We start from the raw sequence: 72,089 nt of genomic DNA, 5'->3' as shown, positions 1-72,089 counted from the left end.
AGTGTAAAGGTGGTTTGATATCTACAAATCAACATGATACATCATGTCAACAAGAATAAAAACTATTGTTTTATGTATTTTTAAGATTTATTTATTCATGAGAGACACAGAGAGAGACAGAGGCAGAAACACAGGCAGAGGGAGAAGCAGGCTCCATGCAGGGAGCCTGACGTGGGACTCGATCCCAGGACTCCAGGATCACGCCCTGGGCTGAAGGCGGAGCTAAACCGCTGAGCCACTCAGGGATCCCAAAAATTATCATTTTAATAGATACAGAAAAGTCATTTGACAAAGTACAATATCCACTCATGATAAAAACCCTTAACAAAGTTTAGAGGAAACGTCCTTCGACATAATAAAGGTCATATATGAAAAACTCACAGTAAACATCACACTCAGTAGGAACAATTGAAAGCTTTCCCTCTAAGATCAGGAACAAGATAAGGTTGTCCTCTCTCGTTTTTCTTCAACATAGCATAGAGACAACAAAAATTAAAGGGATCCAAAAAAAAAAAAAATTAAAGGGATCCAAACTGGTAAGGAAGTAAAACTTTCACTATTTGCAAATGATAGGATATTATACATAGAAAACCCTAAAGACTCCACCAGAAAACTATTAGAATGGATAAACAAATTCAGTAAGGTCACATAATACACACAAAGACAAATGTATAGAAATCTGTTGCATTTTTATACACTAATAATGAAACAAAGAAAGAAATAAAAGAAATCCCATTTGCAGTTGCACTAATAATAAAATACCTAGGAGTAAGCTTAACTAAGGAGTAGAATATCTGTTCTCTAAAAACTATAAAACATTGATGAGAGAAATTGAAGAGGACACAAGGAAATGGATATCTATTTATTCCATGCTCATGGAATGGTTGAATATTGTTAAAAGGTCTATACTACCCAAAGGAATCTACAAGTTTTATGCAATCCCTATCAAAATACTAACGATTTTTTTTCACAAAATCAGAACAGAAATCCTAAAATTTCTATGGAACCACAAAAGACCCCAAATAAATCTTATTTATAAATAATAATATAAATAATATTTATAATCTTAAAAAATACAAAATAATCTTAAAGAAATACAAAATAATCTTAAATAATCTTAAAGAAAATAAAAATAATCTTAAAGAAAAACAAAGCTGGAGGTACCACAATTCCACACTTCACATTGTACTACAATTCTATAGTAATCAAAACAAAATGGTACTGGCACAAAATAGACACATAAGTCAATTGAACAGGGCAGAAAGCTCAGAAACAAACCCACAATTATATGGTCAACTAAACTCCGATGAAAAAAGGCAAGGCCATGCAACGGGGAAAAGATGGTCTCTTCAACAGTAGTGTTGGGAAAACTTGAAAATAACCTGCAAAAGAATGAAACTGGACCATTTTCTTACACCATACACACAGATGTGTGTGCGCGCACACACACACACACACACACACACACAACCTCAAAATAGTTTAAGGACCTGAATGTGAAATGAAATGATAAAAATCCTAGAAGTGAAAGGAGGCAGTAATTTCTCTGACATCAGCCATAACATTTTTCTGGATAGGTCTCTTGAGGCAAGATAAATAAAAGCAAAAGATAAATTATTGAGACATTAAAATAAAAAGCTTCTGCACAACAAAACAAAAGGACATCCTGCTGAATTACGGGACTGTAAATGACATGTCCCATAAAGGGTTACTATCTAAGATACATAAAGAACCTCTGCAACTCAACACCCAACACACAGTTAAAAGTGGACAAAAGACAGGAATAGCCCTTTCTCCAAAGAAGACATTCAGATGGACAACAGACACATGGAAAGATGCTGAGTATCCCTCATCAGGGAAATGCAAATCAAAACCACAAGATGTCTCCTCACACTGTCAGAATGGTTAAAGTCAAGAACACAAAAACAAGTGTTGGTGAGAATATCAAGAAAGGAACCCTCATGTGTCATTGGTGGGAATGAAAATTGATTCAGCCCACTATGGAAAACAGTGAGGTTCTTCAAAAAACATTAAAAGTAGAACCACCCTACAAACCTATAATCACACTACTGGGTATTTACCCAAAGAGTATAACAACACTAATTCAAAAGGATATATGCATCCTTATGATTATTGCAGCATTATTTACAATAGCCAAACTCAGCAGCCCAAGTGTCCATTGATAGTTAAATGGATAAAGATGTGGTTTACATATACATACATAAACTCACACAAATGGAACGTGATTCAGCCATAAAAAAGAACAAAATCTTGCCATGTGCAAGATGCATGGAACTAGAGAGTAATACTAAGCAAAATAAGTCAGAGAAAGAAATATGATCTCACTCATATGTGGTTTTTCTGTTTATTTCTTAAATTACAAAGAGTGACAAACCAAGAGATAGACTCTTTAGAGAATAAACATGGTTACCCACAGGGAGTTTGGTGGCAGGATGGGTTAAATAGAAAGAGTACAATTATCATGATGAGCATTGAGTCATATATAGAATGGTTAATATGCTATATTGAACACCTGAAATAGAGCATTGGTTTTTTTTGTTTTTTATAATAAGTTTATTTTTATTGGTGTTCAATTTGCCAACATACAGAATAACACCCAGTGCTCATCCCGTCAAGTGCCCCCCTCAGTGCCCGTCACCCATTCACCCCCACCGCCCGCCCTCCTCCCCTTCCACCACCCCTTGTTCGTTTCCCAGAGTTAGGAGTCTTCATGTTCTGTCTCCCTTTCTGATATTTCCTACCCATTTCTTCTCCCTTCCCTTCTATTCCCTTTCACTATTATTTATATTCCCCAAATGAATGAGAACATATTAACTATATTGCATAAAAAACTTAAATTCTCGTTTCTAAGTGTTCTATATTTTAGCTCTAGGTATTTTGACTAAACATGAACAAAATTATAAAAAATTCTTAAGATAGGAAATACAGACATTAAAACCTTTATCCATTTGATAGTGACTATTCTAAATCAGGAAACAAATGTGAAAGGACAAGGCAGGATTTAATTTAACATCACTTGAAGTCAGCAAACAGAATGCTTTAAGTACTAATGAAGAGATCCTTATGCCTAAGGAAGTAACTCCAATCATGAGAATTGAGATCATTTGAAATGTATAGCAATTGCTTATAACAACATTAAACAAATGTTTACATTTTATTCTATTACCCAAACATACTATGTCAGTGAAAGTTGTCTTCACTTAAAATAGAGTCAGATAGTCCACTTAGAGACTCAGAAGACTATTCTTACATTTTGTGAATTAGAATTTTCTAATTCAAGGTGAGAAATCACTTTATGAAGAGTAAGTTATTGAAGTTAAATTCCACATATTCTACAGTGAGTAGGATGTTAAGCAACCTTTTCAAACTACTTGAATTAATGGTTGACTGCACCTGTTATTGAAATAAAACCAAAAGAAGATCTGAAACTAAAGTTTGAGTTTTTAGTTTCAATACACACGTATACTATCCACCCTTACACATATGTAACAACTATGCTTGAAATTTTATAAAATTTACCAAACAAATGTCTATTAAATTGGCTTGTACCTTTGGTTTTAATCTATTGAAAGAATTGGATAAAGTATTGCAATTTGTTTCAGTACGAAGTGTTCATTTTTTGAAAAATGAGATCCATGAAATTTAATTTTCTTAGCAAGGGACACAATTTAAGAACATTATAGCTTTTATTTCCTTGGTCTAACAGGTAGAGGAAAGGACTATTGCAAAAACTGAGTTTGCAACTAATATTCAAAATAACTGCAAATGCTCTTATTTAGGTCTGCTTTCTAGACACATTTTCTACTGGCTAAGTATGCCAAATTATAATTGCACTGATCAGTTATCTAACTTCTTTAATATGAATGGAATAAAAGTTTATTAGGTATTCACTCAAATATCATCTCTATTTATATAGCCTACCATTTTTTAAATTGAAACAACCACCACACACACACGCATGCGCGCACACATACACACACACACACACACACACACTCAAACCTTAATTTGGGAGTTACTTTCTTCTTTCATAGCACTCAACACATTCTAAGATTATATATAATTTATTTATGATGTTTATAGTGTTTAATCTGCTTTATTCCTTGAGAATATGACAGACACGAAGTTATTTATGCTTTACCCACAAGGGTATCCCAAGAACTTTGTAGAGTCCCTGGCATTAAATATTTATATATGAGTAACTTATTACAGTAGATCCTAATGGAATAAACTAGTCTATGTAGTTTATAAATAGGCTTCAGCAACTTTCTCCAACTTTAAGGATACTACAATTTTGGGGGATGGGGCAAATGAGGCTGCTAAATACATTATATGAATTTTGCAGCTTAAGAGCTTTCTGGAAATAGTAATTTTGTATTTTCTAAGTAGACAAAAACTGATTGATATAGCAAGCAGGTCAGAACTGTTACTAAAAATCCAATCAAAATGGTAGTAACTAAGACAGTGTCCAGGACAGGTTTTGAGGGAGACTAGAAAAAGAATTCAGGGACGTGAAGAAGAAAATAGAGATAGCAGATATCAGGAATGGTATGGCAAAAGTCTAGAGTGACCACTTTGTTTTTAAACAAATGTTTCTAATACGTGAAATAAGTTCAGAAAGAAATAAGTTATGGCTTGATAGAATCAGTCTTTGAAACTCAAACAGAGCTGGGGACCTGAGTGGCTCAGTGGTTGAGCATCTGCCTTTGGCTCAGGTCATGATCCGGGGTCCTGGGACCGAGTCTCACAATTGGGACCTGCTTCTCCCTCTGCCTAGGTCTCTGCCTCCCTGTGTCTTTCATGAATAAATAAAAATCTTTTTTAAAAAATAAAATCAAACAGAGCTTAGATTTAAATGTAAAATCTATCTAAAAAGGAAAGGTTTAATGAATTATAAAGCAGGGCACCATTGTGTCTCAATTGTTTGAGACTACAGCTACTTTCTCCTTTAAGCTTCAGCCACACTAGTGGGCTATCCCTGTAACATGTCACATTCTCGAACCTCTAGGACCTTGCTGTTACTGCTCTTCCAGCTAAAATATTTTTCCAATCACAATTCTGCCTACTTTCCATCACTTCTCAATTCAAATGTCATCTACTGAAAGCCCCTTATGAGCGCTCTAATTAGCTAATGTAATACAACTCAAATCCCACCAGGTACTCCCTATATCACCTATTTGCTTAATTTGTCTCATAAGTTATTTATCTAATTAGATTAACATTTAAAATGTATTCATATTATGTACTTATTTTCTTTCTCAACAGCTCCTCCCGCCAAAAAAAGGAAATGTTCCAGGATATTTAGGTTATTTCCTGCCCGCCTTATTCATCACAATATTTCTTGCTACCCATAACAATACCTGAAACATAGTTGGTATTCAATACATCATTCTTGAATCAATGAATTATTCTGAGCAGTCCATTAGTTCTGGTCTCAGGAATAGCAACTTGCCAAAATACCTTAGGCAAGTTTTGTGGATGTTGTCCATGTTAATATCTCTGCCTGTGAATAGCAAACTTGTACTTTGCTTTAAAAAAACAAAAACAAAAACAACTAAATTCAAGGACTTAAATGATATACAAGCTCTCCTTATTTCTGTATGTTGAGGTTTTAGTTTGTGAAAATAAAATTCTAAAATTACTGATTGTTAAAAATAGTAAGTATAATCAACTTTTATATCAACAATGTGATAAATAAGTTTTGGCATTGTATTCTGTAGAATAATGAATTCTTTATGAATTAAAGAAGATGGTTAGATCATTAGTATGCATACCAACAATTATTTCCTACCTCTATTATATGTAACATAGTAAGCAAATATATAGTATGTATATAGAATGTACAGTATGTATATATATATACATACACACATATACATGTACATATACACACATTTCCCTGTTAAAAAAAAAAATTTAAGTATTCACCTAGAGCAGATTTTCTTCAACCAGGGTAGTTTTGACATCTCCCTCCCATCCCCCATGCTTGCCTGGGAACATTTGGAAATATCTGGAGTGGCTTTGGTTGATACAACTGAGGAGTGCTTCTGACATCTTGTGGATAGAGGAATGCTGCTAAACCTGATGCAATGCACAGGTCAACCTCCCGTAACAGAGAATTATCTAACCTCCATAGTCAATAGAGCTGTTATGGACTGGATGTTTGAGTCCCCACAAAGTCTGTATCTGAAGATGCCCCTCTACCTCCATTGCATTGGTAATAGGAAGTGGAGCCTTCAGGAGATAATTAGAATTGAATGAGGTCATGCAAGCAGAGCCTTATGAATGGGATTAGTGTCCTTGTGAAAGTCAAGAGAAAAATTGCTGCACTCTGCTCTCCACTATATGAAGAAACAACAAAAAAGTTGACAGTCAACTCAGAGGGGTCTCACCAGAAATCAATCATGCTCTAACCTAATATTGGATTTCTGGTTTCTAGAAGTAGGAGAAATTTGTTGTTTATAAGCCACCCAGTCTCTGGTGCTTTGATATACTGGCCAAAACAGACTAATACAAGAGCTAAGATTGAGAAATCCTTACTGAGAGATAGGCTTATAAGAATTTTGATATTTTGGTTCCTCTGCAACATGTTCAATTTTAGCTACTTAACAACTTATCCAATAGAGAGGGAAAACAGATTAAAATAACTGGTATATTTTAATTAGCAATGTTCAGCAAGACTACAGAATGATTTTGATCATGCCATTCATACTGGCAACCAAATCATTTTTTTAACTTTAGTGTAATACAAGAAACTCAAAAGACTTCTCTTGGACCACTTCACAATGCTCTACTTGAACCACCTTTTCATTTTATTTGTATTCCAGTTTGAATATGTACAGTACTTAAACATCCATTTCAGAATTTCCAGGCTTGTTTTGTTCATCTGGTATTGATAGTAATGTGTAATATATATATCCTAGGTGTCCTACAAAGCTCTTTTGAGGAGTCTGCATGATGGTGTTTGCCCTGGTATTCTTAGCACCATCCTAGGTACGAAATGTTTTGTAAAGATACTTAGTTCAGCTGTTTTGATGTGTACTCTTGTTGATTTGTCATCAAATAGAAAAAAAAAGAAAAATCAATGGATTTTGACAGGATATTGGCAGACAAAAGAATATTTCTCTGCACTGCTCTCCTCAGTGTGTTCCTGACCTATCCCCTGGGTGGTGAAATATAAAATCACCTCCAGTAGCAGTCAAATGTAGATGAAGATATTTCATGAGGACAAACACAAACTAAAGAAACCACAGGAATCATTATCTTGTGCCTCCTCTGTGCAGTAAATAATGGCAGAATGTAAATTTTTTAAAAAAGAGCAACTACAAACCTTAATTTTAAGTGTGTCACTAATGTATATCTGGAAATGCATTAAATGAAGTGTTTATAAAAAATGTTTCTAACTTAAAATCTCACTTTAGGAAAACAGTAAGGATAAAGGAGACAAAAAAAGGATAAAGGAGACAAATATGATAATAAAAAAATATCTTGACAGTTAATATTTGCTACCTCTGCTTCTATATTTTAATTTATATGCTTAAAAATGCCTTGATTTCTAGAAATTTACACTTTCAAATAACTGTCTTTTGTATCATCTTTTCTTACCTGAGTGAAGAGTTTGAGGAACTGGGTGTAACTAAGAGTACAAGTAAGAGACTCACCTCCTTAGCTTACAAAGAAGGCCTTAGCTCTGGCAAGGTGAGGTAGAACCAACTGGGGAGTAGATGCAGGATATTTTTAAGATAATTGAGCTACACACCATTGAGTGTTCAGTCTGGGCAGGTCTACTATGCTATGTTTAGGGGCCTGTTTGAGAAAATCTGGGTTATTGAAGCTTAGAATAGGAATCTCTGTGGTGGATTCCTCTGAACCCTCTGTCTCCAGAGGGAGCTCACACTTTCCTATAAAGTACTGGCAGTTCCCCCAGTGTGGGAATATGTTGCAAAGCCCTCTTCCCTGCAAAAGAATGAGTGCCCCATAGGAAACTGTCCTCCGCTTTTCTTCTGGCTGCCAGAGGAGGTAGAAGATTAAATTCTTAAATAACTTAGATGGATATACGCCCATTTTAATAACTCATAAAATCAAATTGGGTAGATCCAGCAACAGTTCATAGAAGGTACAATTAATTGTATGAACATATACCCTAGATTTTATGTCACCCTCATATTTGCCTCCCTCCCTCACCTTGTATCTAGGGGTATGTGGAGGGAATATAAGTCAAAAATTAAAGTTTGGTTTATGGATAGATTGGCTTAGTATATAAAGCAGCACCCCCACAAAAAATTATATATATATAATATAAACATATATATAATATAAATATATAATATAAATTATATATATGTATATACATATATAGAGAGTGGGGGGAGACAGACAGACACTATCTTGTAGTCACTCAAGTGGTAGCTTTGAGGGACCATGGGGAAGTTAAAAGCTTTCCAATGGACAGAGCTTCTGTGGTTACAATTGTTCGTTTACTTTATAGGAAAAGAGATATGGCTGGGGGTGAGAATTTATGTGGAATTGCAGGCAGTGAATGACCTACCTGAAAGTTAAAGGACTGGGATAACACATAAAAATAGGTCTAGGGGAAAAGGCACATGGATGGGTATAGGCAAACGTGGGCATCAACTGAAAATTTTCATGTCAGATATAAATGCCCACTAGAGAGCACTCACCAGACACATAGACAAAAATTACTCAGCCTGTTGATAAACAGCTTTTGTCATGGGCTGTATCAGACCTGGCTTGACAGGTACAGGAATGGAGTAATCACTGGATTACAGATGGGAACTACATATGAACTCAACAGCATGGACTCTCACAATCTATCTTCAGCCTTTTCAGGCAGTTTAGTCTCCCAGAAAGCAAGACCAATTTTGGAGCACCATGGCACTTTCACTTGGGAAGACAAATCATCCATTTGGAGGCAAGTTGACTCTATTAGGTTCCTCCATCCTGGAAGTGGCAACAAGTCATTCCCACAAGAACTGACATTTATTTTGGGTATGGGTTCTTTTCGGTTTTGAAAACACAGAGTCCAGCCAACACCACTATCTACAGACTTACAAAATATCTGATACAGAGGGATGAGGTTTCACACAATATAGCATCTAGCAAAGGAACACATTCACACTGAAAGAGATACAGGACAATCCAACCAGCACGTACATTCAGTAGAAAATAATTACTACTGTTATTTCCTAAGGAATGAGACTCAATAAAATTCACATTACCATTACACACATCTTAAGCTTTCCCAATGGACCCATGAAAATTCAGAATTACAGTAAAAGTGGCCTCCATGTAATTGTAGAACTTTACGTTCTAGATATAAGGTTAAAAATAGAATCTAATGGTACAATCTCATATTTTCTAAACACAGATTAGGACTTAAACTTCATTCAACATTATGTAAAAACATTTCAGACCAGATGAAAATTAAGTATATTTAAAGCTGTGTTATAGAAATGCAAGTTGCCACCTGAGTCATTGATTGTATCTTGGGTTGAGGGGGGTGGGAAGCCAGAACAATATAGGCTATCCTCAGATTAACAAGTTTATGTTCATTCTCAATTCTCACAGCTACTACTCGTGTACGTAATAGTGTGCCATAGGAAATAGGAAGACAGACAAATGTGACTCTATAGTAGATTAGAAATTGCATAATTTCAGATATAAGCATGGTTTGAGGAACTTTAGAGAAATTGTTTGCCCCAGATCCCTCACACAACATACTGAAATGCTACCTTAAATTCCACCCTTTGTTTTGTTTTGTTTTTTTAGTGCAGTGCTCACTATATACATTCTATATTTAAGTAAGAAATTCTTAGAGATGGATTAGATGTAAAGTTTCTACTTCCAGAAAGAGTAGTCTATGTGGCTAGAAACAGTCTAACATAAATTGGAGAAATAATCCTCTCAAAAAGAGTCTCCTTTCTATCAACACAAAAGGGGGCAGAGAACAATTGCCTAACTGACTAGGGGTGGTTACAATGTCTTGATGGAATTCCATGCAATTTGTATAGAAAGTATGAAAAAAAAAATGAAAACTCTTCTCATTTTCTTGTGAAATAAAAAACTATACCAGTGACTGTTTCCAATACCTCTCCTGGGGGCCTTCTGAATTAATCTTGGAGATTTATATTTACAGTTCCAAGAATCCAGGACCTTGCATTGAGGTGATGGGAGGGGAAACCAGATCTTGTGTTCTCAAGAGAGCCTAAGACAACAGAATGGAGAGAGGCCTGTCCTCTTCTTTTTAACCCAAGAAGCCTTAATTATCACACACTTTACAAATGTGCGAGCATGCATGCGCACACACACACACATACACACTTTTCCTAAGGCAATAAGGAATATAGGTAAGAAAAGTATTGCAGTATTTAAATTTTCTCTCCCATAAGGGTCTTTTTTCTTTTGAGCCAATGGCTTTCAAATTCCCCTTGATTATACCTTGAATTTACAAATAAAATTGTATTACTATAGACGGACAGCAAGGGTTCTTTCAGCAGTTATGCAGTTCTGTTTCTATAAAAGCTAACTCCCCTGAAAGGAAGAAATAATGGAGAATTCTGATTAATGAAGGAGACTGAATAAATTGGTAATTTTTTAAAGTAAAAACATTTAATGCCACAATAAGAGTGCCTTTTCTCTGAGGAACAAATACAGAGCTCAGGTTCTTCCCCGGCAATCAGGTCTTTTAGGGTTTTAACCTGGGAAACAACACTCCTACTGCCAGTAGTTTTATTTCCCTGCAAATGTCGAAAGGGGGAAAGATCCAGCTCTGCTATTCACTGTGCAATCTTTTGGTTACTCACTTGCATTTCTGTCACACAACACTTTCTTGCTTTCTATACCAAACATATTTACACATTCTTTGTCCACTTTCATCGGTCAGCGGGATTTCTCTTTCCAGTATTAACAACAAGGAAAGTCTCCTCTTTCTCCTCTATTATCAATGGAACTATGCATTTTAATTTTTTGCCTCATTTTTTTTTCATTTCAGTAGGATTTTTTGGTGGAAGGAGAAATAAAAGGCTAATGGTCATCTTAAATTGGAATCCTAAACTCTAATTCCAACATGTATACAACCTTATGCTGTACTGCTACAGACTGGAGAAAAATTCTTAGATAAATTTGAAGACCCAGTGAATACTTTCTTCAGATTTGCATCTGAAACCCTTTCCCATTTTTGAGAAATAGAGCAAGGTGTAGTTCTTATGGGGAACCAATATGCTACTTTCTACTACCAAAACCAAATGGTTCACATGCCAGATATTTTTCCCCTTTGACAACTGATGGATAGAGCATGGGTATTTGTATGACACATGCCGCATAGCTAGTTTGCACAAGCATAACCCAAATGCCCCTGTTAATCACGGTCTTGGAAAATGTAGTGATCCTGTCTTCTATCTATATTCCCATCAAGCAGAATGTGCAGCAGAAGGTGTTGGTTAGTATTCAAGGTCAGAAGTGTTGGGGTAGCCAACCCAGAGTGTCTCTCTTGTAATGAAGAGTGTCCAGGTGGCAAACCTTGATCCCCTTGGAAATACTGACCATGCAAAGAGGAGAAGGACCACTGATAATTGCTAGGTTAAGTTGGTAGGATGTAAAAATATGCTACACATAGATCCCAGCAGTGAATGCTTTGTCCAGTCAGCTGCTCCTGGACTCTCTGTACATAAGTACCTCCCATAAACCTATGTCTCAGTTGCCGTCTCTGTTTTTTCTTTGGTCTCATTGGACTATCATCAACCCTAGGCTTAGAGTTTGCTGGGATGCAGCTGCACAGCATTTGGCCTAAGATTTAACAATTTGATATACCATCTGGGGCTTTGAATTTAAATAAAAATGGCACACGGAACCACATTAGCTAGGTAGTAAATTTCTAATATGTTCATGCCCTATGTTGTTAACTTTAGGTGATTTTGGATATATTCAATCAAAATCTTGGATGTAAATATTAGTAATAAGGTACAAGTTTCTGGTAAGAAAGCCTCAGAAGTTAGAGACTATTTGGATTGGGTATTTTGCTTAATTCAGACTGAATACAGTACACGTTTAGTTTTAATATTAGAATCTGGAAGTCCAAGCCATGAACTAATGAAAGAGTTAACTAAATTAATATAGAGAATTTACTAGAACAAGGTGCTTATTAAAGCCCATGGAGTTTTGGTTAGCTACTACCTAAAATAGGAAGAACAGGAGAAATTTAATAACTGTAAGATGGATTGGCCACCACAAATAACATAGAAAACACGGAGAAAGAAAACACCAGGTTTAAATCCTCATGTTCTTCATTAAACCAGGAAGCATCTGTGACCTGGCTAAAGAATATCTTTTCTTATGTAGCTTCAGGGTAAAGAAAGCAAAAAAAGAAAGTCTGATCCTACAATTAGTTCACTTACTATTCCATTTCATTAAGTTGAAGACACTAGTAACTATTAAGATAATATAGCATTATTTTACATACCACTATGAAAAAAAAAAAGAAACACAAATTACTACCTCAACTCCTTTGGGAAACTGGAAGCAAGCCCCCAAGTCACAGTCAGAGAAGAAACATTCTCTGGTCAGAATTCTCTTTGGGAACAGCAGTAACCCCAGCAAGAACCAGGAACCCTATGAAAGCTCCTCAATACCCATCAGATACAAACTCCTATAAAATGCTCCTCCAACCAGCTCTTTATGGGCCAAGTGCATGTGTTCCCGAGCTTCATTCTCACACCCAACAGGCTCACAGCTCCTTCTAGCCAAGTGTAGCAGGAACAGCTGAGCCAAAGGGAAGCCCTGCTGTTCAAAGGGGTTAAACACATAGAGCAGAAAAATGGATATTCTGTCAAACAAGAAAGCAAAAGAACCTAACCCACTTGTGGAAGGCTGCACTGAATGGAACCAAGAGATGATGAGGCTGGCACTTCTGCTGGAGCAGGAAATCATCAACATGTCATAGTTCTTCAGGCTCATGGGCGACTTCAAAGGATCCCTTTATGCCAAAGCCTTCTTCCCAAAATGGTGAACAGCTGGTGCCAGTTCCGAAGCGCCTGGGCATCCCCAAGTATGGTGGGCCCATTATCAATGGCTGGTTTTGCTTGGAGAATGTGCAGCCCCCGTTGCACACACGTGGCTCCACTGCACTTTCATCAACAACTTCTACACCTACCGTGTTTGACAAGAGGGGTGCACCGTGGCTCCACACTGTGTCAGAAGCTCTTTTCCCTCAAGTGGTAGAACATGGTGCCCATTCTCCTTGATATCTTCTGCCTCAGGAATTCCTGGCTCAGGGCCCCTTTGGTGTGGCACAGCAAAAGCTCTTGAGGACATTTTGGCTTCCTGGGGATGGTCACTTTTTGCCTGAAGTGACTTCCTTCTCCTGTGCCTTGACCTTTGGGGCTCTCCTCTGGGGATCCCATGATGGGACTGGCATTGCAAACTCAGTTCTGCTATAAGAAGCTGCAGAAAAATGTTTTATAATTAAAAAGAAAAACTAAGCTAAGACATAGGATTATATTTATCAAGGTTTTATTTATTTGAGAGAGAGAGGGAGAGAGAGAAAGCGTAAGCAGGGGGAGGGGTGGAGGGAGAGAGGGGAGCAGACTCCCCGGTGAGCAGCAACAACCCCACAACACAGGGCTTGATCCCAAGACCCCGAGATCATGATCCAAGCCAAAAGCAAAGGCTTAACCACCTAAGCCACGTAGACGCCCCAAGACATAAGGTTTAATATAATTTGTTGTTTTGTGCGTATTAGAGAACGATAGGTTTATTTAGACAAAATTTTGTCATGTGTTAATCACTCTTATAATCCACAATGGAAACAGTAGTGAGATAAACTAGTTAAAGTACTTTTAAAGTATCATTAAGTTCAATGTCTGAATTTTGAATTGGTTTCATTTGGAGTCATTGATCTATTGATTTTTCCATGCAATATATTCTGTGTTCCCAAGACGGTTGACGGTGAAGCAGGATTTCTTTTTAAGAAGCGTTCTTTTATAGCTCTGGAATATTCTTCCGAGCTTCTAACACTCTTCAAGTTTTGTTGCTTGTTTGTTCTAAATTTATTAAACTCATTCATTTGCTCAGTTGAATCACATGGAAGTTAAATAGCTCTGTCTAAAAAGCAAGTTTTCTGACAAAATGAGTGTCAACAGTTAAACAATGGTCTGGCCTGTCGCATGAATCTATCTTCCTAACTTCTTGTTTTTTTAACATTTAATCCCTCTCACAAAGGAGTTGGCAATGTCCACCGCCTCCAGGTCCATTATGTTTACTTTGATTGGTTATCCTGTTGCACAAATTTGGTGCCAAAACTCAACAGCTTCTTTTACTTGTGTGATGTCTTATTTCTGTGGTAACTTAAACTGATGTTTCTTACCTGCTTATGTGTCATGAGTAGGATGTTTAATTTTATGTGTCAACTTGAGTGGGCTATCGGTTTCCTAGATATTTGGTTAGGCATTACTCTGGGTGTGTCTATGAGGGCATCTGGGGATGAGATTAACTCCTGGATTAGTTGCCTAAGTAATGGAGAATTCACTTCTTAAAGCTGAGACATCTGAGTTCTCCTTCCTTTAGACTCACAGTCTGACTGGATCTACGTCATGGGCTAGCCTGGGATTTCAGCTTATTAATTACAGATCTTGGGATTTTTTTTAGCCAATTGGCATGAAACAGTTCCTTATAATGAATTATATATTTTATATATATAATATAATATAATATAATATAATATAATATAATATAATAAATATATATTATATATTTATTATATTATATATGAATTATATATTATATATGTAACACATAACAGATTATATATATTAACTTAATTATATATGTCCTGGGCATATATAATTGACCTATTTCTCTGGAGAACCCAGACTAATAAAATAAGGATCCTGTTAAAATGCAGCTTCTGATTTATTAAACTTGGGGATGGGATGATGAGAGCTAGGATTCTACATTTGCTATGGATTCTAGATGACGTCAATACTTGAATAACAAGTAGCAGGGATGTCGACATTTGGCTTTTGCTCTGTAACAGAATATGGAATTGTAGTAATGTTCCCATTAGTATAAAAGACATATTCTCTGTGAACACAGTAAAACTTAGTTTTAAAAGCAAATTGAGATAATCTGTAGCCCATGATTTTGTTGTTTGTTTCAAGAAAGGTAGGTCTGAGGAATATATGGAATTGTTGAACTGCTATATTATACACTTGAAACTAATATAACAGTGTATGTTAGTTACACTGGATTAAAATAAGGAAAAGGGGGGAAAAAGATAAGTTTGTAAACCCATAAATAACTTTGTACCTTGCTTCAGGAAATTCCTGAAACCCAATATGAATGACACAAAAGCCTCACAAATTTTGTTCAATCACCATCCGTTTTCTACAGTAAAGGACCCCTCTTAAATCACTTGAGCCCAGACTCCTGAAAATGTTTCTGTCTCCTCCTAAGACAATTCAAAGAGTCTGCTAAGTTGATATTTTCTCTTATTGCAGTGAGGTCAAATAAACTCAGATTTGCTTTTTATCATGTTGTCTGGTAATAATTCACAGACGGTTATATTTTTCCTTTTAATCTTAGCTTAATCTTCTTGAAGACATTTTGAGTGGCAGTTAAACACAACATGTGCTATTCCAACAATGTAAATAACTCAATTTAATGATAATATCAAAAGAAATTATTATGTTTGCCAAAGTGTAGGTAATAGCTACTAAATCAGGACTGCCACCTGACCAACAGTGAATGTAACACCAGTTTTCTAAAGGTGCATCTGAAAATAAGTGATGTTAAAAAAAATGATGTTAAAGGGTGCATTTAGAATCACTGAAATGTTGTTTTTCAAAATCTATTATTAGATGTCATATGCGCATAAGCACTTTTCATAGTAAGGAATGGAAACCTGAGAATGAACGATGAGAATCCCAAAGACTCAGAGTAGATCTAGCTACATAATTTGTAGGACACAGGGCAAATGAAAATATAAGGCCTTGGGACACCTGGGTGGCTCAGCAGTTGAGCATCTGCCTTTGGCTCAGGGCATGATCTCAGAGTCCCAGGACCGAGTCCCACATGGGGCTCCCTGCATGGAGCCTACTTCCCCCTCTGCCTGTGTCTCTGCTTCTCTCTCTGTGACTCTCATGAATAGAATAAAATCTTAAAAAAAAAAAAGAAAAAGAAAAAGAAAATATGGGGCCCTTTGTCAAAAATTAACAATTTCAAGATGAATTAAACCAATTATAGGATCCTTCTAAATGTGGCGATCTGTTCAATTGCATAGGTCAATGCCCAGGAAAGTGGCCCTGGCTCACCACGTCTATACATGGAAATTTCAGAGTCCCCATACTGCATTATAGCCTTGGGATTAAGAGAACAAATCTCAGCTCTGCCATTAACATTTTTATGGCATTGAACAAGTTAAGTAACTATTCCTTAACTAGGAAATTAAGTAACCTAATTTCCCCATCTGTAAATGTGGATAATAATACTTATGAAATAAGATTGTTGAGAGATTTAAGTCAGTTTAAAATATACAATGTGCTGAAAAGAGAGAAATTGATAACCTGGAAAGTTTACTCCCACACAAACACCATACACCCACCCACCTTTTGATCCTTAGGAGAAGGGTAGTTCAACAGGGACGCTGATGAACAGCATTAACACTGATATGCAAACTCCCTTTTTGAGCTCCTCATATCCTGAAGATTATTTCCTGTGATAGATGTTTCCGTCATTATATGGTTCGCTGCATTTTTTTTAACTTCTTTGCCAAGCTTAGAGTCTTTTCTGAAGCTCCTCCCATGGTTTAACCAGATGCTCCCAGGTTGAAATATACCTCTATAAAAATGGTGAAAGGATGAAGAGATATTCATTCTGCTGGATATATATGAATATACTGTCTGTTGCCATTGATGATTGTGGGGATTTCTTTGCTCAACAAGAGAGTACCAGGCATGACATAGGTACTATGTGTGTTTCCTGTTAACTATTACTTGATAAGACTTTCTGCCCTGCCTTAATAACATGGGGGTTTCCCTGAAAAATAATTTTATTCCTCCTTGTATTAATTTCACGTGGTTGCATTAACATATAACCACAAGTTTGGTGTCTTGAAACCACATTAATGTATTCCCTCTCAGTTTTAGAGGCCAGAAGTCTGAAATAAAGGTGTCCAGAGGGCTACACTCCCTCAAACGCTTTGAGGAAGAATCTATTCTATGCTTCTTTGTAGCTTCTGGTAGCAGCCAGCAATCCTTGGCATCCCTTGGCTTTCAGCTACAGGTATCCAAGCTCTGCCTCCATCTTCACATCACTTTCTACTCTGTGGACATCCTCGACATCCTCTCCTCCATGAATCTATCCATAAACTTCCTCCTCTTCTAAGGATACATATAATTACAATTAGGGTTCACCTGGATAAGTAAAAGAAAGCTGCTCCTCTAAAGACCGTTAATCATATTTTGGGGGACATAGAAGGAAATACTCACTTTTTTTGGTCACTATATAAGGCAATGGTGACAGGTTCTGGGAATTAGAACCTGGGTCTTCTGGAGGGCCATCAGTTAGCCTTACTTCATTCCTCATCTACCATACATCTTTAGTCTCTACCTAAAGGAGCATTTTCAACCTATTTGTGCAATGGAATCACCTAGGGAGTTTTAAAAAATCCTGATGCCAGAGTTCCTCCAAGGAATAATATAATTAGTTTGGGAAATGGTCTGAGCATCAGGAACCTTCAATTCCTCTCACCTGATTTTGAAACTTAGCCAAGGTTGAAAAACATTGAATTATGTAACAGCTTAAAATCCTCTAGGGATTGTCAATTAAAGATAATTTGGGAAAGAGACGTTATACCAAAAGATTTGCAGTATTTTATTTTAGCAATTTACATTACAAAAGATCTGGGGCGGGACACCTGGGTGGTTCAGTGGTTGGGCATCTGCCTTTGGCTCAGGTCCTGATCCCGGAGTCCTGGGATCCAGTCCCACATCGGCCTTCCTGGATGGAGCCTGCTTCTCCTTTTGCCTGTGTATCTACCTCTCTCTGTGTGTCTCTCATAAATTAAAAAAAAGAAAACTTTAAAAAAAAGAAAAAGAAATCTGGGGACTATAGAAGGGAGGATTCTGATTACATAATAGATATCCCTAGAAGAACTTCCTATAATAATTTTTGATGTATGGACTTTGTTTCCTCCCCTTCGCCTTCACTCAGTGTGACCAAGGTATATTCTCCAAGGTAAATACACTTAAAGAAAGAGAAATACCAAGATATTTTAAGGAATTTTAACACAGAGTGTGAAGCAACACTGTAGATATTGTGATATTATTATATCAAGCAGCTGTATATCATTTTAGGCATCACCAGAAATGTAAGCTAGGTATTGTTGCTCAAAAGATTTTCTAATTGTTATGATTATTATGAATGTTATTATCAATGTGTGTGAATGACATGGAAACTGATTTTAGAAAATGTAGTATTGATTCACATTTTCTTTTTGAGATATAATATATTTTTATATTCATTATTTCCTTTCTTGGAATTTCCTTCCATGTCTTGTCCTATTGTTTTTTATTGAGTTTACATTTTTCATTTTACATTAAGAAGTTCTGGATATATTCTAGGTATTAACATATTTTCAGTTATATATGTGCTGATTATTTCCTCTAATTCAGAGATGTTTTTAATAGAATATTTTTTAAAGCAGCTCCAGATTCACAACAAAATTGAATAGAAAATACATAGAGCTGGGCAGCTCAGGTGGCTCAGTGGTTTAGCGAGCTAAGGGCCTGATCCTGGAGACCTAGGATCGAGTCCCATGTCGGGCTCCCTGCATGGAGCCTGCTTGTCCCTCTGCCTGTGTCTTTGCCTCTCTCTCTCTCTCTCTCTCTGTGTGTGTGTGTCTCTCATGAATAAATAAATAAAATCTTAAACAAACAAAAAAAAAAGAAAATATGTAGAGCTCCCAATACCCCTTGCCCCTCATACAGCTTCTGTCACTAGCAATCCCACACCAGGGTGGTACATTTGTACCACTTAAAGCCCATAGTTTACATTAGGGTTCACTTTTGGTGCTGAACTTTCTATGGGTTTTGACAAATGTGTATTGTACACCTATCCACCTGATAGTATCATATGGAATAGTTTCACCACTCTAAAAATCCTCTGCGACTTGCCTATTCACTCTTCCTTCCCCCACAACATCTATCCTAGTGTAGGCTGTTTTATTTACTTATTTATATGTTTATTTATCAGTGGAAAGGAGGAGAGGCAAATAATAGAAAAATACATATAAAAGAGTAAATTGCCATTTGATGTATTCCTTGGGATAAGATAGAGTGGAGGAGTGGATTGGGCATGTTATACAAACAGGGCATATTGCATTTCCAAATGGGGTAGACAGGAGAGACCTGAAGAAGAAGGGGGAGTTAGTCATGTGAGTATGTGAGGAAGCACTTTTCACAGAGAGACTAGTAAGAGGCTCTCCCTGCCTTTCTGCAGGATGGCAAGGAAACTAGTAGGACTGAAGCAAGGTGAGGAATTAGCAAGAGGTCAGATTACTCAGACCCTTGTACTCAGCTATTCACTGAGCTTTGCCAAGAATTTTGGGTTTCCTCTGAGCTGTTAAACAGCAAGACATTGAAGAGGTTTGAGCAGAAGAGTGACACTATTTGATTTATGATTAAAGGATCACTCCAGATTACCATTGGGGACATACAGAAATGTATTAAGTGCAAAAACAAGAAGATCATTTATGAGATTTACTCTAATCCAGGCCAGAGATCACAGCATTAGTGGATTTGGGGTACACTGGAGATAGTGAAATGTGGCCCGATTCTGCATGTATTCTGAAACAAAAGATAACAGGATTTCCTGAAGATGAGATGTGGAGAGAGAAAGAGACAGTTAAGTCAAGGATAATCCTATCTGTCTGAATTTAACTTGGAAAGACTGACGCAAAAAATCTGGGGTTAATGCTCATTTCATCATGAGGAGCACCGAAAGCCCAGTAGCAGCTGTGCTAACAGGATCAGCAATAGGGAGGGCAACATCCAGATCCAGTGGTGATCATGGAAGCGTGGTTCTTAGTTTTCAGCAGTGATGATGATGGCGTCGTAACATGACACTTATTTTAGTATGAACTGTATGTAAATGAGGCTGCTGGGTCACTTTTTGCTCCATTTCCCAGCCATTATTTGAGCTATAACGTGTTTTAAATAAAATTCATTGCTGCAGAGTTCACTGAAGTTGGTTTCTGTTATTTTCAAATAAGAAATTTTGATTACACAGTCTTCTGAGTCTCTAAGCATAAAGACGAAGACTATGTCTCATTTTGCTGTAAGCAGGGCCCAGTTATAGTCCTGCCTCAAATATACATTTTGATAAGAGGATAACTTATTATTATGGTGGTAAAATAATGAATAAATTAAATTAATTGAAAAAAAAATTAAATTAATTGATTAAAAATATCTAAGGTTGTGGGGCGCCTGGGTAGCTTAGTCAGTTAAGTGTCAGACTGGCTCAGTTCATCATCTCTAGGTCCTGGGATCCAGAGTCTGCTTGTCCTTCTCCCTCTCCTCCTCTGCCTCTCCCTACTCATGCTCTTTCTGTCTCTCAAATGAATAAAATTAGATAAAATAATAAAATACCTAAGGTTGCATTATTTCCTTAAATGCCTAGGACTTTTCTACAGCGGAACTTCTTGCCTTTTAAAAACTATATACTAGTTCAAAATGGAGTTTATTTAGAAGACAAAAAGGCAATACACATTCAAAGAAAAAAAAGTCACCTGCTTTACTTCTAATGTGTATTCTACATGTATTCTTGATTTTCATACATCATCTATTAGAGGAGCAATTTTTAAATTGTAGTTCACTTTCTGAAAGTTTTTACCTTTTATTTGCCCTTTTTCCCAAATTTGTAAGCCACAAAATCGAAGAAAACTAATTTCATAATTTTTTCTTTTTTTTTAAATAAATAGACACACATATGTACTATGTGTATTTAATGCCCTTTGGTAACTATAGGAGAGTGTATAGTTTGTTAAGGTAAGCATGTAAAATTGCAAGCATGAATACCGGTGTGTTAACAAAATGGAAACTCACACTTAATATAAAAACTTGAGATACATTTTGAAGAATGCAAAAACATTTTTTAAGATTTTATTCATTTATTCATGAGAGACACAGAAAGAGAGAGAGGCAGAGACACAGGCAGAGGGAGAAGCAGACTCCTTGCAAGGAGCCCGATGTGGGACTCTATCCCAGGTCTCCAGGATCAGGCCCTGGGCTGAAGGCAAATGCCAAACCACTAAGCCACCCAGGGATACCCTGCAAAAACACTTTTTATACCAAAATATCTCACTTAATAGACTGAGTATATGATTTTGGGATGTGTATCTCTTATTAAACTCATAAAAGTGATACTGCACTAATTAATAATTATAATGGCCAATAAGAATAAATTTTATGTGGTCCATTTGAGTTATTACTTTAATATTTACATATTTTTAGAAAACTCCACAATTGTTACTTTTATATTGAAATGATTTGTATAATTTACAGATGTTATATAGTTTATTTATTTTTTTTTTTAAAGAATTATTCTTTTTTTTTTTTAATTTTTTATTTATTTACTTATGATAGTCACAGAGAGAGAGAGAGAGAGAGAGGCAGAGACATAGGCAGAGGGAGAAGCAGGCTCCATGCACCCGGGAGCCCGATGTGGGACTCGATCCCGGGTCCCCAGGATCGCGCCCTGGGCCAAAGGCAGGCGCCAAACCGCTGCGCCACCCAGGGATCCCCATGTTATATAGTTTAAATGAAGAGAGAGAAAAAATAATGATATAGCTCGGTTACATAGTAAATACCAGGTGACGACAAATCCATAAAAATATATTCTGCTACCCAGAACAAAACAAGTAAATATGCAGGTAGTAAAATATATAGAAAGACATATCATGACAGGTGGGGTAAAAGAAGCTTTAATTCATTCTCTCTTCCTCTCAGACGATACATAGATGATGGAAGAACAGTTGAGAGGAATGATTTGCTACCTATAAATCTGTAAGGAGACTTTGAAGATAGGACTTCACTGTCATCATGGTCTGTACTTTTTTCTTACATCTCCCTTTGTAGAAGATAACTGGATCCAGTGACAACTTCCTTCTGAAGATATTTCATGTATTTCTTTCATGATATTAAGCTTTTGAAAATGAAAATAACTTTCTCCTCAAAAAGAAAATAGTAACAATTTTCCCCATATAATATAATGAAATAATATAGATCTAGATTTTGCAAATCCTCAGGCTTACAACATTTCTAAAACATAAGTTAAATATTAAGAGATATATTTTGAGTCGGAAAAAATAACAATATTTGAGAAAAAAGAAAGAACAGAAGACTATTACAAATGTAGTATAATAGGTTGATTCCCTTGTTAAGAATAGTGGTAATGTTTTTGAAAGTTCATCTTTTTATTATTTTTTAGTTTTTAATACAAAATACACTAGACAAAGAGAGTATAAGAAGAAAATTACTGAAACAGGGAATTGGCTTGTATCAGGCACAACTATAAGGGAAAATAAAAATAACTTCATTGAATTTGAGCTTCTTAATATGAGACCGTTGATCTTTACATTAAAAAAAATGAGCTTTATATTTTGGGAGACAGTTAAATTTTTACACTTTTTTAAATAAACTTTTTGGAACAATTTTAGACTTACAGAAAAATTAAGAAAACAGTAAAATATCCCCATGTATCTCCTCACTGTTTCCTTTGTTATTATTATCTTAAAATAACAAGGTACAGTTTTTACAATAATGAACTTATATTGATGCATTATTATTAACTAAAGCCATAGCTTATCTGGATTCCTTAGTTTTTACTCGGTGTCTTTTTCTGTTCCAGACTCCCATCTAGGACACTTTACTATCTCTAATTTTTGTGTGTCCTTTAGGCTCCTCTTAATGGTGACAATTCCTCAGACCTTCTCTGTTTTTGATAAACTTAAGAGTTTTGAGAAATACTGGTCAAGTATTTGTAAGTGGCATTTTTGTTGAAATTTGTTTCCTGTTTTTCTCATGATCATACTGGGGTTATGGATTTGGGGAGGAAGATTGCAGAGGTAAAGTTTTATTTTTTTCACATTTGATCAAGGACCCTAATATCAAAATGACTAATCACTTTTGATGTTGACCTGAAACATCTGGCTGAGAAAGTTTTATAGGTTTCTTCACTGCAAACTTACTCTCCTTAAAAATTTATTTAGTTATTTATTTATTTATTATTTATTTATTTATTTATTTATTTATAGTTTTGATTTAAATTCCAATTGGTTAACATACAGTATAACATTTTTAAGTAGAATTTAGTGATTTATCACTTGCATACAACACCCAGTGCTCATCACAAGTGCCCATCCTAATACCCATAACTTATCTAACCCATCCTCCAGCCCCTTCCCCTCCAGGAATGCTCAGTTTGCTCTCCATAGTTGTGAGTCTGTTTTATAGTTTGTCTTCCTCTTCTTCCCCCTATATCCATCTATTTTGTTTCTTAAATTCCACATAGAGTGAAATCATATAGATCTATCTTTCTCTGATTGACATATTTTGATTAGCATTAAATACTCTAGCTTTATATATGTCATTGCAAATGAGAAGATTTTATTCATCTTAATGTCTGAGTAACATTCCATTATATATATATACCACTGCTTCTTTAACTATTCATCAGTCAATGGACATTTGGGCTCTTTCCATGATTTGGCTATTGTTGGTAATGTTGCTATTAAACATCAGGGTGTATTTATCCCTTTGAATCAATATTTTTGTATCTTTTGGGTAAGTAGATAGTAACAAAATTGCTGGGTCACAGGGTAGTTCTATTTTTAACTTTTTGAGGAACTTCCTGTTTTCCAGAGTGGCTGCACCAGTTTGTGTTTTGCCAACAGTATAAGAGGGTTCCCCTTTCTCTACATCCTCACCAACATCTGATGTTTCCTATGTTGTTAATTTTAGCCATTCTGATGGGATATCTCGTGGTTTTGATTTGTATTTCCCTGATGATGAGTGATGTTGAGCATCTTTTCTTATGTCTGTTAGCCATCTGGATGTCTTCTTTGGAGAAATGTCTTAATCATGTCTTCTTCTTGTTCCTTAATTGTAATGTTTGGTTTTTTGGTTGTTGATGTTGGTAAGTTCTTTATAGATTTTGGATACTAACCCTTTATCAGATATTTCATTTGCAAATATCTTCTTCCATTCCATAGGCTACCTTTTAGTTTTGTTGACTGTTTCCTTTGCTGTGCAGAAGCTTTTTATCTTGATAAGGTCTCAATAGTTCATTTTTGCTTTTGTTTCCCTTGGCTCAGGAGACATTATTCTTTTTCTCCCCTTCTATGGTCTTCTTAGGAAAGAAATTACTGTGCATGTATAGCTCACATTTAAAGAAACAAGGATGGAGAGTTATGCTTCTGCTCCTTAAGGACAGATTATCTCCACAATTTGGAATACTTCTGCAAGGGAGAAAATGGTCTCTTTGATATTATAATATTACTTTGTTTTACTTGATTCTTTTTTTTTAATGGTACATGGTATTGGAGACCACTATCTAAGTGCCAGGAGTATTCATCATTACTGGAATATTGTTAAATGCCTATTAATACACATATTTATAAATATTTCTGTGTGTAAACATTCAAATCTATATTAAGCTAAACATAAGTTCATTTTGATGCTTTCTTTTTAAAAATTTGTTTATTTATTTCTGAGAGAGACAGAAAGAGGGTGCTAATGAGGGGAGGAGCAGAGGAAGAAGAAGAAACAGACTTCCCACTGAGCAAAGAGTCTATTTTGATACTTTCAACCCTAATCTATTACCACAGGGATCACTCTAGTCTCTTATCTTTGTTCAGCTGTAAATTTCCACTCTAAATGTAGACTCCTGACTGCTACCTCACACCATATTCACTATATTGTTTGATTCTAGTATACATGTATTGCGGTGTCAGAATCTCAATCTCTATCTTCATAGGAAAAAAAAAATTATCAGTGAAAGTACAGTGTTTATATGTACTTCCTATTGCCTTGAGTCTTATACACTTGACTTATTTCCAAAGTTACTCAGATCAGCACCTTTATCTCCCATCTCCTTCACTGAAATTGCTTCATATATTTGTGATACAGTTGCATTCTCTTGTCATAGGCTTTATTCCTTCCCAGAACCTCCAAACCTCCTAAAGAGTTTTTTTTTTAATTTGCGTATATGAAATTTCATTCCTTGTGCTCTAAATTTCTATGAGTTTTGAAAAATACCATAATGTCATGTATGCGCCATTAGAGTATTGTACAGAATAGTTTCACTGACATAGCAATCCCCTATGCCTTTCCTATTCAATCATCCACCCTGAAACCTGGGCAAGTACTAACATTTTACTGTTTATAGTTTGATCTTTTCTAGAATGTTATATTGAAATCATGCAGTAAATATCTTTTTCAGGCTGGCCTTTTTGAATTTAGAATATATCCCTAAATCTCATTCATGTATTTTCATCTACCACTTTTGTAACTGTTTTCTAGTCATTGTACTTGTTCTTTTAATTCTCTCTTTTTTTCTGTTTTTCCATTTTCTCTGTTCTTAATTGAAAATGTTATATAATTCCATTTCTCCTCTCTTAACATATTAATTATGCTTCTTTGTTTTTAGTAGTTGTGTTTTTTTAAGATTTTATTCATTTATTTATTTCACAGAGAGAGAGATGGAGAGAGCACAAGCAGGAGGAGCAGGAGGCAGAGGGAGAGGGAGAAACAAACTCCACATTAAGCAGGGAGCCAGACATGGGGCTCAATCCCAGGACCCTAGATCACAACCCGAGCCAAAGGCAGACACTTAACTGACTGAGCCACCCAGATGTGCCTATTTTTAATAGCTTTATAGGATGCTCTAGAGTTTGCAATATACATGTACAACTACTCTAAATCGACTTCCAAATAAGACTATACCATTTCATGGGTAGTGCAGGTATATTATAAGCAAATATTTACAATTCCTCCCTCCTTTCCTTTATAAAATTATTGTCATTTCATTTCACCATTATCCACATGCTATAGTTACATAATTCCTTGTTAATCCTATTAATTTGAAGGCTTATTTAAATATTATTAATTTGAGTGCTTAGATCAATAGGATTAGGAGGTATAAAATTCTGGTTTAAAAATAAGTTAGGGGATCCCTGGGTGACTCAGAGGTTTAGTGCCTTCCCTGGCCCAGGGCATGATCCTGGAGACCCGGGATTGGGTCCCACATCAGGCTCCTCACAGGGAGCCTGCTTCTCCCTCTGCCTGTGTCTCTGCCTCTTTCTGTGTGTGTGTGTGTCTCATGAATAAATAAATAAAATATTTTAAAAAATTAAAATAAGTTGATGTCATAAATGAAAACATACAACATAGGGAATATAGTCAATCATATTGTGATAACATTGGTGGTCAATGGTGACTATATTTATCATGCTGGGCACTGAATAGTATATAGAATTGTGTACACATGAAACTAACATAACATTGCATGTTAATTATGCTTGAATAAAAGAGTATAATCGAATATTGCACAATATTTTATGTGCATTTATTCCCATTTAAATTGCTCTTCCTTAGTCAAATGTAGATCTGTAAATATTCAAGACTGATTTTCTCAGGTTTTCTTTGTCTAAAAAAGTCTTTATTTTTGTACTTTGTCTCTTAGAGGATAATTTTGCTGGGTATAGGATTCTAGATTGGTATTTATTTTTTCACACTTTAAATATTTGAACTCTTCTCTTGCATACACAGTTTCTAAAGGGGACTCTTATTTAATTCTTATCCTTGCTCCTTTATAGACAAGGTATTTTGGTTTAGTTTGGTTCAGTTTTAAGATTTTTTATTTGTCTTTGGCTTTCTGGAATTTGAATATGATATGCCTGGATGTAGATTTTTGGTACCTATATGGTGCTAACTGAGCTTCCTGTATCTGTAGTTTGGTGTCTGTCACTAATTTTGGAAAATTCTTAGCCATTTGTAAAATTCTTAGCTTAGTTCAAATATTTATCTTCTCTACTCTCACTTTCTTCTTGTTCTGATAATTCAAGTACATACAAGTTACATCTTTCATATTTGTCCTATAGTATTTAATTTTTTAAATTTTGTTTTTGTTTTTTCTGTATTCCGGTTTGGTGAAGGTTCTGTTGACATATGCTCACTGGTTTTCTCTTTCTTTTCTTTTTTTTTTTTTTTTTCCCTCAACTGTGTTTAGTTGATGGATAAACTAATCAAAGCATTCTTCATTCTGTACAGTGTTTTTTTATTTTTTATCATTTCATTTTTATCCCTTCTAGAGTTTCCATCTCTCTATTTATATTGCTCATGTGTTTTTGCAAATTGCCTACCTTTTACATTAGAGTAATTAACATATCAATCATAATGATTTTAAACTCTCTGATGATTCCAAAATTTGTACCATATTTGAATCTGATTCTGATGCTTGCTATGTGTCTTCACTGTGGGCTATTTCCTGACTTTTATCATTCCTTAATATGTTTTGTTGAAAGCTGGATATGATATCTCGTGTATTAGGAACTGAGGCAAATATGCTTTCAGTGTGAAGTTTATATTTATTTGGCCAGGAGTTGGGCTGTGTTTAATGTTTTCTATAATGGTAGGTGTCAGGGTCTTCAAATTTCTCCAGTGTCTTTATTTGGATTTCCTTTGTTGTCTTTGTTTTTCCCTAAGAACTTCTTAAGTATAGTCTGTGCCTTGCAATATTTTCAGTTATAATTCTGTTATTATTTTGATTGTGACCTTCACAAGTGTTTCTTACCTTTTGTTTTGTTTTGTTTTGTTCCTCCCACTTAACGTAAGATTGGAAGGCTAGTGAGTGCTTGTGTTAAGTAATTGCACTTCTGCCTATGTGATAAGGCTCTCGTAAATTTTTTCAACTGAGAGTAGGCTTTTTTACATAGTACATGCTAGATATATTTCATAATGGTTACTTTTCCCCTTGACCAAGATAGGAGGTAACTTTTCTAAGTCCTTCAATGTGAGAAATTTACAGATTTCTGGAGCTAACCCCCCCCCCCCAAAAAACTGTGAGCCCCCACTAATACTACATCCCACCAGGAGTTTCTTACTCCCAAAGTAGTCCAAACTTGGCCTCCAACCATTCATCAGAATTATCATTTAAGTGTTCTTAACAGTTTATGGTTATGGTAGCTTCTGCCCCAGGTCAACTATGTTTATATTAAGTGGCCCATCTCTCCAGCTTTTGAGATAGTAGATTACATTGCAAACTCAATTTTCTGATGAGCCTAAGAAAATCATTGGTTGTCAGTTTGTTTAACTCGTATTTTGTTCTGATGGGAGTTCTAAACGGTCATCCATCTTATAGCTGAATGGTGCGTTTTGACCTCATAAAAATTAGGGTGATACCCATAAAAAATGGTCAGTACTTGTATGTGGAATATATAGATAGTTGCCTGACCTGTGGAGAAACTGAAGTTAGCAAGAGAAAATATAGTTTGGCCTCAACAACCAACTTATTTTTAACATACCTCATTCCTAGTGAGGCAATAACTCCAGTGATCCCACATAATTAATAATTAAAAATCATTTTTGTTTCTTAGAATATATTTATTAGATTAATGTCACATTATTTCCATCTTAACGTTAAATTTTCTATTTTCTATTTTATTCATTTAAAATAAATTTAAATAGTCTTGAATAACTTCCTCTTTGATTGGTAAATGTTTGTTTTTTAAGATAGAGAAATATGTGTACCTAGTAAGAATTATGTTAAGACAATATAATAATAGAACATGCATAGGAGCTCTTCAAACAGGAATGAAAATTCTTTTACTTTGAACTCTAGTTTGCAAATTATTTAAACATGTTTTGTACATGGTACATATAAATAGTATTGTCTTCCACAATCATAAACTTATTGCATATTTTTCTAACAGTAAAACTTACATTTTTAAAGTAGGTTTAAAATATGAAGACTCTAAAAGATTATAAATACAAATCCAAGATAAATATTATTTTCTTAATTATGGTATGAATTAGTTATGATTTTATAAACATGACATAATAGTCCATTCATAATTCTTTCAATACTAAACCATGAAAAAAACAAAATAAATAAATTTTTTTTAAAAAATTTAAAAAAACAAACCATGATGGGGTATAAATAAAATTTAATTCTGGTGATTAACATATGCTTTTTTAGTGTTCATTTGATTTTCACTGGGATGATAGAGAACTTTCACACTTTTTAAAATGCCCAATGGACTGAAAACAGTTGAGAATCACAATTTAGCAGAGGAAAGTGATACACTAAAATTTAATAAACTAATACTGACAGTAACTGAGAAGCCATAAAAGGAAGATTAATTGATTCAGCTATATAAATATTATTTGTATATGGGCAGCAATACACACATTTACACATGAAATGGAGAATATATTCAAGTCATGAAATATAGTGTTAATATAACTAACAAGCATTGAGCACTCACAGAACAAGAAAAAAAATGAATACCTCAAGGAGTAAGTGATAAGAATCATAGAAAACATTTTGTAAAAGAAGTAATGATGGTAAATAAATGTAAAAGTTTACAATGGCTTATATAGGCAATGAGAGACGTAAAAACTGGAAAAAATGGTTAAGTGTTTTTCTCTTCTAACATTGGAATGCTTAATAAAATTTTCAATGCCAAGTCTGAATGAGCATGTGGAGAAATAAGTATTTTCATACAAAGATGTATATAAGCAAGTCATTATAAACTTCTGGAGGGTAGTGTTGCTATAAGTTCGAACATTTAAAATATGTATATTGGTTGACTTACATGTCATACTTCTATCAGTGATCCTACAAAGTTAATAAAATAATTTCACAAGGGACACGCCAAGATTGTATCACTAAAACATTTATTTATAAAAATAAAGCAAAATACTAAATATTCTAGGCATCCATTAATTAGGACATGCTGAAATAAAATAAAGTAACATATATCCATAATATGCATTACTAAAAATTCATGGAAACTGGAACTATGCATTTTTAAATCAATTTATCATCTAAAACTAATTTATTAGTATTTATTTTGAGATTTGGAAGAGTAATTTAAAAGGTTTAAATATTGCAAATGTATGTATAGTATGATCTTATCTTGTGCATGGGCATATTTTACTTTGCTCTAATTGCTAAAACTCTTTGAGCTACAAACAATGAAGAATCTAACTAAAAGTAAATTATGCCACAAGGTGATGTATTTGATCATACATAATGTAGTGTAAAATTTCTGTTTTGGTATGATCCAGCAGTTCAAGAATATTTTCATGAGCCTAGATTTTTCCAGTGTTTCTATTTTCACTTTACTTTGTCAATTTCATTCTAGAACTTTTGTTAAATTTTGGTTGCAGGATGCCTGTATATTGTGATATCAATGCTATATTCATCTTTTTCATGTCTATCAATAGTGGCTTACAGTGGCTCACTATCTTAAAACTAATGAGATACTTTCCTAGAATTTAAGGCAGATTTAAAAATATATATTGTATATTTCCTTCTTGTACTATTCCCAGGAAATGGAGATAGGATCACTTTTATAACATCCATACCCAAAATTGGAGTTGAGTGTGGTATTAATCTCTAATGGAAGATAACTTCATGGGAAAAGGTGGATTCATCCCTCTAAGAGGGCACTGTGCAACTAGAAATTGATGCTATTTAGTGATCAAGATTACATATTACATATATAATGTGACAATCTGATGCAATATATATATAGCAAAATGATTTCCTAATAATATTAACCAACATTCATTTTCTTATAAAATTACCATTTGTGTGTATATCCAATGAGCACATTTATGATCTACTCTTTACAACTTTCAAGTATATAATACACTATTGTTAGTTACAGTCACCATGCTGCCCATTAAATCTCCAGAAATTTTTCATCTTATAACTGGAAATTTGTAACTTTCAACCTGCATAACCCCATTTCCTTCACCTCCTAGACCTTGGCAAACCATTAATCTACTCTGTTTCTGTGAGATTAACTTCTTTATACCTCATATACAACTGATTATATAGTATTTTTTCTGACTTATTTCACTTAGCATAATGTCCTTAAAGTTCATCCAAGTTGTCACAGTGTACCTTCTTTTTTATAGCTGAATAATGTTCCACTGTATATATATCCCACATTTTCTTTATACATTTATTCATCGATGGACACTTAAGTTGTTTCCTTATCTTGGCTATTGTGAATAATGCTGGAATGAATATAAGGATGCAGATATCTCTTGACTTAACTAGAAAATATTATTTTTATTGGCAAAGTATTTTACAGAAATGGAATAAGACTTGATTATTTTTGGTAACCTATTCTGAACTCTTTCATATGTTTTGGAAGTATTTATTTTCATAAAATTTAGTGCTAGGTAGAGTTTGCCATCAACTACAGAAACAATAAAGACCGGATACTTATTTTTAGGCCTCCCTTGTTTAGCAAGTCAACTCAGATTCCCAAGCTTTGAATTAAAATACTCTGATGAGGGGCAACATAGAGGGTGGTGAACCAACTCTGGATCAGCAGCAAAGGTGATGTCTCATTCCCAAAACTAGAAATTGTAGTAGAGCCTGAAGACCTTCCATCGTCCAGTGCTTGTCCTTTCTGCAGTGGAGTCAGAGACAAAGTGTCACTAGCAGTAGAAACGATGTCCTTACTCAATGTTTCTGAAGCTTGATTTTACTGTAACTGTGATTTTGAGGCCTCCTTTGTTCCTATTTTCCAAGCCTTGTTCTCCAGTTTTTCCTGCAAGACTGTGAATATATAAACTGCTTTTGCACCTAAATCTGCTTGAACCAGTGTCTGTTTGCAGTCAAGAATTGTGACAGATAGAGAACACATGCAATAAGGTAGAGAAGAGATTTTCTTCAGAGGAATATATTTAGACTTTACAGATAAGAGATTTGGAAGCATGTGAACTGGTTCCAGCATAGCATTGCTTATAATTGCAAAGATGTCCTTTATGATACCCACAGAATTTAGCAAAAAAAACAAAAACAAAACAAAAAACAAATGCCTAGAGTATCAAATACTAGTTCTAATTTCAGAAATGTTCTCAGGGATTTTGGTTACTTGTAAAGAACATCGCTATGAATTAATAAAAAAAATTGTCAATTTTCTGAGGAATGATACCATTGGATAAGGTAGTTCATAGGACAACCATCTGATACATAAGACAGGACTGCAGAAACCCCCAACCCATTACAGCATGTGGCCTTATACCTAATGTATATAACCTTACGATATTTGGTGTGACATAATGAAGCAATAATGCCTTTAGTCATAACTACCTAATAAACTTGGGTGATATTCCACAAGTGTTAAGGTGCCTACATTTCTCAGCATTGAAAGACTTGTGTCTGTTTTGAAACTCAAAAATAATGCAACACTGAACAGCGAGATTTTCTTTTGAACAGTGAGATTTAAAATTCTCTATAGGTACAGTATCTGAAAAAAAATATATTGTTTTAATGAAAAATGAAAATGAAAAAGAAAAACCACCCTTGGTAAATATGGATTGTATAGGTTTGAAAGAGAGATGGTGATAGACAGTATAGCAAAGATGTTACATTTCTCTAAATTATAAAGTAGAAAGCTAATTCTATTGTTATAAATCTAAAGATTTATTTTTTACAGGCTTGCTTTGGGCAACTGCTCTCAGGGGGGTAAATGGAATTTAATGAGAACTTAAAAAGAAGCATAAATTAGATACTCTAGCATAAATGTGATACACAAAAAGTTAGCTCTTATTATATGCCAGACACTCTTTGATGTTTTAGATATTAACTTATTTAATCCTAACAAAATCCCATGAGATGAATAGTCATTATTTTAATTTTCAGATATAGAAACTGAGGCTTAGAGATATCGAATAGCTTGCCCAAGGACATACAGCTAGTATGTAAGGGGGGGCTAGGATGTAAGCTGTCTCTCTAATTCTAGAGTGTACACTTGACCACTGTATCTAGGACCAACATGAAAAATCTGTAGAAAATTAGGACACAAGATGAGGACAGAGATAGAAAAGCCTTTTTCAATTTCAATTTAATAAGGCATAAGTCATAACACATATATGTTCTGACCAACATTCCATGAGAAACAGTATTATTAGCCCTAAAAATAAATAGTAATTCATCATAGAATGTGTTTTTTAGTATATAATGCAGCTAGCTAGCAAAACCAATCAACTCTAGGGTTTCTTGTGAGCATGGTTTCACACAATGTAGGAAAAATAACACCATTACAATATACAAGCAATAAGCGTAAGGCAGATTATAAAATACATGCAGTAATTCAAGAACCATTACTTGGTGGAATTAGGTTCATAAGAATATGACATAAATGGGGCATCTGGGCAGCTCAGTAGGTTAAGCATCAAGCTCTTGATTTTTGGTCCAGGTCATGATCTCAGGGTCATGATATCAAGCCCCACATCAGGCTCCTCACTCAGCGGGGAATCTGCTAGAGATTCTCTCCCACTCTCTGCATGTCCCTCCACCTCTCAAAAATAAATGAATGAATCTTTTTTAAAAAGAGCAGGACATAAAGTCATGCTATGGGAACGTTTGTTCATTTATGCATTAAGTATTTTTGGAGCAACACTATATCTGAGGCACCTGGGATTTCTCAGTGAACTAATAAAAAGAAAGCCCTGCATTTGTAGACTTAATAGTTTAATAAGGGATAATAGAGAGTCAACAGTACATATATAGTGTGTCACAAGGTGATCTTTATGGGGGAAAAAGGGTAGATAACAGTAAGAGAAATTGGATACTCCAGGGTTGAGATGATTGTTGAATTTTTTTTAAAACACTATTTGAGAAAATCTTAAGATGATAGATTTAGGCTTAAAATATTTCTGGCAAAATTTTGTGGCATTTACGCAAAGACCCTAGGGCAAGGAAGACTTGTGTATTCAGGAAACAGCAAGACTTTCAGTGAAGCAAAGTAATTTGGGGGAAAGCATTGGAAATAGCTCTGGAAAATAATGGAGGGCTGGGTCATATAGGGCCTTGTAGGCCGTTGACAGACTTAAGCTTTCACTGGTAACTGTATGGGTGCCATTGCAGGATTTTGATCAGAAGAAGCATATGGAACCAGGGGGTAGGAAGCAGATGACAGAGAAGGAGGACCATAAGCTTGCTTCCTCCGCCGAACACAGCTAAATACACATCAAATCATTCTGAACACCCAAGATATCCATCGGAAGTCTGAGAGAACAAAGCAGCACCTCTACAAAAAGAAAAAAAATGACCTTGGAAGGTAGGAACCGAGATGAGTTGAATTGTGGGAGAAAAGAGCAGGGGGGGTGGTAGGGTGGGGAGCAGCCCCAATCAGGGAGACAGGAAGAGAAGGAGAAAGAGTGAGAAGAAAAAACAAAGAGAGAAGATGTGCACAGGGGACTGCACAAGAAAGCTGCTCCCTGAACCCGTTGACTGGTAAAAGGAGAGGGTTTCAATACTGCCAAGACTGTATAGATGGCAGAGCTCAGGCTGGGGTTTGGGGGTCTGTGACATTGCTCCACTCGGCCTGACGAGTTGGGTGGAGCATACAGCATGGCCTGCGGATCCCCTGCTTGGAGTGCATTTGGTGGAGGGCCTAGGGCTGCCCTGAGGGCAAGACCCAGCAGGTGCCATTGAGCTTCTCCATTCACCAGCATAGGAACAAAGCTGCTGGCTAAGGAGAGCAAACCCTGGTGTCAGATGTGCATTGCCATGTACCATGAACTCTGAACCACTGGGAGGTCCACAGACTTTTCCAGGCCAAGGTGGCACCTGCCACAGCACAAGGAGACCCTCCCCTGTGCACTACAGGTCTCTGAAACGCGGGGCTTTGAAACAGCTGCAGGTGAAGTGAAACACTGGCGATCTGCGGTGTTTGGCAGGCATACAGCTCAGACACAGGATGAAGGCAGGGATCTGACCGAAAGCAGGGACTCAGGAGGAGTCATTGCAGATGAGGGGGCAGGTGCGGTCATTTTTACCCCCACACACTAGCATTGATTAACCTCCGGGAGCGAAACAGCGCCACCAAATGGACAACAAAGCCACTACACCAGGCCCAACCTTCTGCACCCTGCAGGTGGTATCCACTAGGGCAAGTTCACCTGAGCATCCGAGCAGCTCCCCCAGAAGGCCAGCAAGAACCCCTCCATGCACTAGGTCTGTTGATCATAGAGCGCTGTAAAGCTTTAGCTCTAGGGCAAATAGGATCTAGCTTCCTTTGGCTTTTCTGTTGGTTTGTTTAGTATTTTTGTTTTTTGAATACAGAAAGAGCAAATTTTAATTTTATTTTTTATTTCTTATTGGATATGTTTTCAATTTTTAATTTTTCTTTTTTTTTTTCTGTTAAGCTTCTCATAACAAGCAGACCAAAACACACTTAGGATCTAGCTTCCCTTATTTAGTTTTTTCTTTTTCTTAATCTTAAAATTTTTATTTTAACTTTTTTCCTGTTTTTTGTTTTTCCTCCAAAGTGATAAGGTGGAAGAACTCACCCCAAAAGAAAGAACAGGAAGAAATGTCAGCCAGGGATTTAATCAATATAGATATAAGCAAGATGTATAAGCTAGAACTTAATACAATTACAAGGATACCAGCTGGGCTTGAAAAAAAGCACAGAAGATACAGATATGATTTCCCTCGTTGTGGGATTTAAGAAACAGAACAGATTAACATGAGGGGGGTGGAGAGAGAGAGAGGAAAATAAACCACTGACGAATCTTAAAGAGAGAACAAATTTGGGGTTGATGGAGGGGGTGGGATGGGCTAGATGGGTGATGGGTATTAAGGAGGGCAGTTGTTATTTTGAGCACTTGGGTATTGTATGTTAGCAGTAAATCACTGAATTCTACTCCTGAAATTAATTATGTACCATAAGTTAACTAATTAGAATTTAAATAAAAATTTGAGAAAAAATTTGGTGTGTGATACTATTAAGATTTTTAAAGAATCATTCTGGCAGTTGTGTTGACTCAAGAAGAGGAGGGCAGTAATAGAAGCAGACATTGCAATTAGGGACCTATTGTACTAGTTTAGGAAAAGGGGATCATGACTGTGACCAAGATGATCATAGTAGAAATATACCCAGTAAAAGTGTATTAGGAAGAGTGACAAATAATATAGGAAGAAAACAAAATAAGCATTATCTTGGAAAGGAAGTGAAGAAAGGTGTTAAGGAAGAGGAAATTAAGAACTGCACAAATGTTGCTGGTAGCTCAAATAAAATGAGAGTCAGAAACTGACCATTGGATTCAACAATGTGGGGAACATTGGCTTTTATAACAAAAGCAATTTGATTGGAGTACTGGGAGTGAAAACTAGAGGAGAATGGATTAAATATAGCATATGTAGACAACTCTTTTGAGGAGCATTGAAAAATCAAATAGTAGCTTATTATGATATGTGTGATCAGGAGAAAGTTTTTTTTTTCCCCCTCTTTTAATGGAAGAAATGTTTGATTCAGGAAAATGGGAAATTTTGATGTAGGAGAGGGAAGAAGGAAAAAATTGCTGGAGGCAATATTCGTAGGTAGATGAGACAGGGTGAGTTTAATGCCACAGAGAGATAGCAATGATACAGATCATGTAGAGTTCATTCTTGGTAAAAAGAAGGAGGAAAGAATATGTAGTTTTGACACTGAATGGTGGGGAGACATGGCTTTAGAAGTCTGGAAATTCTCTTTTAATGCTTCAAATTCGTAGTGAAGGGAGAAGGAATGCCACTAAACTGAAAGCATATGTATGCTTTAGCATATGTGGGTGGTAGTGTTTGCTCACATGTATGTTTGTGTTTGGGGACAGAATGGAGAAACATAACATTTTAGCATTACATTTTATTAATTTCTGTGAATGTGTCATCTAATATAATAAGAAATTCCTGAACACTAACATGTGGTAGCTTTCTTTCTTAGCATTATTAGAACATGGGGAAACCTAGTACATGAAAATGGAATCAGAGAATGAAACAATTGTTTGGGAAGTTACCTTTAAATCCTCAACCTTCAAAAATGTTTCCTCAAACCATTCCAAGGAAGATGATTGCTATTATGTTTATAGGGACTCAGGTTTAGTTACATTTCAAACTAAATCCAAAATGTTTACTTTTGGCTCATCTATATATCAATCATTTCTATAATTTTTATTATAGGTTTTTAATGTTGTTAAAAGTTTGACATATTTCTCTTTGCATTTGGATTTTAGATATGTAGATGAAAAACCGAGAAATCAACAGCTTTTGAGCACTTTATGATACAGAATATTATTACTTAGGACAAGTAAAGGTTGCAAAATTGAAAATGATGACCCTCCTTCCAACATAAAACTAGATACTCTTGGAAATGATATAGCTGTTAGAAATTATTGAGACTGGGATGCCTGGATATCTCAGTCAGTTAAGCGTCTTTCTTCAGCTCCAGTCATGGTCCCAGGATCTTGGGATGGAGCCTGCATCAGGCTCCCTGCTCAGTGGGGAGTCTGCTTTTCCTTCTCTCTCTGCCCCTCCTGCTGCTCGTGCTCTCTCGCTCTCTCTCACTTACTCTTTCTCAAATAAATAAATAAAATATTTTTTAAAAAAAGGAAATTATTGACACAAATCATAAGAAACTCTTAACTATAGGAAACAAGCTGAGGGTTGCTTGGTGTGGGTGGGAAGGCATGAGGTAACTGGGAGATGGGCATTATGTAGGGCATGTGATGTAATGAGCACTGAGTGTTATTTGCAATGGATGAACCACTGAACTCTATCTCTGAAACTAATAATACACTATATGTTCATTAATTTAATTTAAAGAAATGAAATTTAAAAAAATATTATTGAAAAAAATTGAAGAAGAAAGTATTTGACCAACCATGATGGAGTTTATGTATTTCAATATAATATATTTAAGTAATAGACTTTGAGTCTTCTTCATTCAATAGTATATATTCATGTATTTGTAACGTGCATTTTTAGAAAATTTATTTGATTTCAATTTACTTAATATCTAAAATAAATGTATTTAAGAAAACAAAAACTTCAACACCTAATATACTTCAGACATCCCAAAATATCAAACTTCGAATTTCTTGATTTTGTGTTAAGTGACTAGAATGTGTGTGTGTGTGTGTCTGTGCATGCATGTGTGTGTGTATCTATGTGTGTACCTAATTTCTTTAGACTGGCAATCTGGCACACCTACATGAGCCTTATTAATGTTAACCTTAGATGGACATTTGACTGAGGCAATTTGAGCTAAAAACAATGAATAATATATTTGAGAGAATTGCCCTCTTCATCTATTCCATCAATAATATGCATGGGGGATGCCTGGGTGGCTCAGCGCCTGAGCATCTGCCTTCAGCTCAGGGTGTGATCCCGGAGTCCCAGGATCGAGTCCCACAATAGGCTCCCTGGGAGGAGCCTGCTTCTCCCTCTGCCTGTGTCTCTGCCTCTCTCTGTGTGTCTCTCATGAATAAACAAATAAAATCTTAAAAAAAAAAAAAAAGAAATATTCATGGAGTGCCTAATAAATACCAGGTCCAGCGATGAGCACCAGAGATATTAAAAGGAATAACCACAATCAATCTACAACGTCAAACAAAGTGCATTCTAACAGGCAGGCTCTATACCAGCAGCCCTAGACTAAACCAACTTCCACGTATGTTCTTTGCCTGACAGAGTGTCAAAATTAGTTAATGGGTGTTCTGTTCAGCTCATGTACTCACCAATATTTTATTGGTACCACTACTCTCTATGGTTTTAGACCTACTTTAGCCTGACCCGGACATTTCTGCAGCCTGCCTAACCCTTGTACATAACAATTGTCCCTTGTACCTGGCAAACAATGGCATTATACATGAATACATGATTGTGGTCATAAACTGTATTTGAGGGTCAGGTTATAGTTTGCAGGTCCTAATGGTTTCTAAGCATTGGTGTTTCTGCACACACCAAATAACAATATTTACTCTCTAAATTCTTAGTCAGTTGAAAAATGGACACAAGCATACAAGAGTATGACATTAACATAAAACTAGATCAGAAAAGATGGCTTTATGTTCAATGAGCAGTTTCCTTTCCCTGAATTAAAATTACCTTCTAGGTCACATGAAGCACATGGAGACACCAATGGACTTCTCCCAAAGGTTTCCTTGTTAGATCCTGAGACAGAGCCACAGGGTTGATTGTTCCCTTTAAACTCCTCATTGAACAAATCATTTCACATCCCTTGGCCTTGAATGGGGAATAAAGTGTAGGAGTCCTCCCCAGCATTGGATATAGAACCTCCTTAGGTCTGGATAACTGCAGCCCTGGCTCAGACCCCGGGTCTCCAGCAGTGTGGTGCTTTGGAGTGCCTTTCTGGAAACCTCTACATCCCCTCAGGTTAATAGGACCAACCAGACCACAGTGGCTATGGCCCTGCAAATACAGAAAGACTCCCATGTCTCCCTACTATGGATCAAAGGAGGAATATGAGGAGAGTAGCTTGTAGACAACTGTGTTTTCATATATACTTCTCACAGCAACCTGATGAGGTAGCTAATTTTAACATGATATTACAAATGGATAAACAGGAATTCAACATTTGGATTTAACATTTAAGAGCTGAGCAAAGTCACATGTGACCGTGCGTCAGATCTGCATCCAATGTTTTGACATCTTTCTATCATAACTCAGTTTTACAAAATAAACAGTATATGTTTAGGTTTTGAGGTAAAACAGAGAGCACATCTTTACCTGAATAATATTTGCGGTATATATGACGTTCTGTGACACTGCATTTAGTTCAAAAGAGATTTTTGTTGTTGCCTTGGTCCACAGAGCTGCAAATGAATTGTTACAGTGCTAGTTTTTCCACACAGTTAAGGGAAGTTAAAGAAAAATCCGGAAACCTTACTATTAAAATATTTAAGTATATTTAGTTTAGCTTAGCGTGGATTAGGTTTAGTTTAAATAAAATCAAAAATAAGAAGTTGCTTAATATTTAGTTAACAGATTGATAAATTTGTGCAACACTATTTGCCCTTTTGGTACTTTTCAAATCCTATGTCTTAAGCGTCAGTAGTGAAACCTCTAAAGTAGATTAAATGCTTTCAGATTTCCCCAGATGCACCCAGAGAACCCTCTAATAATGTCCCACTTTGATTTTCCCCAAACCACACCAAGAGATCTTTCTCCCCCTTTTTCTCTGTCTCTATATATCTCAGCACTATTGCCCGTGGACCACAGGTCTGCTACACTAATATCACTAACAGCAAGCCAATTTAGGCATTTTTATAAACAGCAGCATCTTTTCCGTGGTCTATCATAGACTACGATGCAGTGTTTCACCTTTTTTCAACCCATGTGCCTTTTTGATAAGCCTTACAATTGCATACCATGCATGAATACTGTGGCATTTCACAACACATTATGCACTGTGACTAAAGTCAACCAAAGCAGTTTAGGTGATAAAAATGCTTTTTATGACCACACATCACTGCAAAATGTGTTTTATGTTCCTAGTGCCAGGGAATCCCCCTCATTTCACTCCACACCAAAATCAATCGTCTCAATAGGTACAAACCTCTACAGTTGAGAATATTGGTACATAACCACAAGAAGCTCATCGCCTACTTTACTACAAAAAAACAGAAAAGTATATCAACAAAACAAGACCATTCTGCAGCCATAATCAAGCTGTACCCCATGTCCTGACTTCCGTTACCGACAGTGGTCTGTGCCCATCTCCCCTTCACTTACCACACTACAGCCCCACTCGTGTACTTTCTGTTGTGCTAACTGGCCCGGCTGATTCCTGCCTTGAATTTCGTGCTATTTCTTCTACTTAGAAATATCATGCTTCCAATATTTTTAGAATAGACTCCTTTCTGTCATTCTCATTTTACATTATGCATGCACTCCTCAGAGAGGAGGGGTTCTCTGATCATCTGAAGTTTTCCCAAGTATTTTATTTTCTTCTTAGCACTATCACTACCTTGAATTTTTCTATTTGTTTATTGCCTCTCTCAAAGCTCATCCTACTTTAGAGTATAAATGCTTTGAGAATACAGGTCTCAACACTGTTGTTTAATGTTGCAAGCCTTCTCTTTACAACACTCTGCCACTCAACAGATACTCCATAGCTGGTGAAAAAATGTTGAGGAAGTGAAAAAAGAAAAGTGGTACAATACAACCTATGAACATAAAGCATTGGTTTCTAGATAAATAAACCCGGGCGAATGTGGCAGTGCCCACTATTTTCTCAACGTTTTCTATTTTACCACATTCGTTTTAACAAATCTTATGCAGTTAAGAGATTTGTATTCCAAATGCATAACCTACAGTGATTAATTTAAAGAATGGAAATGTTTAAGGAACTGCCTTTAAAAATAAACCTTATGTTGCTCCTCCATACATTACTGATCTGCAGTCTACCTTGAATTTTCTTTTTGATGCGTTAGCAATTTTGGAAATGCTATCATCCCCCAAATTATTTGTGCTAAATATTTTTGGAAGAACAAGATTCTACAGCACTTTCTATTGGCAAGTTTTGGTTTCTACACCATCTACTAATATATCTTAAAATTATCCTCTGTATTCTATTTTATAATTATATAGTACTCTATTGGGTTGTTACCCTACTTTATTTGACCAATTCTCAAACATGAATATATGTTTTTCCATGTTCCTTTAATGAATGGTTTATTTTACAAAAGTAGATCTAGATTTACAAAAAGATTGCAAAGACAGTATAGGGAGTTCCTATATACTGCATATTCAAGTTTCACTTCTTATTAACATATTAGTATGGCACATTTTTACAAGCAATGAAACAATATTGATACAATTGTATTAACTAAATCTTTTCTCTGTTCCAGGATACCATATGATATTGAGTAGTCATGCTTCCTTAGGCCCTTGTTGACTGTGATGGTTTCAGAAACTTTCCTTATTTTTGATCCTTGACAATTTTAAGGAACCAGTTATATATTTTATAGACTGTCTTTCAACTGGAACTTGTCTGTTGTTCTTGTGATTGAATTGGTGTTAACATGTTTTGGGAGGAAGACCACAGAGATCAAGTGCAATTTTCATCACAGCATATCAAGGGTATATACTATTAACATAACTTGTCATTTTTTATGATAACCTTGATCATCTGACAGAGATAGTACTTGTCAGGTTTCTCCACTATAAAGTTATTCCTTATTTCCTCTGTTCCCATACTGCATTCTTGGGAAGTCGTTTATTATGCATATCCACATTTGAGTGGGAATTATGTTCCATCTCCTTGAGAGTAGAGTGTTGGTGTAAATTATTTGAAATTATTTCCCAGAGATTAGTCTATTCTTCCTCATTTATTTAATTATTAGATCATTTATTTACATCAGTATAAACTCATGAATATTTATTTTATTCTTTGATTTATAATACTGCTGTATTTTATTTCTTAAATTGTTTCAGTTTTGGCCACTGGGAGTTCTTTCAGTTGGCCCCTGTGTCCCTTTGACATATGCCCGGGACCATCAATGTGATTTTTTTTTTCTTAGTATTTCCTTACATTCTGGCACTATAAAATGTTCCAGGTTCATCTTGTGTATTTCTGGCCCATGTTCTAAATTTAGAAATTTTCTCAAACAGTGAGGCTCCTTTCATTGATATATATTAGAAACCAGTATCTGAGCTAGATGTGTTCATTTCTACTGAGGCATGATTGCTTCTAAGACCTCTCAGCTCCTAGATCAAAGAAATATATATGTGTGTACTACTCATGTGTATATACATATCTGTAAAATTTTTATGTTGTAATATCTATAGCTATTTTAAGCTAAACATGACTTCATATCAATAGTATCAATATTTCCAACTTTAATCCATTACTACATGGATCAGTGTAATCTATCCCCAATCCTTATATGTGCTCTCCTACTCTAATAGTAAGAAACATGACTCCTACCATCAGCTACCCACATACTCTATTGCTCAGTGCCACTATACATGTTTATTTTGTCATATCCTGCATTCCATCATGGGATCCTCTGACATCCTAAATGATATTTTAAAAATTGCATTAATTAAGGCTTACTCTTTGTGTTGTAAATTTCTGTGGGTTTTGACACATGTCATATATCTACCATTATAATATCATTTTATATAGTTTCACTTTCCTAAAAATCCCTGGCCTCACCTTTTCAACTCCATCCCCCAAGCCCTGGAAACCCATAAATGTTTTCATCTTCTTTATAATGTTGCCTTTTTCAAAATGTTGTATAATTGGAATTATACAATATGTAACCTTTACAGAGTGGTTTCATTCACTCAGTAATATGCATTTATCCATCTATCCATCTATCCATACATCTTTTTTGCATATCCTGAAATCTAATTTATTTTAAGTTGATGAATAATATTCCAGTGTATGGTTGTACTGGACTTTATTTTTCCATTCACCTATTAAGAACATTTTGTTTACTTCCAGTTTCTGCAATTAAATAAAAAGCTGTTATAAAAATTTGCATACAAATTTTTGCATGCACGTAAGTTTTCAAGTACATTGAGTGTAAAATGCTAAAAAAGAGGAGTGCAGGGATCCCTGGGTGGCGCAGCGGTTTGGCGCCTGCCTTTGGCCCAGGGCGCGATCCTGGAGTCCTGGGATCAAATCCCACATCGGGCTCCCAGTGCATGGAGCCTGCTTCTCCCTCTGCCTGTGTCTCTGCCATTCTCTCTCTCTCTCTCTCTCTCTCTCTGTGTGTGACTATCATAAATAAATAAAAATTTAAAAAACAAAAAAACAAAACAAAACAAAAAAAAAGAGGAGTGCAATAGCCAAGTCCTATGGTAAGACTCAATTTATCGCTATAAGAAACTTCCAAACTATCTTCCAAATTTGCTCTACTCTTGTGCATACCCTCAACCAAAGAATGTTTCTGTTGTACCACGTTTCTCTCCAGCAAGTGATACCGTTGAAGTTTTTGGATTTTAGCCATTGTAATAGGTATTGGTGTTATCTCACATTTAAATTGAAATTCTCTAATGAAGAATGATCTATTCTGGCCCAACTCTTAGAGATATCAATTTGACAATGTTTAATAAATATCTTAGGCTTAAATCCTCTCAATTTTCTTTCTTTTTCATTCCAAAATAATCTTCTTAAACTTATCTCTGATTATTTTATATCTGATTATTTTAGTTTCCATTAAACCAAAAAGAATAAAATGCTATGGAAGAAAGAAATATTCGTAACATGAAGACTGTGGACATTCTCTGGAAATTTGTTTTAATGTATTGCTAACTTTTGAATTTATAAGACATCCCTAATCTAACTTATAGGGTTGCTTAGATTTAGGTCCATTGGAATGAAAATGTTGTAGTTTGTAAATATTTTTTTATTTGTCCTAAAACAGACAAGAACTTGATAGAGTATGTCAATAATGATATCTCAGAATCCCCAGTGGTAAGTGAACTATGAGCAGTTTTAATTTGTTTGTTGGTAGATATAATTAGTAATACAAAACCTCTGTAAGTTAAGTAAGTTTGAATAAATCAGTACTCATAGCTGTGCAGTAAAAATTGGTTGAGCATCAAACTAGAAGGTGGTTCAATCATTTGTTGTGTTCAAGGCCTAAAAGACCTTGAGAAATAAAGCACAGAGACACAATGGACCAATGGGCTAGTCAGGCAAGTCAGTTGATTCATGCTTATTTGTACATGACTAGAGAGCTACTTACTCCCTCTTGGGAGTCTATATCTGGTGCTTACTTTGGTTACTAAGTTATTAGACCAGTTAGGGCTTCTCTGGCTTGTTCATGGATCATATGTTTGTCATTATCAGAGATCTCTTTCCAAACTAATAGGAATAATGATCAACATTTCAATTCAGGGAAAATTTGACTTCTATTATACTAAAATTTAGTATGATTTGATGGTAAAAATATGTTTCCTGATTATGATTGAATGCTTTTTATCACTTTCTAGCTGCATAATCTTATAATTATGTTAATCATTCTAAATTTCAGTTTCCTCACTATAAAAGCGAGAATCACAATCCATTCCTTTAACTCATCAAACAGGTGTTCATTTACTGAACAAATGAGGATTAAAACACCTACTAGGATATTTTAGAAAATTAAACAATCTGAAAACACATAACACATTTTCTGGAATATAGTTCCAGAAATAAATATTTATCATCTTTTTAAAAAAGCTTTTGTTTAAATTCCAGTTAGTTCACATACAGTGTAATATTAGTATCAAGTTTACAATATTGATTCAACCCTTTCATATACCTGCTGCTCATCACAATAAGTGTACTCCTTGATCCCCATCACCTATTTCACTCATTGTTCCACCCACCTCCCCTCTGGCAGCTTGTTCTCTATTATTAAGATTCTATTTCTTGGTTTGACTCCCTCTGTCTCTCTTTTTTTCTTTCTTGTCCCTTTCCTCATTTGTTTTGTTTCTTAAATTCCACATATGAGGGAAATCATATGGTATTTGTCTTTCACTGATTTATTTCACTTAGCTTAATACTCTCTAGTTCCATTCATGTCATTGCAAATGACAAGATTTCATTCTTTTTTATGGATGAGTAATATCCCATTGTATATATCTATACACCATTTCTTTATCCATTCATAAGTCAATGGGCACTTGGATTGTTTCTGTAATTTACTCTGTATCTCATTTAAAATTTATTCAGGTCATTTAGCTTTGCTACTCTGCGATTTCATGACTTTAATCACACTTTTTATCCATAAGACTGCTACTCAAAGCAAAGTTATATGGCTTCTGGTAATTCTAAAATATTGATAATAGTATATTTGAGAGTCATGGATAAATAAAATTGTGTATTTATGCACATTTGGACTCATTATCCTTTAGTATGGATGTTTTAAATGAAGTACAATACTCCATTTCAAATTTTAATTTTCTCACTATTTAAATGAGAATTTTTTCAGTCCATTTTTCTTGTTTTTACACTGAATGTAGAGCAACTTCTAATTTAGGTTTTATGATTTTTACATTAAATGTGATTGTATTATATATTTATTATGCAAATATACCTAGAGGAAATGGCTTTTAAAAAAATAATGGGTAAATAAAAAAGACTCATAACAATATACAGAAAGATACATTTAAATGTATGCAAGAAATTATTCTTTGTACCATTTAATTAACTTAGAACTTTATAAATACTAAAATTGTAACTGCATTCATATGAATGTATTAACCTTCAGGAACATATACAGGTGCTTAATTTGTACTTAGCAAGATATAAATATCAAATTAGGTGTCGATTAATTGATTAAAATATCTTATTTTTTGAGTAGCTATTTTAAATCTGACATTCAATAAACATCTATCAGAAGCAGATGAAGTTTTGATCTGCATTTATCCACCTCAAATTTTAGTCTTAAACTTTACTTACCATTTATTAAACTCCTGTAATGTGTCAGGTGCCATGTATTGCTCTCATTCTTCCCTACGAAACATTTCTCTGATTTTAACTCCTACCAATTATGATCAATTCTGCAACTACATGTTTATTTCTTCCTTTAGCTAGTTTGAATGAGATAGTTCCAGGAATGTTTCATGTAAATAAGGTTGACAATTTTTTAAATATCTTTGACCTTTAATTTTTAGATCCTAATTTATGTCTACTTGATTCTAATTTACCTTATTCTATTTCATTATCACTCAATGTTAAATTAAATCATCCCATTGGGATATCATTTATATGATCATGTTGGTTTTAATCATTAATAATTAATCACCCATAAAATGTTTTCATTTAAGTGATGTATCAGTGATCCATTCTTGCTTTCTTTAATGACAATTTATTCACTAATATTCTATGGTTAGATATATAAGATATAAAAAGGTCAGGGATCTCCTCAATTTGTTTCAATATTTATTATTTTTTTTCCTGAAGAATTTTATGTTTTAAATAAGACCTATTGATTACATTGAAACTAATATGATTCAAAGTTAAATAAGGTGTTAACATTTATCAAGTATTTTGAATCTCAAAATGCAATTAAGCAGGGATGCCCGGAGGGCTCAGTGGTTGAGCATCTGCCTTTGGCTCAGGTCATGATCCCGGGGTCCTAGAATTGAGTCCTTCATTGGGCTCCCTGCATGGAGCCTGTTTCTCCTTCTGCCTATGTCTCTGCCTCTCTCTGTGTGTCTCTCATGAATAAATAAATAAAATCTTTTCAAAAAATGAGAGTAAGCAAACATTACGGCTCAGATTATTACAAAATAATTTGGACTAGTTAATTAAACAACAGTACACTTTTTTATATGGATGGAAGTGGGATGACAATAACTAATCACTTAATCTTTCTCTTCCCAGGAATTCCATGTTCCTGTATAGTATACACCATCTTAATTGCTTATTTAGCCACTCTTGCTCATTATCAAAAACACAATCCATAAGAGGCAAGGTTAAGCTTTTTAATGTGATTTAAGCTTAAGTTGGATACCATGGAAATGTCTCATAGAGTATTTTTAAAAATCCATCTCAGTGAAGCATTCTTATATTTTGGATGATTTTGATGCACATATTTTAATAAAATAAACAAGACGTGCCCATTTAAAACTCTGATTTAAAAAGAAATAAATAAAACTCTGATTTATATTATGGTCATACCTAACATTACACTGTTTAAATTAATCATCTAACTATCCAGTTCTCAACTGCAAATCCACAATAACAAGAATACATTCTTGCCACATAATTGTATTATTCCATAAACACTGATATATGCTCATTCCTCTGGGACCAGCTAAAGGTGGTCTTTAGTCCTAAAGTCATTTTCTTCTCTCCTTCTTGGAAGTAAAGATCATTTAAAATTCTTCTTTCCAAACACTAATGGAGCTACTTTTATTATCATCCAATTTAATATTCAATTATACAAGTATATCAATTAGGACTAGAATTAAGATATATTCTTGATACAAAGCATTTACAGAATACAACAGCACACATTTAATAATCTTTAGGGGAGTGACAGAATGATTTTTTATTTTTTATTTTTATTTTTATTTTTTAAATTTTTTTTATTTATTATTTATTATAGTCACAGAGAGAGAGAGAGAGAGGCAGAGACACAGGCAGAGGGAGAAGCAGGCTCCATGCACCGGGAGCCCGACGTGGGATTCGATCCGGGGTCTCCGGGATCGCGCCCTGGGCCAAAGGCAGGCGCCAAACCGCTGCGCCACCCAGGGATCCCCAGAATGATTTTTTAGAGAAATCTTTATGTCATATTTTTATTTGGCAGTTTCATTATATAGTCAAATCTGAAACATGTTATTTTGCCTAACTTTCCTTAGTTTGCTGCATTTTTATTAAGCCAATCATTTTATCTACTTTACCTAGAGAGAAGAATTTAAAGACTTTCTGTTCTCAGGTTGACACAAGAAATAGAATTTCATATAAAGTGAGACTATGTAGGAAGATAATTATATATCTAAGGCATATGCAAATAGGTGTTTAAGCTTTGTCTTGTTTCCAATATTACCATAGTTTGCAAAATTGCATAGATATATGAATATTGGACATTTATAGTTTTCCATATATTCCTTTAATAAATAGTATTAAAGAGAGAAAAAATTGGAAAATAATTGCAACAAGTATGCTGGAGAAGGATTATTATTCTTAATGTATGAGTCTTTGAAATTTTATAACAATCACTTTCTTCCTATTATATAAATAAACAAAAAATAATTTAAAAATTATTGATAGGAGAATACAAATTGTCAACAAACAGTAAAATACGCTTTGCTCAATAAGAAACAATAAAGAATAGAGATTTCATGTGATTTTCATTGATCGCATTGACAATTTTTTTTTTACTACTAATACTTACATTTGCTAGGTCTGTGCAAAGATAGAAACTTTTGTAGAACGGTGGAATATTTTCTGGTAGTAAATGTATTTGGATTTTTTAGTTAGATTACATTTCTCATAATAATAAAAAAATTAAGAGCATTTCACATACCTCTTGCCTGTAATTTTGCTTCATTAACTATGATGTAATTATATGATGCATATCATATTGCTATTTAAAATTAAATATTCAAAGACTTCAATGGTATAAAAATTGTGACATTATAATATAAGACAGATCATAGGACTATTAATGCAATGCTACCCTAATTTTTTATTACTTGCATGTATTCAAATAAAATATCATGAAGAGAATTCACCAAAATTTTAACATTTATCTTTTTGATGGATCTCCATTTTTTTTAAAGATTTTATTTATTCATAAGAGACACAGAGAGAGAGAGGCAGAGACACAGGCAGAGGGAGAAGCAGACTCCATGCAGGGAGCCTGATGTGGGACTTGATCCCGGGTGTCTAGGATCATGCCCTGAGCAGAAGACAGATGCTCAACTGCCGAACCATTCAGGCGTTCCTGCATTTTTTAATCTACAGATCTGTTTGTCAGTATTTTCAACAATGAGATATCATATAAAAATTAAATATGTAAATATTATTGAAAGAGAAAGAAAAATTATTTAGTTATTGACATGTAATCTACATTTTCAGTATGTTTTTCAACTTATAATTATGCCAACACTAAAACTTTACTTGCTTATAAAAATAATTTACCTTGTTTAAAACTTTAATTCCATTGTAATTAACATATAATATCTTAGTTTCAAGTGTACAAATATAGTGATCCCACAGTTCCACATATTAGTGCACAACAAGATAAGTGTACTCTTAATTCCCTTCACCTATTTCACTCATGCCTTACTCACCTCCCCTCTGGTAACCATCTGTTTGCTCTTTATAGTTAACAGTCTGGTTTTTGGTTTGTCTCATTTTTTTCCTTGTTCACTTATTTAATTTTTAAGTTCCACAAATGAGTGACATCATGTGGTGTCTTTCTCTATCTGACTTGTTTTCCTTAGCATTATATTGTTGAGATCCACCTATGTTGTTGCAAATAGCAAGATGTCATCCTTTTTATGATTGAATAATATTCTATTTTTATCCAGTACCTATTAAAGACTTTGAGGAAAAGGAACCTTGTGCGCTGTTGATGGAAATGCAAAGAATAATTTACTTCTGAAATTTGTAAAACTTCTTGTGTATACATAGATTTCAGAACATAAATGGAATCAGTTAGCATTTCTCCAGAAATCAGGAGATATGCATAACTCAGATTCATGGTTTTTTGCAGGACACCAATGATTGATGGCATTTTTTAATTTTTCACCACAGGTCTCAGCTGTCCAAATTTGCCAGTTAGGCTATCTTCTTGAACCTTGTTGGCATTTGAGCTTAAAATCTGTACTCACTGAATAATATCGCGCAGTAGTGGTATGCCATTAACAAGACTGGGCATTATCAAGTTTATGATGTTCTAATATTTCCAATTCTTAAAATACTATAATTGTGTGTGTTTCTCAAGGCAGAAGTGATTTATTTATCCTTATTTGTGTTCAAGCTACCCAGAAAGATAATAAAGTTGAGAAAATGAATTGAAAATATACATCAAAGACAAATTATGTTTCCTTGTATTAAATGAAATGGGAGGTTACAATGAAGCATTTAAATATTTCTTCACAGAATACTTATATATGCATTATGGCATATCTTATTTGCTTGCCACCGTTTATATACGTATATTCAAAGTAAGTGAATTGGCAATATGGACTTAAATCTATTTCTGATGTGAATTTTTGCATGTAAAATTGCGTGTTTTATAATTTCAAGTACTTTTTAAATTTGTTATACACACAAAAGGCATACAAGGTCACAAAAAAATTCAAGGAATTCTAAAAACATTTCAGCTTGGAGCATGCTGATCTCTTGTGCCCTAGTCTCCTCTCCTCTTTCCATGTCTCACTGTGTGAATTCCTCCCTGATGGACAGCATGCATATGCAACCTAGGGTGTAGAAGCTTAAGACAAGCTAAAGTCATTCATCTTCTCTGAATGCCTAGATGACTATATGCAGAGTTATTTTGTGTTCAACAGAGAATTACACTGGAAACATTGGTTGAGTACATATTTGTTTCATTGTCAGATCTGTATATGGAGTCCTTAATATAGGATACATTATGTTCCGCCACTGAGTTAAATAAAATCAGCAAAGAGTAACTGGATTGAATTTGCTCTCTCCACCCCACCACTTCTGCAGAATTACTTCTGTGAAATTCCTTATCAGTCTGTATAGGAAAAAATCCTAAAAGATTGGCCCAGGAAGCCAAGCCCCCTTACAGCTGTGCCAAAACGATGCCAGCCAGGACTTTTTAAATGATAATAAACTGTTCTGAAAAAAAAATAACTGTTCTTCCCCCAAGAGAATATTTAAACTTATGATCACTGTCAAATGTGTAAATGATCAGAATACATTTTTTTTTACAGGAGTTTCTAGCAAACTTGAATCCGAATTCATGGTCCATTGAAGTATGAAGGGAAATGTCATGGATATCTTCAATTCATTATTGACTAATCTCTGTCCTTACCCTAGTTTTTCTGGGTTTTTTTCCCCTTATCTTATGTGATGTAAGTATAGGTATAGATTCACAAATCCTTAGAAGTCACTGAACATTCTTTCTTTTTGGAACAATGTTGTCATAAACAAGCAAATACATAAGGAATATAAAACTTACCAGTATCACATGAGGTATGTGTGTGAGTTTAAATTAATGAACTTAATTTCATAAGGCAGTATTTAGGTTCACAACAAAATTGAACATAAAGTATAGAGGGTCTGCATATGCTTCCTGAACTCCCCACTCACCACATACAACTTCCCCTACTATTGACATTTAGCATGAGAGTGGTATATGTGTCATATTCAATGATCCTACATTAACACATCATCACTCAAAGCCTACAGTTTACATTGGAATTCACTCTGGTGTTGTACATTCTATGGGTTTTGACAAATGTATAATGACATATACCCACCATGGTACTATTATACAGAATAATTTCACTGCCACAAAATATTCTGTGCTCTACTTGTTCCTCTTTTCCCTCTCTAACTCCTAGTAATCATTGGACTTTTTATTGCCTCCATAGTTTTGCCTTTTCTAGAATGTCATATAATTGGAGTCATATAGCATGTAGCTTTTTTTAAAGATTTTATTTATTTCTTCATGAGAGGCAGAGAGAGAGAGAGAGGCAGAGACACAGGCAGAGGGAGAAGCAGGCTCCATGCAGGGAGCCTGACATGGGACTCAATCCCAGGTCTCCAGGATCGCTCCCTGGGCTAAAGGCGGCACTAAACCACCCAGCATGTAGCTTTTTTAAATTGACTTCTTTCAATTAATAATATGTATGTAAGTTTCTTTCATGTATTTTCAGCTAAAAATATTCACTTGTCTGTATATACCATTGTTTTTTTATCCATTCACATCCACAAGGACATCTTAGTTGCTTCCATGTATTAGTAATTACGAATAAAACTACTATAAATATCTGTGGGCATGATAACATAGACCATAAATCTCTTTTGAGTAAATTCCAAAGAGCTTGATTGCTGGTTCGTATAGTAAGAGTATGTTTAGTTTTGTAAGAAAACACCAAACCATCGTCCAAAGTGGCTGTACCATTGGGCTTTCTCACCAACAGTGAATGAGAATTCCTGTACTCCACATCCTCATTGTTTGGTGTTGTCATATTTAGCCATTCTAATAGTTGTGCAGTGGTTTCTCATTATTGTTTGAATTTGCACTTCCTTATGACAAATGTGGAGCATCTTTTCATGTGCTTTCTTGCTATCTGTGTATCTTCTTTGAGAAGGTATCTGTTCAGAATTTGGGCAATTATTAAATACTTCTGTTGTTGTTGTTGATTCATTGAGTTTTAAAAGTTCTCTATGTATTTTTGGATCATAGTCCTGTATGAGATATATATCTTTTGCAAATATTTTCTCCCAATCTGGAGCTAGTCTTTTCATTTTGCTTTTTTCCCACAAGTTTTTATTTAAATTTCAGTTTGTTAACATGCAACATAGTATTAGTTTCTGATGTAGAATTTAGTGATTCAACACTTACATACAATACCTAGTGCTCATCACAGCAAGTGCCTTCCTTAATAAGCATCACCTATTTACCCATTTCCCCTCCCCTCTGTTAACTGGCAGTTTTTTCTCTAGAGTTAAGAGTCTGTTTCTTGGGTTTCCTCTTTGTTTTTTTTTCCCCTACATGCATTTGTTTTGTTTCTTAAATTCCACGTAAGTGAAGTCATATGGTGTTTGTCTTTCCCTGACTGACTTACTTCACTTAGCCTAGTGCTCTCTAGCTTCATCCATATTGTTGCAAATGGCAAGATTTCACTCTTTTTATGGCTGAGTAATATTATATATATATATATATAATTATATATATATTATATATTATTATATAATATATATATACTTCCATACTTTTGTTATTCAATTAATTAACATATATTATTGGTTTCAGAGTTAGAGGTCAGTGATTCACCAGTCTTAGATAGTATTAGTGCTCTTTACATCATACATCCTCCTTAACGCCCATCACCTAGTTACCCCATCCCCCAACCCACTTCCCCTCCAGCAACTCAGTTTTTTTTCCTATGATTAAGAGTCTCCTTTGGTTTGTCTCCTCTCTGATTTCATCTTATTTTATTTTTTTCCTCTCTTCCCCTGTGATCTTCTGTTTTGTTTCTTAAATTCCACCTATGAGTGTTTTCCACAGCCGCTACATCAGTTTATATTCCCACCAACAGTGTTAGAGGGTTCCCCTCTACAACCTCACCAACACATGTTTTCTTGTGCTGCTGATTTTAGCTATTCTGACAGGAGGAAGGTAATATCTCACTGTAGTTTTGATTTGTATTTCCCTGATGATGAGTGATGTTGAGCATCTTTTCACGTGACTGCTGGCCATTTGTATTTTTTTTAAATGTCTAGTCATATCTTCTGCCCATTTTTAATTGGATAATTTGTTTTTCGGTTTTAAATTTGGTAAGTTCTCTGTTTTCTTTCTTTCTTTCTTCTTTCTTTCTTTCTTCTTTCTTTCTTTCTTTCTTTCTTTCTTTCTTTCTTTCTTTCTTTCTTTCTTTCTTCCTTTTATACTACAGTTTCCTTGTTTTAGTCCTTTCTCTCAGCCTTCAAATCCTCACTCTCTTTAACATTATCCTCCCAAACCCTGAAAATATTAAATATTTCCTCAACCTCAGACCACAAATCTCCAATATCATAGACAGCCATCAATCCTCCATCTAGATGGTCATAAATAACAGAATGAATTTGTTCTAAACTGAACCTGTCACTCATTGCCACCCCTTACTACCATAAAACCTCTCACTTCTCTAGCCAATTATTTGGTACATTTCAGAATTGCACTCTGTTTCCATTTGCTTACTCCAGAAAGCAATGATTCTCCTTTATCTCCATCTTCTCCATCAACAGTCTCATTTTCAATTCATCATTAAATACTGACAATTCAAACTCTGAAATGTTTATTGAATCTATTGTTTTCTCTCCAACATGATTATTTCTTCTTCAAATTAAGCAGAATTCTCCCAATTTATCTGCTACCTCTAACCATGTGTTCTTTCCATGTATTATCCACACTGCAAAGTGAAGTTTCTAAAATGCAAATTATACTTCACTTCTTTCTAGATAAAATCCAATACTTTTGCATAACCAAGATACCCCTTATATACTCCATATTGCCCCACTTTCATTATATTTTTTTATTATTTGTATTTTTTTATTTACCACTTTCATAATATTGAAATTTCTTTAAATGGTGTCCATTTCTCTATGAAGCAATCTGTCATTTGCCAGAAAAATCCTAATAAAACCTTATTTCATCGAGTTATATTAGATTGCCAGCATTAAAGTTCATGATCTTGGCTTTCAAACCTTCAACACCCTGTTAATTTTATTAATCCATCCTTTTCTCCTGCTACCACGTAATAAATGATCTTTTGTCTTAGTTCTACAGGTCTGTTCATACCTTTCTCGTATGTATAGTTCCTTTCTCCTTCATGTCTCTAAGACTTTTACTTCACCTGGAATTTGCGCCATATTTTCCTCTACTTCTATTCATACATTAATGGAACTCAAAGACTAATGTCTTACACTGCTATTCTCACAGCATCCTGTCATCCAGATCATGTAGATTTTATGTTTTCTCTAAGAGTTTTTAAAAAGTAAAGATAATATAACTATCTCAGTTCTTGTCTTTTAATTGAATTCACAAAACTATGCATCCAGAATGGCAGATGGCAAGCTTTTGGTGAGTGTGAGCGCATTTACCAGCTATGGCTATAAAACACCAAAGCATATGTCTGTTTTCTTTATAAATTTTAAGCATTCTCCATTCACAGTCATCTCCTCATTCCTTCCTCAAACCTATGAAATATATACCTTTAGTACTCCTACCAGTATGTTACATTTTCACATCAGTTATACTGCATATTAAGATAACTTGTATTTTTCACTTGATTCTTTCTCCCTCTCAAAACTAACAGTTTGAAATAAACATGTCCCTCAAGAATCTAGTGAATTATAACCAATAATATCTTTTTAAATAAGGAATTTCCCTAAAATCTCACACTTTAAAGTTTTATACAAATTTTGCATCCTATTTTATATAAAGATGGTTTGTTATTATACTAAATAAAGATCCAAATCACTTACTAAAGCAAACCAAAAAAAGCAACCAAAACTATCCTTAATTTCCCTACTTATGTTTTTCTGTCAGTAGTTGATGTGGTTTCATTAATCAATCATTTATTTCTTCTAGTTATTTCCTCTCTCTGCTTTATTGCAAAATATTACAATATATCTGTATAAATAGGAGTATACAACTTGAAGCTACTTGAATATTGCTGCAAATAATAGTCCATATGTATATTTCTTGGTCTTTCTCATATAAAAACAGCAGACCTTACAGTGTATTCCACAGTGATAAAAATAATTTAAAAATAGAGCAGCCTGGGTGGCTCAATGGTGCCACCTTCAGCCCAGGGCATGATCCTGAAGACCTGGGATCGAGTGCTACGTCGGCTCCCTGCATGGAGCCTGCTTTTCTCTCTGCCTCTCTCTGTCTCTCATGAATAAATAAATAAAATATTTTTTAGAAATCATTTAAAAATAAACACCTAAGTACATTCAATGCTTTTTGTAATAAATAATATCTATGACTGATTTATTTATTTTAATTGTGATTGGTAGTATTATCTTTATGGAAAGGAATACTGTTGTGGATTTATGACATAATATTGTGTTTGACATATATTAGTGATTTCAGGTTTAATGTTAATAATTAGAATAATTCACTGATATCAATCTGATATTACAAACTGATTGTCTTTAATCATTAATCCATGTTTCCAACTAAAGCAAAATTAAAACATGATTATGTTTGAAATGATGATGGTTTGATAAATTTACCAAACCAATTAATCACAAAAACACCAAAAATATATGTTTCTTAGGGAATACCTATTTTTTACCCGATGATAGAAGGTGGAAATTAACATTAACTGAAGAGTTAAAATTTTTTGTAGGAAAAAATATATAATAAAAATATATATTAATAAAACATATAAAATATATTTTGTATATAAATATGGTACATATATTAATATGTATTATATGTATATTTATATGAAATAAGGCCCCTACTGGCTGATGAAGAAATCTTTATTTTTTAAAAATTTTATTTATTTATTCATGAGAGACAGAGAGACAGAAGCAGGGACATAGGCAGGCTCCCTACAGGGGGAACCCAATTTCAGACTCGATCCCAGGACACTGGGATCACACCCTGAGCCAAAGGCAGACGTTTAACCATTAAGCCACCCAGGTGTCCCAACTGGTCAAAATATTTTAAATCATGCCATTTGTTAGATCAATACAAGCTGATCAGATAAATAATATTGGATCAATTATCCCTGGAGAAAAATCACTGAACATGGGCATGATTGTAGAATTGATAACAACAATAATAACTTAGAAAATAATAAATCAATTGTCCAGTAAAATCCTATTATTTTCCCCCCAACTTTTGGGGATTCTTATATCTCATGTAAAAAGTGTAATATTTCACTTTATAACCTTAATTATGGCATTCTTTTGTAGAAGATGAATTTTCCTTGGTTTGTTTTTCCTGTAAGCCATTTTATAGGTGGGGAAAATAAATTACTGCTCAGAAAATCTGTAACTTGATGATAGATCAATCAACACATGTATCCTGGCTTGACACAAGAATTAAGAATTAAGCACAATTTATTTCGACCAAATGAAGTTCAAACACAGAATTTTGAATGATGTGTACAACCTTTACATTTTGTCCTGATGTAACCATTTGAACTAGAAGCTTGTCCATTTCAGAAGGTGGCAGTGATATGAACCAGATCTAGGTTAAAATCATGCCATTATTGCAGCCTTTGCTTCTCCCAGTGAAAATACTTTCCTGTAGCCATTGAAAAGCTATTTTAGGTCAGCTTTTGAAGCAATGGTGCTCTTGACTCTTTCCTTTTTTGAATTGCTCTCAAACTAAAAGGAATATTTGTGAAGTACATCCCTTCTCAGATCCCACCTAAGAAAGGATATTTTATCCACTCACTTGATTTCATCTTCTTTTTAGGTCTGTAGCACTTCTTGTGACTTACACTCTTCTTGAGCCTCCTCACATCATCAAGATAATTATACAAAGCTTAGGGCTGATAGTTCAAAGATAGCTTTTTAATAAAACAAGATAAAAATATTTTCAAAAAAAGAACTTCAAATCTTTTTCTTTTGATCAACCACAAGACAGTTAGTTAATTATAGAAAACATTTGAAAACACTGAGTCGTAGATTCTCAATACTACAATTACACTGTGCATAGGGTATACCTACTTGCAAAAATATATATGTGCCGAATGAATATATTAATATGTATTAAGTGTCTCCTAATTCATCATGAAGTATTTAATATCTAATATCTCAAGGTCATCAGGCAGGTTTATGATGTTTCATATCCTTTATGATTATCTTAAAATATTTGCTAATTTTGCCTGCTTTTGTTTATTAGAAACAGAAAGGTAGATTAAAAATTATATGGGATTTAAATTTATTTATGCCCAAAGGCTATCAAGATTTAGCCATATAATATGTTTTGAAACATTTACACTATGTAATCCCAATAGATATTTATTTTAGTTACTATATACAGCACATGATATCTATGTCTGAGATCACTGTTCATGATTTTTCCTTAGTCTGTTAAATTTAAAGAAAACATTTATTATTATTACATTATAATTATTCCATATATTCAAATTGTTAAACCCAATTATTTTATTGGATATTTTTCAGAATAAGCAATTGATGGAAATAGCATCAATTTTTAAAAATTATATAAAATAAAAAGTGGCTATTATTTTGAATCTGGATGTGTATTTTTATTTAGACGGTAGACACTACTAACTATGCAGAAAACATCAGTTCTCCCCTTCTCTCTTAGAAAACTTACCTATTAACTGTATTTACTTTTCTGGCCAATAAATATAAGTGAGAATTACTGATACTGATTTGCAGAAAACACCTTTAAAAATTGAAACATGTAGTTTGTCCTTTTCCCTTTCTTTCTTCTACCCTTCTTAGAACATTGTCATGATACTGGATGTAGAAATGCCATTTGTTGCTACCAGGTTATAAACCATATGGTACAGATAACCAGGCATGGGGAACAGTGAGGGCATTTTATGGAAAAAACAACTACTATATTTGTCCTGGGCTATTTGCTTCTGGAATTCTTTTATGTAAGAAAAATGCAAACTTTGTGTAAGCTATTTTTTAGTTATGTGTTCTTTTACTTGCAGTAAAGAAATGCAATCCCTAACTAATGAAGATGCTTCACTTTTAACAATGGGAGCTAATAATGGTGTCAAACCTCCACATGACCTTACAACTACATTTTAGAAATTATTAGGTTCACAAAAACATTATTTGATCATAAAGGTTTAGTGTGATTACAAAGTTTTAAAAAGCAACAGCATACTTTTAATGGTTACCTCTGCCTTTGAAATCTGCAGACAATTTCAAATACTCAATCCTCTAAACACAACATAGACTCAATTGTCCTTGGCTTCTTCTAGCAATTTAGACAGATATAACCTTTTTGTTCTATCAAAAATAAATATGTAGTTATATTATTTAAATTACCTAATCTTACATTTTTAAATTTCAATATTCTGAAATTTTTAATTTAAACATTCTGATAATTTTCTAATAATTATGTTACTGTACATAATTTATTTTAGCTTTCATTTTTCAAATGAGGCAAGATAAAAGTGATTTAACATTTTATAAATATTATCTATTGTGATAACTAACAATTGAAATTGCTAAACTCTATTACAAATTTGTACTGATAAACTACATATTAGTTTAATCCTCACAATGGGATACACTTATACTCTCCATTTTATAGACCAAGAAACTGAGGCACACTGAGGTCAATTAGCATGCACACAGTAAGTGCTGAAGAAAGAATGTGAACACAAATTGTCTGGCTCCATAGCCTTCACACTTATCCTGACTGCTTTGCCATATTGACCAAAGTCAAGGACAGAACTGTTCCAGAAATATTTCATATGCATTTACTGGTCAATTTGACTATATAGCAAACCTCACATATTGAATTTTCTGGAATTATTTTGCTTCAGCCTTCTCAGTACAGTAAAAGATCCATTAACAAAAGTCTTACAGAGTAAACCAGATGTTTATTTAGGTATCATGAGGATATAAGAGTTGGTGTTATAATACCCATCTCAGAGTAAGACCTTAATTATTTTTCTTTACCTGGCCTCTTGTTCTATATTTCTTTCCATAATTCTCATTCCCACTACACACACCAAAAAAAAAAAAAAAAAAAAAAAAACACTGCTTAATTTTCCTTATTGTCATATAGAGAAATATAAAAGTTTTTCTCCATATCCACTAATTCCACCTCATCCTATAGTATCTCGAAGCTGGATGACAGGTTAAAAATAGCACTCTCTATACATAATATGAGAGCAGAGAATTAAAAATGGTTAAAATCTTTCCCCTTCATTTCGCCCTTTAATACCAAATTTTATTTCTACTTATCTGAACTACCCAGTAACCAAATCTTTGCTTCATTTACCCTCCCACATACTAATTTATTCAAACATACTATGAAATTGCTTAGTGGTCATTCTTGACCATGTATTCCATACCTTGGATACAAATTTGGAAAAAGAATGATACTAAAACAATGATTTTCATTGACTTTTTATCTTCTGTTCTCTCCACATTGTGATAATAAGAATGAAAGCTGACATGATTTCTGATCCCAGACAAGTTAACATAAGCAAGTCTTCCTTACAACTGGATGATTGTCAAGTTCAAGTCCTTTCAAGCATGAAGCACTTACCACAATCTGACATACAACTTACTTGTGTATGTCTATCATCTTTCTCCCATGATGAAGTGACCTTGTAAAGGTATTTTCATTCACCACCATATCCCCAGCAATAAAAATAATGTTTGGGGGGGGGCCCTGGATGGCTCAGTCAGTTAAGCATTGGATTCAATTTTGGCTTAGGTCATGATCTCAGGATTATGAGATTGAGCCCCACATCATCTCCATGCTCAGCACAGAGTCTTCTTGAGATTGTCCTCTCCCTCTGCACTTCCCCCATTTGTGTGCTCTCTTTATTTCTCTAAAATAAAATTAAAAATAAGATATATTTTTTAATTTTTTTAAATTTTTATTTATTTATGATAGTCACACACACACAGAGAGAGGCAGAGACACAGGCAGAGGGAGAAGCAGGCTCCATGCACCGGGAGCCCGACGTGGGATTCGATCCTGGGTCTCCAGGATCGCGCCCTGGGCCAAAGGCAGGCGCCAAACCGCTGCGCCACCCAGGGATCCCAAAAAATAAGATATTTTTTAAAAATAGAAATAATATATGGCACATAGTAAAAGATTAAGAAATATTTGCTGAATGATTAATGAGTTAATTTATTGCCCCACACATATTGTCCATTTTCTCTCTGTACGTAACTTCGCTGTAGACATATAATGATCATTTCACCTCTCATACTGAATGCTGCATTTTTTAAAGATTTATTTATTTATTTTAGAGGGATAGAGAGCACAAGGGGTGGGAAAGACAGGGAGGGAAAGAATCTCAAGCAGACTTCCTGCCAAATGCAAAGCCTGACACAGAGTCTGATCCCAAAACTCTGAGATCATGACCTGAGCCAAAATCAGGAGTCTGACACTCCACCGACTAAGCCACCCAGGTGCCCATGAATACTGTATTCTGCTTATTAGAATGGCTTCCCCACTAGACTGTGAAATTCTTGAGTATAGGTCATTTACCTTATCCTTTTTTATCCCTAGCATGAGGATACCTGGTATACTGGGTTCTGATTATATATTTTTTGAATGGTAATATGGATAAATATTTTTCATGATTATGGTATGCAACTTTAAAGAATTACCATAATGGAAGCTAATATAAAAGTATAAACATGTTCCATGATCTATTCAGTCTTTGGAAACTCTAAAAATCACTTTTGTTTTGATAATTTTGTGTCTAATACCTACTTTACAAATGATGCATAAAAGATCATAGTAGATATCTACCACAACCAAAACCTCTTTTAACTTTGTATATTTTTTTAAGATACTCATTTGTTTATTTATGTATTTATTTATTTATTTAGAGAGCATGTGAGCAGGGGCTGGGGGGAGGGGCAGAAGGAGAGGAAGAGAGAATCTCAAGCTGACTCCGGGCTCTGTGAGGAGTCCAACACAAGGGTCGATATCAAGACTTGAGTCAAAATCAAGAGTCAGATGCTTAACCAATTGAGCCAACTAGGTGTCCCTGCCCATGCATTTTAGGAGTTTAAAGGAAAGAAGAGAAAAAAAAATGTGATGCTATCACTTATAGGCAGTATATATGCATTTTCATGGATTTTTTATTTTATACAGGAATAAATTTCTTATCTCTGGGAAAAATACCTTAAGCTAGTGGCTTTAAAATTGAATTCTAAATATAGTTGTCTTATAAATCTTTAAGAAGAGAATCCTCACACCTTTACAGTAAATGGCATATAAAAACAATATAAGAAATCTTTCAATTATGGTTGACTGGCAGAGATTATATACAGATTCCCCCTCTCTATCTGAATGGTTAGAGGCAAGTTCATTAGTTGGCTTTCTATATCATAAACTCATGTATTCTTAGCTTGCCTTATCATCAAAGTGAAGGAATTTTAATGTGGCTCTTGAATATTTTTATCCCAAGTGATTCACTTAAAGCTTCTTTTTAGTAGAAACATATTTGTTTGGGGATGCCTGGGTGGCTCAGTGGTTGAGCGTCTGCCTTCGGCCCTGGGTGTGATCTTGGAGTCCCCAAATAAAGTCCCACATCAGGCTCCCTGCATGGAGCCTGCTTCTTTCTCTGCCTATGTCTCTCCCTCTCTCTCTGTGTGTCTTTTATACATAAATACATAAATACATACATACATACATACATAACTTTTTAAAAAAAGAAACATTTGTTTCAAAGTAATATTCATATTTTTAAAATATTTTCCTGAAATATTTTGAAATAGGAGGCTTATATTATTTTGATTGTACATTTTCTAAAGAATATTAGAGATTTCTTCTCAGAAATTCAACTGAAAATATATTTGTGAGTGTGTGTGTGTGTGTGTGTAATGAGGTCCTTTAAAATTTAATCTTTTTAGCAGCTTTCTTTTTTTTTTTTTTTGCTTCTTTTTTATTGAAGTTCGATTTGTCACTGTATAGTATGACACTCAGTGTCATCCCGTCAAGTGCCCCCCTCAGTGCCCGTCACCCAGTCACCCTTGTTAGATTTTTAACATCTTAGGAAAGAGTTCTTCCAAAAGCTGTATTGGTAAAAATTGTCATTCCTGAAAGATTGTGAAGCAGAAATGTGTGAAATCACAGATAACTTTCTAAGTTGAAACACTAAAACATCAATTGCAGAACAGAAGCTGCATTGTCCAAATGCTTTAGTTAGTATGAGTGTGATGGTTTATTCACCACAAGCAACTGAATGCTTTACAAACAACTGTAATTTACAGCAGAAAAATCAATTTTGTGCCATTTCAGTTTGCAATATGCCTTTCTAATTTGGGATCGTTAAAAAGAAACAAAAGACTATAATGTGAAAACAATAAAGCATACAGAGAATTAGAAGTAACTCAATCACATGTTCAAAAATAATTTGAAAGAATAATCAACTTTACAAAAATTGATAAATTTTTAATACCACTAAATATCTTATTTCTTTGAAAAAGAATTTGAACAATATCATTCTGGAGGTTAAAAGTGTGTTAAAAGTGTGTTAAAAATTAAAGTGTGGGCAGATTTGGTAAGGCCTCTCTCCTTGGCTTGCAGATGGTTGCCTTCTTGCTGTATCTTTCCCCTGAAGGCATATAGATATAGAAATAGAGATGATAGAGATAGATAGAGATAGAGATCTATGTCCTAATCTCTGCTTCTTATAAGGACATCAGTCAGATAGAGTAGAGGCCCACCCTGAAAAAATTGATTTTTAACTTTATTACCTCTTTAAAGATCTTATCCCTAAATACATTTACATTCTGAGGTACAAGGACTTAGGACTCCAAAATATAAATATTGGTGGGCAATACAATTCAGCCTATAATGTAAACTTCAAATGCAGATATTATACTAAAAAAAAAAAAAAAGGCTGACAATCATTTGATAAGTATTTTTAGCACAGGATGTAGAGTCATCCAATTCTTTCTCTCCTCTTCTTCCATGGTAACACAATTCCGGAATTTTAGTTTGATATATGACCTTCAGCAGAAAGACTACATATTCTAACTTAATACTTTTATTTGTTGGCCATAACTAGATATACACATATGACTATATTTTCTCACCATTGAGATTTAAATTTTTGTGCAAACTTGAAAGCACCTTTAATTTCTTCTGTTGCCTTTCTTCCCATTGTGTATAGAACTGATGAAATAGCTAGTGTTAGCATCTATTTTAGCTGATGGGATGATTTGTAGAATAGAATTAATGCATAATACAAGTACTGTGGATTAAACTTGCCTTGAAATGACCATCTCCAGTCTTTTTTCTCAATTATTTTATTTTTTCCACCTTTGTTGATATATATAACTGACATATATCATTGTGTAAGTTTAAGGTATACAATGTGATGGCTTGATATATGTGTATATTGTGAAATGATTGCCCTTATAACTTCAGTTAATACATCCATCAGCTGACATAGTTACTTTTTGTGTGTGTATGTTAAGAACTTTTAAGATCTAGTCTCTTAGCAATTTTAAATATACAATACATGATCGTTAACTATAATGACCATACATACATTAAAACCTCAGAACTTATTTATTTTATAACTTGTTTATATCTTTTGAGCAAATTTACCCATTTCCCCCCACTTTACCATGTATGCCTGGCGATTACCAATCTACTCTCTGTTTCTGTAAGCTCAGCTTTTTTATATTCCATATGTTAGTGAAATCATACTATATTTGTCTTTCTCTGTCTGACTTATTTCACTTAGCATAATGCTTCAAAGTCAACCTAAGTTATCATGAAGGGAAGAATTTCCTCTTTTTATGGCTGAATATCCCATTCCTCACATACACGTGTATGTTTCAAGTTAGCAGTTTACTAGGTAAAAGAAGAAAGGAGGGTGCCTAGCCACCCTTCCTTTTGACTCTCCACTCCCTAAGAAAACCCCAGGAGTCTATATCACTGAGATAATGGGGGAAAGTTAGAGCAGAAAGCTCTATGCCTTCTTCTTCTAAGCTTGCTACAAAAAGAAATCTTCAGATATAAAATCTGGGAAGGGGAATTATAACTGGCTCTTACCCTAAGTAGGAAGTTTTCCTTCCTTCAGGAAAAAAAAAAAAAAATAGAAGATAGGCATTCCCTTACACTGGTCTGGGTAGGGGGAAGGAGAATAAATTTCAATGGTGAGCCTAAAAAGATTTTTTTAAGATAATAAGAGTAGGTAAGGCTGTGGATAAATTGGAACCTGTTTAACTGTTGGTGGGAATATAAAATAATATAGTAGCTATAAAATATGGTATGGAGATTGTACAAAAAATTAAAAATAGAACTATCATGTGATCCAGCAATCTTACTTCTGGGAACCTCTGGCTAAGATCTCTGCTTGGACACAGTTACTAGCAAGAACTTGGTCCTCCAACATCTGGGCACTGATTGCTATAAGACCTACCACCTTCTCCATCTCTATCTGATCCCCAGTGCGCTAGTCCCAGATTTCCCCCATGATCACCATGAAGCAAGACCCAGTGGGCCTCCCAAGAAGCATCCTACAATGCAGGAGCCTAGATATCCATCTTACACTCTCTTTTCCCACTGGAGAAATCATAGGCCCAGGGGGGCCCTCTCAGTGCAGTGCTGTGCCAGCCTAGGGAGGAATGATATGGTCCAAATACAGCTGCTCTTCTCTTAACCTTCTAAGGTAGTCCTTCTCAGTCATTGTTGTCCAGGAGGATGCTGTAGCCTTATCCCTGGGTTCTGGGATTTTCAAAATGGCATCTTGTCTATGAATAGTTGCTAGATGATCTGCTTGTGAGGGAGATTGAGGTTGGAAACAATCCATGTTCCCATATTGATTACATTACCTCCTCTATCTCCCACAATTTTGAAAATAAGGGAAAACTAAAGTCCTATTTAGTTTAACGCACTATTATATGACTTTTACTATTATATTTAAATATATTCCTAACAATGATTAATTCAATTCATTAAGTCAGAGTAAAATCTAAAAATAAAGAAAAATAAGAAATAAAATTCTCGGTATCTTCTTGGAGCAGCTTTATTGGTCATCAACCTTATTTTAGTCCATAAGATTCCTAGCCAGCACAACATAACTATTTTGTCTAATGTCCTTGTTGCTTACATGTCCTTATCAAAATGTCCCCTCCTCAGCTGCTTAATTACTAGGATTTGTTTTTGTTCTAAGACTCTTTTAAAATTTCTGAGAGAAGTTAGGGACTGGCAATTGGGCCATTTACGCATCTAGTTTCTGGCCTGCATATTAAATCCATTCAGTTGTGGCTTAAGGCTAATCATAAAAAGTGAAAAGAAAGTCAATGTCACATCTGCTTCAAGATCTAATCCTGAATGCTGTGTGATGTTGTTAACTTATTCTAGAAACTTCCAGTGGATTCATTTTTACTTTCCTGCAGAATTGAATTAGAGTTCAATTTATTTTTATAGAAAGTGACTCTGGGCAAAGCCTTCAAAATATGTTGTCTAACATCCAGATTTTTCAAATCGGCCTGGTGTACTATGCAATTTGTAGTCTTATAAATCACCTTCAGAATCTTCCCACTCTATCTTTGTACACCTTTTTTTTCTTAAATCTGAGATTTCTACTAGGATATGAATCAAACGTTATGGGTCTGGAAATGCTGAATTATATATTTTCAAAATTTTAAAAATTCTGACAGCTTCAGCAGAGAATGGGGCCAGGGCTTAAAATCAACCATGAGGATCTTGCCTGTTTCAAAAAGAGATTAATTTTAAGAATTAAGGCGTCGATGTTTCTGGTCTGAGAAAATGAAAAGAATATGGATTATAAAGAAGATTATGGGATGTTAGCCACTAATATAAAGACTATCCTGTTCAAGTTGTGATTTGGGTAGGGTAGGGGGATATAAAACTTTATTTATAATTTTATAATATATATTTCATCAAAACAATCTGGAATCTGAATTTATTTAAGAACTTTCACATTAGGGGCACCTGGTTGGCTCAGTGTTTGAGCATCTGCCTCTCGGGGCATGATGCTGAGGTCTTGGGATCAAGTCCCACGTCGGGCTCCCTGCAGGGAGCCTACTTCTCCCTCTGCCTGTGTCTCTGCTTCTCCTTGAATAAATAAGAATCTTTAGGAAAAAAAAAAAAAAAAAGCTTTCACTTAAAATGCAGACCATTGGATGTTTGGAATTTTATACCCCTATTCCTTCTTTATAGTAGTTTTCAAATGAGTATTTTGTTCATGTTGAAAGATTACCAAGGGGCCATTTTATTCTCAATTATCTTTGGCAATATTATGCCATTTTTAAAGATAAATGCAAGAATTAAAGCTATAGTTTGAATATACTTAACAAGCAATAATGTGGCTCTTCCTGTTCATCATGGTATAGGATTAGGTAAAAAGGAGAAACCCACGTGGGAGCTTCCCATCCACAAGCTCTGCCTCAGCATCTTTGGGGTGGGAGAAATTGGAGACATACTGACTCTGGCCACCAAGGTTCAGGACAGCTCCCAGGTCAGATCCATGTGTTCTCCAAAGACAGATACAGGATCAACAGAAATGAAAAGTTTGCTGTCTACTACACATTCCATGGAGTCAAGGGAGAGGAAATCCTGGAAGTCTAAAGGGGCTTTTATATGAGTTAACAGAAACAACTTCTCCAATACTGGAATCTTTGGTTTGGAGATAAGGAACACATCGATCTGGGGATCAAATATGACCCAAGCATGGATATTCACACCCTGGATTTCTACGTGGTTCTAGGTAGGCTACGTTTCAGCATCATAGATAAGAAACACAGGGTACTGTGGCCAAACAGAATCAGCAAGGAGGAGGCCATGCACTGGTTCTTGCAGAAGAATGTTGGGATCATGCTTCTTGGAAAATAAATTTCTGTTTCTATCCAAAAGACCAATAAAAACTTTTCAGTGGAATGTATTTTTTTTAAAGCAGTAATCTGACATAGAGTGTATACAACTTAGAAGATAAACCTATGAGGGTCTAGAAATTGTTCATTGACTATGATGTTGCCATGTCAACATCAGGCCTCTAACTGAATATCAATGGTTTCCTCTGCTGCAGACCTGACAAATTTTCAATTCTTGGCAGATGGAGTGTTTAGAGAGGAGGTCAATTCCAGACCAGACTCTCAGGGACAAACAAAATGAGACTGGGGGAATTTCTCAGAAGGGAAAATTTGTCTGTAAAGAACAATGTTCTGTTGAAATCTGAATTCATTTTTTTACATCCAGCTTGAAAGTTGATCATATTAGTCCTAGATACATCCTTCTCTCTATGGCATTCTTCCTAATGACTCATTCCAAAATGTGGCAAGAAAAGATAGTCATGTTATTACTGAGTAGTTTGTTTTCTGCCCATAACAAAATTTTTTTTAAATTTTTTTTTAAATTTTTATTTATTTATGATAGTCACAGAGAGAGAGAGAGAGAGAGACGCAGAGACACAGGCAGAGGGAGAAGCAGGCTCCATGCACCGGGAGCCTGATGTGGGATTCGATCCCGGGTCTCCAGGATCACGCCCTGGGCCAAAGGCAGGCGCCAAACCGCTGCGCCACCCAGGGATCCCAACAAAATTTTTTTTATATCTGATCTGTAATCAAGGATTCCTAAAAGTGCTGCTCATTCTGGGGAAATTATTTGCAAGCCTGACAAAAGGAATTCGTAATCCAACACAATGCACTTATGTCACCTCTCTTATCTTATCCCACTATAACTATTTGGGGTTAGTTCTGAAATGAGACTAAAGGTCTCCCCAAGAAGTACAGCTTCCAAGTTGGGGATTTTAAAGTATAGTAGTAAGGGTATCTTGATTGGATCTCAGTGTGGCTTCCAAGATTGTAAACTGTTTGGTTCCTCCAGAAGATCACACAACATAATTGATTATTTAAGCAAATTAAGTTTATTCAATTTATTTTATTAAGAGGGGATGCCATTTTGACAGTCTTAATAATTCTTAGAAGAAATTGGTTGGTCATGCAAGATATAAACACATCTTTTTTTTTAAAGGTTTTATTTATTTATTCATGAGAGATCTAGAGAGAAAGGTAGAGACATAGGCAGAAAGAGAAGCAGGCTCCCTGTAGGGAACCTGATGTGGGACTGGATCCCAGGAACCTGGGACCACAAGCTGAGCCAAAGGCAGATGCTCAATTGCTGAGCCACCCAGACATTCCAAGATATTAACACATCTTGAGTTTGTTTTCAAGTGGTTTGAGGTTTCAAGGTGAGAAACTGGTTGAAATAAAACCAAGGCAGTGATATAATACTGTAAAATTGATGAACACTAAGAATTGAGGATAGTGAAGCAAATCTTGATAGGTAAGTTATTTCACAAGTGAGTCTTTTGCTTAGCTTAGGTTTTTATTCTAATAGGAGAAAGTTTGTCCAGTGACACATATTGGTTTGCTGACAATAAAGTGATTTATTACTTTATATCTTTAGCTTTCTGGGCAAGAATTTCCTGAAATAATTAGTTATGCTGACATAGATGATGATCTTGGTTTTTAATCCTGATACTCAAGTTGTATGGAGGCTAGTGATCTTAATCCCTAACATTAAATACAATCCATGAAAATAAATATTGACATTTGTTTACATTAAATTATCTTTTATAAGATGAAAAAAAAAAACAAAATAATTGGAAAGATAATCCTAGCCATGAAAAGTTATTTGCAACAGATTACTATCAGATACAAGAAATAACTTCTACAAATCAACAAAAAGAATATAAAAATCTATATATTTTGTAGAAGAAATCTTATTGATTACTGAAATGTCAGAACTTATTCAAATTTCTTTGTAATCTGAGAAAAACAAACTAAAACAATTAAGCACATTTAAAAACCAAAACATTTTCTTAAATTAAAACTTTATAAAACTTTCACAAAGTGTTAAAAAACAGTTGATAAAACTATTGGGAAGCATTATCTCTCATACCAATAGAGGGATTATAAATTAGCCTCACCACTTTGGAGAGCATAAGACCACAACATATTAAAACTAAACACTACTTTCAAGTAGATATACTGAAATCACTCTTGAGTGTATGCATAAGGGCACATATTCAAGATTAATCAGTGAGGAGTTCTTTCAAATACTGAAAATTTCAGTAAACTAAATGGCCATTAATAAGGCAACGGAAAAATAAAATATGGAACATTCTGAAATTTGAATATCAGCACTCATAAATCATGAACTTGATCTCTGTATACATGCATGCATGACTTCTGGGTTAGAAATTCTTTCCTCTTGCTAAGGCATGTAACATAAGCTTCCAGTATGGGAATTCAAAATATGCTTTTTATATGCTTTTTATAGCAAGTTGTAGTGTAGCTCTTCCTTCAGGGCTTTCCAGCTCCATTTTAAATTAGGTTTCCTTTATTTGTTTTCTCAAGACTGGTGGAATAGAGTCAAGAGTCCAGAAATAAACCCAAACATATATAGTCAATTAATATTTGACCAGGGAGCCAAGAATACCCAATGGAGAAAAGACAGTTTCTTTAATAAATGGTGTTGGGATAATTGAATATTCACATGTAAAACTAGACCTATAAATTACACCACTCACAAAACTTATTGAGATTTAAAGACTTAAATATAGGATCTGAAAGCACAAAACTCCTAGAAATAAATGTGGGAATAAAGTTCCTTGATGTGGGTCTTGGTAACGACATTTTGTATATGACACCTAAAGCACAAGCAACAAAATCAAAATAAGCAAGTGGGACTACATCAAACTATGAGGCTTCTGCACAGCAAAAGAAACCATCAACAAAGTGAAAAGGCGACCTACAGAATGGGAAAAATAAATATTGCAAACCAGTACCTGATAAGGGATTAATATCCAAAATATATAAAAACTCATATAACTCAATAGTAAGAGTAATTATAATTATAAACTAATAACCCAATTAAAAAATGGGAAAAGGGGGATCCCTGGGTGGCTCAGCAGTTTAGCGCCTGCCTTCAGCCCAGGGCGTGGTCCAGGAGTCCTGGGATCGAGTCCCACGTCGGGCTCCCTGCATGGAGCCTGCTTCTCCCTCTGCCTGTGTCTCTGCCTCTCTCTTTGTGTCACTCGTAAATAAATAAATAAAATCTTTTTAAAAAGAAAAAAAAAGAAATGGACTAGAGCTTATTCAATGGATAACTTGTAATCAATGGACACTTAAGTTTAATATCACACTTAAGTTTAATGTTACAGCCACTACGGCAAACAGCTTGAAGGATTCTCAAAGAATTTAAAATAGAACTACCATATGATCCAACAATTACACTTTTGGGAGTGTAACCAAAAAAGTAATAAAAACACTAACTTCAAAAGGTGTCTGTACCTTCATGTTATGGGCAGCAGGATTTATAAGAGGCAAGAGACACTAACAACGAAGTGTCAGGTGATGGATGAATAGGTAAAGAAGTTGTTATAGGGATCCCTGGGTGGCTCATCAGTTTGGTGCTTGCCTTCGGCCCAGGGTGTGATCCTGGAGTCCCGGGATCAAGTCCCACATCAGGCTGCCTGCATGGAGCCTGCTTCTCCCTTTGCGTGTCTCTGCCTCTCTCTCTCTCTCTCTCTCTCTCTCGGTCTCCCATGAATAAATAAATAAAACCTTTAAAAAATTTTTATATAGACATATATATATGTATATATGCAATGGAATGTTACTTAGCAATAAGAAACAAGGAAATACTGCCATTTCATAACAACATTGACGAACCCTAACGGCACTAAGTAAAATAAGTCAGACAGAGAAAGACAAAACTATATTATCTCACTTTTTTGTGTGTTCTAAAAGCAAAACCAAGCCAAGCAACCAAACAAAAAACAAATTTGTAGCAAAAGAAAACAAATTTGTGGTTACCAGATTTAGAGGGCAAGGGAAGGGAGAATTGGAGGAAGGTGGACAAAAGGTAAAAACTTAAAATTATAATACAAATAAGTTCTAGGGATGTAATGTACAACATGATGACTACACCCAATACTGCTGTATGATATATAGGAAAGTTGCTAGTAAAGCAACCTAAGAGTTTTCATCACAAGGAGCTTTTTTCCCCTTTTCTCTTTCTTTCTCTTTCTTTCTTTCTTTCTTTCTTTCTTTCTTTCTTTCTTTCTTTCTTTCCTTCTTTCTTTCTTCCTTCTTTCTTTCTTCCTTCTTTCCTTCTTTCTTTCTT

General features: G+C 34.8%; 1 pseudogene; it reads left to right on the top strand.

Moving 5' to 3' along the window:
• The first annotated feature begins 13,016 nt into the window (after nucleotides 1–13,016).
• Nucleotides 13,017–67,793, top strand: LOC112933333 (large ribosomal subunit protein uL5-like; annotated as a pseudogene).
• The last annotated feature ends 4,296 nt before the right edge of the window (nucleotides 67,794–72,089 follow it).

Source organism: Vulpes vulpes, chromosome 3, assembly GCF_048418805.1.
Source record: "Vulpes vulpes isolate BD-2025 chromosome 3, VulVul3, whole genome shotgun sequence".
In the NCBI taxonomy this organism is placed as follows: domain Eukaryota; kingdom Metazoa; phylum Chordata; class Mammalia; order Carnivora; family Canidae; genus Vulpes; species Vulpes vulpes.
This window is presented reverse-complemented; position numbering and strand designations above follow the sequence as displayed.